Source organism: Leptopilina heterotoma, unplaced genomic scaffold, assembly GCF_015476425.1.
Source record: "Leptopilina heterotoma isolate Lh14 unplaced genomic scaffold, ASM1547642v1 Lhet_370, whole genome shotgun sequence".
Lineage (NCBI taxonomy): Eukaryota > Metazoa > Arthropoda > Insecta > Hymenoptera > Figitidae > Leptopilina > Leptopilina heterotoma.
In genome coordinates, this window is record NW_025111049.1 from 141,778 (window position 1) to 213,866 (window position 72,089).

At 27.0% G+C, this 72,089-nt stretch overlaps 1 protein-coding gene across 2 annotated transcripts; it reads right to left on the reverse strand.

Annotated features, from left to right (window-relative positions):
• Nucleotides 1-43,602: 43,602 nt before the first annotated feature.
• Nucleotides 43,603-52,289, reverse strand: LOC122505810. 2 transcript variants are annotated; one of them, XM_043617654.1, is made up of 8 exons: nt 52,216-52,289; nt 48,669-48,817; nt 48,311-48,562; nt 48,063-48,211; nt 47,930-47,996; nt 47,435-47,848; nt 46,969-47,309; nt 43,603-46,896 (listed from the first exon to the last, which is right to left on the reverse strand). In XM_043617654.1, exons 1-7 carry the CDS (start codon nt 52,274-52,276, stop codon nt 47,172-47,174), a joined length of 1,230 nt encoding a protein of 409 aa, XP_043473589.1. In that variant the 5' UTR covers nt 52,277-52,289; the 3' UTR covers nt 43,603-46,896; nt 46,969-47,171. The 2 variants fall into 2 exon arrangements, with proteins under 2 accessions (XP_043473589.1, XP_043473588.1); XM_043617653.1 differs by lacking the exons at nt 47,435-47,848; nt 47,930-47,996; nt 48,063-48,211; ... (1 more) ...; nt 48,669-48,817; nt 52,216-52,289 and having other exon boundaries at nt 46,969-47,175.
• Between the last annotated feature and the right edge of the window lie 19,800 nt (nt 52,290-72,089).

Consider the following 72,089-nt stretch of genomic DNA (forward strand, 5'->3'; position numbering starts at 1 on the left):
CTAACAACATGTATGGTTCTTAAAACATTTTGCTTCTTTTTTTCATCATTATTTTATTATTTTGGTTTAGTTGAAAAATAATAATAAATTTAATTGAAATATGAATTATGGTTGTTTCTAACACGTTGACATTCGCTGAAATCGAATCTGACATCAGATATTAAAAATTCGAAATTACGGAAGTTATGAAGATTTGAATTTTTCATAATAATCATTTCAGGGTTGCCACAGGTCAGGGAAGTCAGGGAAAAGTCAAAGATTTTTATTAAAAGTATTGTAAATAATTAAATTTTCAGAATTTATAAGAAAATTATGAATTTTTTAGTCTTTTTTGTTTTCCTCATAAACTATGAAATTGACAAGAATTCTAATACAAACCCTTCAATTTTTTCTATTTTTGATAATAATTTCTTTTAAAATTAATTGAATTTCAAAATATTTGTACTTATAATCTTTATAAATAGATGAACTTCAAAGGTTTCAATTTAAAAATTTTATAAAATATCAATTTTTAATGAATTTAAATAGAAATTTTAAGAACAACTGATTACAGAAATTCAATAAATTATTTTTTAAAGTAATATAAACTTCTTTGCATCAATTCAATTATGTTCAAAACTTTTGAAAAATTCTCGTCCAAATTTCAATTAGATATCTTTATAAATAATAAAATTCTTCTCCAAAATTCAATTATTTTCAAAAAATTTAATAAAATTCTTGTAAAAATTTCAATTATTTTCAAAAATTTTCATCATTTCAATTATTTTTAATATTTTCTATTTTAATAAAATTTTCCAAAAGAATCCAATTATTTAAACAAAATTTTAATAAAAATTTCACAAGAATTCAATTACTTACCAATTTTCTATAAATTTCTTCAAACCAATTCAATTATTTCAAAAAACTTAAATAAAATTCTTCGCAAGAAATCAATTATTTTCATAGGGGCCGTTCATAAACTACGTCACGCCTTAGAGGGGGGGTGGAATTAATTTTTTATGACGTTCTATAGAAAAAATGGCGCTAAAGCATGTAAAATTTGTGACGTGGGTAGGGGGGGGGGTGGAAAAATTATGCAAAATAGTGTGACGTAGTTTATGAACGGCCCCATGAATAATAAAATTTTTCTCGAAAATTCAATTATTTAAAAAAAATTTAATAAAACGCTTTATAAATTTGAAAATTATAATGGAATTGATCATAGAATACAATTATTTTCGTAAAATATAATATTCTTCGTAGGAATACAATATTATTGTCAAAAATGTTTGTAAAAATCTTCGAAACAATTTAATTATTTTCGCAAAAAATAAAATTCTTCGAACCAATATAATTATTTAAAAAATTGTAATAAAATTCTTCGTCAAATTTCCATTACTTTTTCAATTTTTTCATGAAATTTCTCGATAGAATTTAATTATTTTAAAAAAGTTTTAAAAAAATCTGAGAAATTTAATTATTTAAAAAAAAAAATTCTTCACAAGACATTAAATATTTTCATAGAGAATAATATTTTTCTCCGGAATTTAATTATTTTCACAAATAAAATTCTTCACAAGAATTCAATTCTATAAAAAAATTTTTAATAAAATTAGTTGCAAGATATAAATAATAAAATTCTTCACATGGTTTCAATTATTTTTAATACAATTTTAAATAAATTTCTCGAAAAATAAAATTATTTTCAAAAATTTTTTGTAAGAATTAAATTAGGTACATTTTACAAATAATGAAATTCTTCGCTGAAATTCAAAAATTATCAAAATTTACATTTCTAATACAAGTTTTCAAAAGAATATAATTATTTAAATAAAATGTAATAAAATTCGTTGCATAAATTCAATTATTTTTACAAGTAATAAAATTTTCCACATGAATTCAATTATTTAAAAAAAAAAATTGATAAAATTCGTTGTAAGAATTCCATTATTTTCATAAATTATAAAATTTTTCTGAGAATTTCAATTATTTATAATACAATTTAAAGTAAATTCCTAGAAAAATGGAATTATTCTCTTAATTTTTTTGGTAAGAATTTAATTACATTTCACGAATATAATGAAATTCTTCGTTGAAATTCAAATATTTTCACAATCTACTTTTTTAATAAAAGTTCTCAAAAGAATTCAATTATTTAAAAAAATGTAATAAAATTCGATGCAGGAATTCAATTATTTTCAAAAATAATAAGATTCTTTACATTATTTCAATAATTTAAAAAAAAAAATTTGAAAAAATTCATTGCAAGTATTCAATTACTTTCATAAATTAATAAAATTCTTCACAGGATTTCAATTATTTTTAATACAATTTTAAGTAAATTCTTCGAAAAATGTCACTATTTTCAAAAATTTTGTTAAAATTCTTCGAAAGAATTCAATTATGTATTTTTAAAAATTCATGCTATAATGCTTTTAATATTAAATTATTATCTAAAATTTTAACTAATACTCATTTTCAAATCAATTTTTATTGAAAAATTCTACAAGAATTCAATTATTTAAATACAAAAATAAATAATTTATTGAATAAATCAATGTTTTTCGAAACTAAATTATCTTAAAGAATTTTATCATCAAATTTGAATTTTTTCGAGAAATTTTAATAAAATTTTCAAGAATGATTAAATTTTTCGAGGAATTCAATTGAAATTGTATTAAAAATAATTGAAATTCTATGATGAATTTTATTATTCATGAAAATAATTGAATTTTTGTAAAAAATGTTATTATTTATGAAAATAATTGAATTATTGCGAAGTTTGCTTAGAATTTTATCAAAATTTTTTTTTAAATAATTTAATTCTTTTGAAAAATTTTATTAAAACTGTCGATATTGAAAATCATTGAATTGAGAAAATTTTTTTTGAAAATAATTGAAAATTTGCAAAGAATTTTATTAAAATTTTTGAAAATAATTGTTTGGAGAAGAATTTTATTATTTTTGAAAATAATTGAAATTTGGAGAAGAATTTTATTATTTTTAAAGATAATTGAATATTTATGAGAATTTTTTTTAATTTTGAAACATAATTGAATTTATGCGAAGAATTTTATTACTTTTGAAAATAATTGAATTTCTGCAATTATTTGTTACTTTTCCAAAATTCAATTTTTTCCAGTTACTTTAATAAAAATCCCTGACTTTTCCCTGACCAATTTTACTTTCCCTGACTTTTCCGTGAATTCCCTGATTTCCCTGACCTGTGGCAACCCTGATAAAAATACGACTTTGCAGGCATACTATTTAAATGTTGTTTTCATTTTTTTTCTAATATTTTTGGGCATGTCAAGTGAAAGAAAGTCAACCGATTCACAAGACATCAATTTTAATGCTCTTGTTGAAGCTATTAAATTTATTGTATTTATTTGATTGTCATATTTTGGCGAATAAATATTATTATTTAATAATATAATATTAATATATTTAATTATTTCTACTAAACATAACGTTTTATGTCAAACTTTTTAAATTTTAGCAATTTTTAATAAGTGTCTCACAACTGGCCCCCTTTTTTTTTGACAAAAGCGATGTGCTCGGAAAATTGATCATAAATTTTTTTGAGTCCATCTGAACACTACACTACCCTGTATTTATATGAAATAATGTAACAAATGTTCATATTGAAATTGGATTAGTAATGCAATAATTAAAATATTTAACGAATTGTCAGTCTAGTTAATTTAACACTTTTTATGGATATGTTTAGCAAGACATTTTTATCTGGCCGTAAATTTTCTTGAAATAAACTCTCAAAATAGCGAGTCATTAAAGAGGTGAAATACGCAAGTAGATTTCAGATGCAATTTATAATTAAAGTCCTCTAATTTAAAGCGACAATCACAAACACACACACAGAATGCTTCGACTTTGCAACGGAGAAATAAGGAATGGCACTTATTATATTACTAGGAACTTGGATTTTTCTTAACTATAATAATAACAGTAATCTTTAGTTGGCATAAAGAAGCGAAATGATTGACTCTTACGATCAAGTGGAAATTGAGAAGAAACTGCACCACGTGGGATTTAAATGACTGCAATACTTGGTGAGAGTTGAGTGAATCGAGCTTATAGCAAAACCTGTCTTTCGAGAAAATCCTGACGCGGTCTGCTCAGCACTATCTAACTAACTCGACCCGATGTCCAGTCATCTCGGGGGGATTTCATTGGTTGACGTTAAATATGTATACGATCAATTAGACTCTTGGCTGTTATGAGAATATTTTCAGTTTTAAGAAGCAAACATGAGAGGGGAAGAGAGAGAGAGAGAGAGAGAAATTGGTAACTTTGTATCAATATTCACGAGAGCTACCCGCCTTTCAAGAGGCGATCCTGCCTTTATAGAGGCTTCTTTATATCGACACTTAATGGTCAGAGGCTGCTTGTCGAAAAATGTTCCTTTTCGGAAACGAACGGGTTGCAGGGTCGTTATGGTCCCCTCTCGGATGTTATGACAGTATTTAGTACGAGATTTTACGATCTCCTGTCCGGGATTTGGGGCAGTGATAAAAAGTAAGAATACTTTTTACTGAAAGTGGTGTCGTGCATGGTTCCTTGGAAAGTTCCTTGAAAGCTTACTAATTTCTTGAAAATCCCCCCCTTCCTTGTGCTGCTTGTCATATTCGAGTGTGATTTGTGTCAGGACTAAAACGGTAGTGTGTAGCTTCTATCGACCGTTAAACCTCGCACTTAATCGCCATGTCAAACCAGTGCTGTAAACTTTATATTGCCAACACCTATTACTCTGCTGGGATGCGAATGATGCGATCTTGCAAGCTGGCTTGCAACGTTATAGCGCATATACTCGCCTTTTGCACATACCTTCGAATTATGGGGATATCGTCAATTCGAGACAGCTCAACTCTCATCGTTCATTGTCTAAATACAAATTATTTTCAATTAAAATCACCCTGGCACACTAGTTTCATATAAATACCGTTCGAGAACAGTACAGTACAGTACCTACTCCAAGTAGGAGAAATGGTCATGGTATGGGGTCAATATTCGTTCACATTGCGTGGCTAAGTGAATGTAACATCGTTTCTGGTTCGGAGCCTTGCAAAGCAGATATCTTAGGGGCTGTCCATAAATTACGTAAGACATTTTCTTTTTTGAAAATTTTACGCTCCCCCACTCTTAAGATATTTTACATACATTAGCGCCATTTTTTCTATTGTTTGTAAGATTTAGCTAGACCCCCCTTCCCCTCTAAATGTCTTACGTCTACTCCCCCTAAATGTCTTATGGAAGGCCCCTTATCAAGAAAAATGGGGTGTCACAGAAATTTAATTTTGTGTTTCCCTGATTTCCAGACAAAATTGGGACTTTTTCCCTCTCCCTAAAGAATATTCTGACTCACTCTAAAAATTATCAGATACTCCAAAAAAAGGTTATCTACACATTTATTTACGAATTCCTTCAAAAGTAAAATTATTCAAAAAATATCAATAACTATTCATTTTTAAATAAATACAGGCTTCGTACTCTTCTACTAAAATCTACTATTTGCTACTTTTTGTCTACTTTTTTGAGCCTAATGCTACTAAAAGCTACTTTTCTGAACAAATAGTCAAATTTAGATTTTTAGTTTTCACATTTCCATTTAAAAACAGTGTTAAAATCTAAAGTCGTTAATGAAAAATGACAGTCAATAAGATATTAGGAAATAATGTTACCGACATTTACTCTATTATTAGTGACTAATTATAAATTGTGTTTAGATTTTCTTGCAAATGATAACCTTTAAATTCCCTGTTTTTTCCGGCTTTGTCCTAATTTTCTCAATTTAAAAAAAAAATCTTGTCTCTTCATAATTATAATTGAAAATTTGATTAATTTAATTTTATTAAAATTTTTGAAAATAATTTAATTGTAAAGAACAATTTAATTATTTATAAAGATAATTGAAATTTCGAGGAGAATTTCAAAAAATTTTTAAACATAATTGAATTTTTGCGGAGAATTTTATTACTTTTGAAAATAATTGAATTGTTTTTTCGAATTTTATGGAAATTTATGAAAATAATTAAATTCTTGTGAAGAATATTTTTCAAAAATAATTTTCAAAAAAATTTAGTAAATCTGAAAAATTTTGCTATTTATGAAAATAATTGAAATAATTGGATTCTTTCGACAAATTTTAATCAAATTTTTAAAAATAATTGCATTTTTCGCCGAATTTGATTAAAATTGTATTAAACATAATTTTATTTCTGCAATGAGTTTTATTATTTATGAAAGTAATTGAATTATTGCGAGGATTTTATAAAAAAGTTTCAAATAATTTATTTTTAAAAAATGTAGATAAACTCTATTTTTAATAATTCAATTCCTATGAAATTTTCATTCTTTTAGAAAATAATTAAATATTCGTGTAGAATTTTGTCAAAATTGTTTTTAAGTAATTGAATTCTTGTGGTGAATATAAATGAATTCTTGTTATTCATAGAAATAATTGAACTTTGACAATGAATTTTATTAAAATTCCTGAAAGTAATTTAGTTTTGTCGAAGTTTTACTATTTATGAAAATAATTGAATGTATTGCGAATAAATTTTTAAAAATAAAATTATAATTATACGGTGACTAATTTCCCTTGATTATTTTCGAAAAATTTAAATAAAATTCTTTAAAAGAAGTAAATTATTTGTAATAGAACATAAAGAAATTTCAATTACACAAAAAATTTTCAATTATTTGTTTATAAAAATTCTATTATCTTGAAAGAACAGAGTTAAAAAATTTTATTTTTCAAAATTTTCAAAAAAAACTTTGCGAAAATTCAATTTTATTAAAAAATTTGAAGTGTGTATCTTTTTTTAAATTAACTAATAAAAATTTTAATTATTAATCTTCGCACTTAGAAACATAAATACATTAGAATGTGACCCCTTGTAAAATTTAATTATTTATCAATTATTAAATTAAAATACTTTGAAAATTCGATTTTTTAAAAAGTTTTTAATGAAATTCTTTAATTCTTTTTTTTGTCATCGAGGCTACTATTTCCTACTTTTTTTAAACTTATAATGGAGTGCGAAGCCTGTAAAATATTTAATTATTATTATATTTTCATATAGGAATTAATTATCTTCAAAACATTCAAATTCAACAACTTATAAAAATATTCTTATAAAATATTTCTTCAATAAAATATACATTATAAAATAAAAACCGCTGCCAAGTTGTATATTTTTTTTTATAATTTTGGTGCTCATTTTATGAACACTTTGCTTCCTCATAGAGTCATAGAGATAATAATAGAAATATATGAATAACTTTTTATAATCAAAGCGTTTTTTAATGCTCTACAAGTTGGTAATGATAATTTTAAAATTACTTCTACATTTTTTAACAAAATTTTCAAAAAAGTTTTATTTTCTAAAATTTTAGATTTTTTAAAAGTTTAATATCTCCGGCTAATATGGACGAAAATTGTTTAATGAGGGGTCAAAAGATGCGTCTAAAAAAACTCTACAAAATTATGGAAAAACATTTATAGGTGTCCTAACGTTTTTTTAAGTTATGGGCAAAAAAGGATTTTTTGAAAAATTAAAAATCCAAAAAAATATAGTTAAACTTTATGAATCGGGCTGAAAATACTCTTATTTTATGTCCGCACGTGAGACCTACAATTTAAAAAAAAAATTCGTCTCTAAAGCTTTTCATAAGCTTGAGATATTTATGAAAATGTAATGTTTACACACACACACATAAAGATATGACAAAAAATCGAACTCGAAAAATTTTGGTATTACAATACTTCCTCCATGAGGAAGTAAAACTTAAAATAATTTTAAAAAATTTCAATTAAGCTTTTTGAAAAAAATTAGTTCCATAGAATTTTTAATTAAAAGTATGAAAAATTGAGATTTTCAAAGATTTTAATTTGAAACCTTTATGAAATTCAATTTATTATTTCTAAGAATTGCAATTATTATCTAAAATTTTAACTGAAATTCGTTTTTAAATCAATTTTTATAAAAGAAAATTCTGCAAAAATTCAATTATTTAAATAGGTACAAACATACATAATTTATTGAATTATTAAATGTTTCTTAAAATAAATTGAATTCTTCGAAAGAATTTTATCAACAAATTTTTAAATAATTAAATTTTTTTGATGAATTTTAATAAAATTTTTAATAATAGGGGAGTATAGTCGAGGTTGGACCACTGTCACACATTTTGACAAAGATATTAGAAAAATAATATTAAATCCTGTAAATTTTGTTAATTATTTCATTAAATTAGTTTTTTGTAACAATAACGTTTTACTTTTTTGTTTTTTGTATTTGTAACACTTTACAAGTTGTAAACAATAAAAAATACATTTTTCGAAATACTAAAAATGTTATTTTATTTTTTAACGGTAATGCCCTTTGAATTTCAAACATAGTCCGACCTTGACTGTAACGGCCAACCTGGACTACACATTTTTTTTAAATCTTTATAACTTTTTCATTTTACGAGCAATTTGATTAAAATTAAATGAGTTTTATTGTTTTTAAAAATAATTAAATAATTGCAAAGAATATTATAAAAAGTTTCAAACAATTTATTTCTTTAAAAAAAAATTATGCAAATTCTATTTTAAATAATTAAATTCATGTGAAATTTTTATTTTGGGACGCATGATTATTCCCCAAATGTCATTTTTCCGAAATGTCATTTTACCGAACTGCACTTTTGCGAATAGTCATTTTTGCGAAAAGCCAATTTTGCGAAATGTCACTTTTGCGAATTGTCATTTTTGTGAAAAGTTATTTTTACGAATCGCCATTTTTACGAATTGTCAATTTTTTGAAAAGTCATTTTTGCGAAAATTCTTATAGTAAACTTGTATGCATATATAGATTCACTACAGGAATTTTCGCAAAAATGACAATTCGCAAAAATGACAATTCGTAAAAATAACTTTTCGCAAAACTGCCAATTCGCAAAAGTGACATTTCGCAAAATTGGCTTTTCGCAAAAATGAGTATTCGCAAAAGTGCAGTTCGGTAAAATGACATTTCGGAAAAATGACATTTGGCGAATAATCATGCGCCCCATTTTATTAAAATAGTAAAATATTTAAAATTTTTGAATTAAAAAAATTTGTTGAAAATATAATTGAATTTTTGTAATGAATTTTATTAAAATTCTTTCTGCAAAGAATTTTATTAATTTTGAAAATAATTGAATTCTTGTGATGAATAATTGTTATTTATGAAAATAATTGAATCTTGCAATACCATTTTGAATTTTGAATTTTTGATCAAAGATTTGGATTCAGTGATCCTAAAAACCTTAAATGCGACTAAATCATATTTTTTAGAAACATTTTTTTGGACCGTTTTTGGCCCAAAAAATTGACGATCTTGAAGAAAAGATTTGAATTGATATAAATACACTTCAATCTATACAAGCCGATGTCTTATTTATTTTACAAATTTAGTTTTAATTAGTACTAAGAAAAGTTGACAAGTTAATATAAATCTGCCATACTTGCTATATGTTTATAAGTCTCATTTGATATAAATTTCATTTTAACTGATTTACATTTGCCGTAGATGATAAAGAAGTGTGTGCGTAAAACAAGTGCAAAGATTTATAGCAAGTAAGCTAGTTAGATTTTTTTTTAAAGATGAGTGAATTGCAAATGAGTTTGAAGTAAAATAAGAGGTATATGTCAAAATAGATTAATCCGATTGAGAATTGATATCACGAATCGAAAATTGAACATGGAAATGTCTTTTTACAATGAAATTTAACGAACAGGTTATTAAACTTGGGTTATAGTCAATGTTACACTATATTAATAAAGTTATTAGTAAACTATCACAGCGAAAAAAAGAATGCAATAGTAAGCTAATATATTCTCTTCTTTTTGTCTGTGACAATTTACCAGTGACACTATTAATATTTAGTAGCAGACATCGAAAGGTCCAAGTTCAATAATCTGTTTCTTAAATTTTAAAATAAAAAGTCTTTCCGTACATTAAGTTCTCACGCACTTCATCTCAAGTGAAATTTATCAGTTAAATAACTTTTATAAGGAGTAAATGTTATACGTCAAATGAAATAAATACCAAATGAGAATTATGATGAGTAATTTTGATGTCAAACGAAATTTATGTCAAGTTGGATGTAAGCGAATATTCATGAACCTCTATTTGACAAATGCTAAAAGACGTCAGCATTTTACTACAAACTCTGCGCCACTAGTGGACTTTACTTCCATACGGGTGAAAGTTTAAAATAATTCCAGCTAATATTTGTTATTATTTATAGCAAAAGATCCTTTGTATACATAATCTTAACACTCAGGGTACAAGCTATAAAAGTATAACGGTCAACTAGAAGAAGATTATACTAATCCAGCTGCTTTAATCGACTTATTGGGCTATAAGTCATCAATTAAAACCATTTTTTAAATTGAACATAATGTTTGTGAGAAACATGATGGTTTTGTCAGATTTGTTAATTTTTTATCATATTTACTGATTTACAAAAGTTAGAAATATATTAATTGAATGAAAACTGAAGAAATACACCCTTTCATTATATAAGAAAATCTCTTGAAAAATTGACTAACTATACTCACGAAGATGTCCCGTAGAACAGAAATAAAATAATTCAGCACAAATTATTCGAGAAACAATACTGTAAAAGTTTGTTTTACAATCCAACTTAATTACCAAGCAGAGAGATCTTAAAATTTTATTGACGAAAGATTTCGCAAAACGTGTCGGCTGCAATTTGAACTTCACGACTACATTGCTCTCTAAATGTTTGCTAGATTCAGTGAGATATTTCCATTATGGGCGGTGAATGTAACGAGTTTACGATCGACTTGCAACATTTAACACTCGTGTCTATAATCAGCAATACTCAACTAGATGCTAGAAATACTCAGATGCGAGTAAAAGACAGCAAGAGAAAAAGGATTTAATGTATATACCTGTAGCAGTATGTCGCATCGGAAATGTTGTCCCATGGAGTTCAAGTACCTGAGAATGGTTTCTCTGGGTGCAATGCCGGTGCTAATAGCTTTTATCCATGTTGGTACTCGAATGACAATTCGAGTATATATCGTCATTGCAAGATATTTGACGAGATCTCCCTGCAAATCTCACGACTGGATCAACAGCTGTTCGGTTGGCACATTTATTTATTTACTTTATATTTGCACTACAACCAGTCCCGACTCTGAATGCATTCTCACAAACACTTGACGCAAAAGCAATAGAAATGCGGGACTAAAACATAAACAATTCATAGTAAAAGTGTCTTCAAAGTCTTAAATTTCTTCGTAGCTGATTTTCATTCTTGGCTTCTCTTCAGCAAAAGATTTTACATGAAAAAAATAACTTTGTTTCTGAAAGTAACGAATTTTACTTAGACTTTAATTAACACAGGGTTGCCACAAAATTTCAATTTTGTTTTTCCCTAATTTCCAGACAAAATTTTAACTTTTTCCTTAACCCTGAAGAACATTAATAACTTTTTTTTTAAATAAATATTTATTCGTTATTATTTTTCTATAGGAATTAAGATTCTCAAATTCAATAACTTATGAGAATATTATATAATAAAACATGAAGAAAATGATTACTCCGAGTCTTCGATTCGGAGTGATCGATTTCCTCATGTTTTATAATAAAAAATTTAAGATGACAAAGTAATAAAATCATTATTTTATTTCATAAAAATATTGTAACTAAAAACTCAAATTTTCAAAGATTTTAATTTTAACCCTTTTCAAAATTCAATTATTTCTCAAAATTCACGCTATAATGTTTTTAATATTCAATTATAATTAAAAATTTTAAGTGAAATTCATTTTTTAATCAATTTTTTACAAAAATAAATAATTTATTCAGTAATTGCATATTTTTTAAAATTTATTAATTTTTATGAAGAATTTTATTAAAATTTTTAATAACAATTAAATTCTTTCCTCGAATTTAAGAAAAACTTGTAAGAATAAATGCAATTTTCTATCATTTTATTAAAAATTTTATAAAAATAATTTAAATTAGGCGATAAATTTTGTTATTATTATGAAAATAATAATTGAATTCTTGCAACGAATTTTATTAAAACTCTTTTTAAAGAATTGAATTCCTGCGAAGAATTTTATTTGTAAAAATAATTGAATTCCAGAGAAAAATATTATTTATTCAAATTTTTTTAAATAATTGAATTTTTCAGAATTTTTAAAAACTTTTAAAAAATAATTAAATTTTAATTATTAAAAAATTGAAAATAATCGAATTCTGACAAAGAATTAAAAACACTTTTTTTAAATAATTGAAATTCTGCGATAAGTTTTGTTATTTGTGAAAATAATTGAATTCTTGGAAAGAATTTTATTATTTTTTAAATAGTTGAATTGCTTAGAAGAATTTTATTTTTTTACGATAATAATTGAATTGTTTTGAAGAGTTTTACAAATATTTTAGACAATAATTGTATTTGTAGAAAAATGTTGTATTTTATGAAAATAATTGTATTCTATGACCGATTTTATTATAATGTTTTAAATTTATAAAGCATTTTATCAAAATTTTTAAAAATAATTGAATTCTCAAGAAAAAAAGATAATTGATTTCTAGCGAAGAATTTTATTCAAATTGCAATTTAATGAACTAAATCTTGTAAAGAATTTAGTCAACATTTTTTTTAAATAATAGAATTATTAAAAGAATTTTATTAAAAATTTTTCGAAATAATTGAATTTCTCAGACTATTTTTTTCAATTTGATGCGAAGAAATTTATAAAAGAAATTGTTTAAGTAATTGAATTCCTGTTAAATTTTTATTAAAATTTTGTTTAAATAATAGAATTCTTTTGGAAAGTTTTATCAAAATAGTAGATATAAAAAATAATTAAAATTTTGCCAAGAATTTTATTAAATTTATTGAAAATAATTGAATTTTGGAGAAGAATATTATTATTTATAAAGATAATTGAAATTTGGTCGAGAATTTCAAAAAATTTTTGAACATAATTGAATTTATGCGAAGTTATTTAAAAGTTATTTAAAAAGAAATTATTGGCAAAAATAGAAAAAATTGAAGGGTTTGTATTAGAATTCTTGGCAATTTCATAATTTACAAGGCAAACAAAAAAGACACAAAAATTCAGAATTTTTTTATAAATTCCAAAAAATTTAATTTTTTCCAGTACTTTTAGTAAAAATCCCTGAATTCCCTGACTTGTGGCAACCCTGTTACATATATATCAGTAGACACCCTGAGTCATTTTTAAGTGATTCAGATTTAGAGAGTTAATGAAAAAAATTCTTCTCCAACGCCTGCTCTGAAAGGAGTTCTTTTCATGCTAGAAGAGCGTGGCGAAAGTAAAACTTTTCTTAACTCCTCTGAACAGCGTGCAGAAAGTATTTGAAAGTTTTTTTTTTTTTTGTTGCGTGGACAGTCTTGTAAGTTTGAAGGCGCATAATTAATATGCGCTCGAATGTGATGGAAAATTATATGAAATAGGAATGAATTTAGACAGTGCAGTGGAAGAGTTGAGAAAGTAGCGGGTGCAGTAGTGTATGGCGATGGCAGAATATTGCAGAATACTGCAGAATACTGGCTCGACAAGACGATTAAACGTGGTGGTTTAACGGTCGCAACTTTGTGCAACGGAAATGTTGTTGAGTACTGTCGTAGGACTTTCTACCCAAGCAGGCAGGTTAGTCAATTACTTGAAAGGAATGCGCCGCCACGTCAGGCATTATCTGTAAGATGAAGTTAGTGGCATCAAAGCAGCTCCATTGACGATGACGACGATGACCAAAGCAATTCTACCACTGCCATTGACATAAGTGGTCCATTTCATTTTAAAATATATAAATGAGCCTGACAATTTACAAAAATTAAAACTCGCAAATAGATTGCTTTTCAAGGATAAACAGGTTTTGACTAAGACGAATACGAATTCGTCTTGGTTGTTTGTATTAAGATTGTAAGCAAAACTTCACTCTCTCAAGGTTCACTTCGATATTAAAGAACCTCATTTTGGGCTCACGTTCAACTTCTATTTGTAAGATATTTGTAATTTATTCAAATTTCAAACATTCACATGTATCTATCAGAAATCTTTTAACTTAAGGTCATTAAATTCAAAGATTTTAATACAATGTATACGGACAATCATTAGTGCACAAGATTTCAGCATACTTATTGGAATTATTGAACATTCCTGAAATATTCAAGAGTGTTGATCAGATACTTATCGTGATTGCTACATTCTTGGATTTTAATGTACTTGAACGAAATATTTACAAATCAAAAATTTACTTTCAAAACTCACACCTTCCTTATGTGCTTCACGAAGAATTGCATTAATTTCATCAGATTTTCAACATTTTATTTTTAATTTATGACTTAGACAAAGGAAAAGTCATTCGAGCCAATCAAATTATTGACAAAGAAGTGACAGCTTTTTCAATGAGAATCACTGTTTCATCAACTACTTTATAAAACACTTATTTACTGCACTCAAAAAAATTGTTAATCTATTTGACTACTTTTCAACCACTCTAAATAATTACATAGGTTCTAGATTGAATTTCAAAAGTTGTATTAGTTTATAACTTTGCCTCTAATAGTTACTTTTAAAAGCAAAGTGTCTTTTTTAAATTTCAAAATGGCGGATCCAATATGTCGTCAATAAAAATAAAAATCAGCGATTTTGCTTAAAACTTATTACTCGAAAGCCATTTGACCGATTTCAAAATTTCTTTTTGCATTCGATTCTTTGGGTGTTTCTGCAGGTCTTAAACCTTTAATACCTAATAATATTAAAATAAACATTTTTTTAGGAATTATTTAAGGTAAAAAAATGTGAAAACAATGAGAAAAAGAACAATTCCTTCTTTAGTGCGAAATTAACTTTTTTAAAAACAAAATTTTATTTTTTTTATCTATGGGCAAAAACTTGAAGACAACAGGTACAAGAAAAATTCCTCTCCTTGATAAAACTTTACGACTTCATAAAAAAAAATTGCTTTCTTTTTTTAACTGTGGGCTAACACTTGAAAACAATGGGGAAAAAAATTCTTCCCTTTTAATGAAATTTATCGTTTAAGAAAAAATATATCATTTTCTACTGTTTTTAAGATTTTGCCCACAGTTAAAAACAGAAAATTTGTTTTTAAAAAATTATAAATTTTATTGAAAAAAATAACTTTTCCTTTTCTCCATTGTTTTAAAATTTTTGCCAACAGTTGGAAAAAGAAATATTTTTTATGAAAGCGAAAAGTTTCATGAAGAAGAAGAATTTTTCTTTTCTCCATTTTCTTTCAGTTTTTGTCTACAATTAAAATAAGAAAATTAGTTTTTAAAAATTTATAAATTTTATTGAAAAAAAGAATCAGTCACAAGTTTCAATTTGTCAATTTCCCTGACATTAAAATTATTTTTGCTGACAAAATTCTTTCTACAAGAAAATATGAAAGTTTATGGAAAATAAATAAAATTACTGTTGAAATTTAATAAATTCTAAAAATTACAATTATAACCCTTCCTGAATTCAATTATTTTTTACAATTTTCAACTAATTTTGATCTCTAAATCAATTATTTTTTATAATTTTGTCAAAGTTGTTCGAGAATTCAAATATTTAAATTTTAAACGAAAAAATGCAATTTTTTATAATAATTGTAACTATTCATGTTTTTTTTTAACTTATTAAGGTATAATATTTTCAAAAAATTATAATTAAAGAAATTCTTACAATTAATTTTTTAAAAATATTCCTAAATAATTTTTGAAAGATAATAGTTTTTAAATTGTATACAATTGGAAAATTTCTAAACAATTGAAATTTTGTAAAATCTTTTAAAAATAATTGAAGTTTTAAAAAATATAAATAAAAATAATCAAGTTTTTGAAGAATTTTAAATATAAATATGACTATGTTTTCTACAAAATTTTAATAAGTCTAAAAAAATAAGTTTTCGTCAATTTTTATCTACTTTGTTCGAAGATTATTCAATCTTAAATTATAAAAAAAAACATTCTAAGAATTAGTTTTTAAAAATATTTTAATGCAATTTTTCGAAAATAATTGAATTTTAATTAAAAATTTGGAACATGTTTTTTCCCCAAAATGTTAAAAATTAGGTATTGTTATTTTTTTGTATGTATTTGAATTGTCGGAAATTTGTAATTGAAAATATGAAAATACTATTATTAATTTTCATTTTCAAATTTACATTTAAAATCTTTAAAAAAATGAAAATTTTTAAAAATTCAATTAATTTTCAAAATTTGCAATCAAAATTCTTCAAAAGTGATTTTTAAAAATTGTGACAAAATACTTAAAAAATTTTTATTATAAGTGCACTTAAAAAATAATTCAAAAATAATTTATGAAAGATTTTTTTTAGTTATTTTTCGCACTATAAAAATTGAAATAAGTTACATTTTATACTATGTACAAAATATGGTATTTTTTGCAATATTTGGAAAAAAAGTCGTAAAAAATCTCCATTTTCTAAATTTTCCTGACAAAAAATTTTGTTTCCTGTCATTTTCCTGACTTTACTGAAAACAATTTTTTTCTAAAAAGTAAATTTCACTAAAGTGAAGAATTTTTTTCCCCATTATTTTCAAGTTTTTGCCCACAGTTCAGTAAAATATTAAACCCATGATTCAGTATGGTATTTGATCATTACCCAAAGTGTAACAGTTTAAAAGTCTAAAACTTTTGGTTAGGGGGGGGGGGGCACGGCCCCGGTGTGCATATTCTTATAGGTATAATTATATTTATAGGGGACAAGGGAGCCAAATGTTAAATTTTCGAAAAATGTATCTCTAGGCACTAAATTTAACTAAAATTTAGCTCTACACATTAAATGTATTCTTTTTTATTAATGTTAATGTCATTTCTTCAGGGGATCCGAAGAAATTTGCCCCTACCTAGCTACACCTATGGTTTTTGGACAGAGTTCTTACGATTTCACTAATGCTTCTTTTTCCATGCCAGTTAAGTCAACTGGACTAATATCAACATTGAAATTTTTATTGAAACACACTTGAATTAAAATAAAATTTGATATTTAATTGAAAATGAACTAAGATAGAGCTTTTCTTCTTTGCAATCGGTAAAATTTAATTGGTCCAAATTCCAAAACAAAGAAAATTAATTGTCCACAATACAAAAGTGCAACCAAGAATAGTAAGTGTGAAAAGTAATAACACATAAGATGCTTGAATGAAGATGGGTTAATTTGAAGAATGAACGGGTGCGAGGGATGGAATTGAAAATATTGCCGTTTATATTTCGTGAAGCTTTATAAATATTGTATGATCCGCTCTGGCCTCGTTCCCATCCCCCCAGAATCTCCAACTCCAACTCCAACTCCAACGCATTGCCAGTGGCAGTGGCAATACTATAACTGAAGCTCGGCTCAACTCCAACCCCTGGATATTCAAATGTCAGACTGGGATCAGTCGCTTGACACATTTTAGCGTCTCAAAATATTATTTGCACCCCGTGTACAAGGGGGTGGCGTCGTGAGCGAAGACACGGGATGAAAATACGGTGGAACGGGTCGCTTATGCAGATCTTTTTATTCGTCTTGGCTTAACGATTCAATAACCGATCCGATTGGGCACGGGGTCGTCTCAAATACGTCGCGTACTTTGCATCGAAAGTGTTTGTGTCGCATTATTGTCAGCCTGCTGGTCTCATCGGTAGCTTTCATATCGACAACGACCACCCTCGAGCACTCACTCCTTTATTCTCCTTTATTCTCTCAGACGCAATCTCCGACAATCAGTGGCTGTGACTTACTTTCTCATATTACAAATTCAGTTTTCATATTAAATCTCAAAAAAAGTTTTTCAACCTCTCGAGATACAAAGTACATTCTTTAGTCAATTTTACCGAAATTGTTTTTAGTCAACTAAGAAATGTTATTATCGCCATGCACATTTGTTGGGAAATTTGAATAATTCCATTTTGGAGTTTGTTGGCCATGACAAATGTCTGAAAAATCTGAGCTGTTATGAATGACGAGGCAAAAAGCGACCCCAGTAAACTGATGCTGACTTGAACTAGAGTGATTAGTGACCACTGGTCCGTGTGGCTTTTCGACAGACCTTTCATGCCCTTCGCTTCTACTTCCCACCTAGTCTGACCACTGAATCTACAGCTGACTCCTGTCTAATCTTTTCTCGATTACGACGAGAATGCAGATTAACTTTAATACTCCTTTCAGAACATTATACTCTCGGAGATTTCGACTGCAAATTGCCATGAATTGCACAATTTCATCATTTCATTCGAGGATCAATTGCTAATTAGCTTTTTCAACAGTTTCTTAGGAGAATTGACTATATCACTGCCAAAAAAAGTAATTAGATGCTATTTATCTCATCCAGTGACTAATTTGTTTTCCATGTCAAATAATAATAAAATACTTCATTTATAGTTGGATTTATTTGGTTAATGTACTACAAAAATGGATCTTTTAAACTTATTATTATTCAAGACTTTAGATGCTTTAAAAATATTATAAAGAAAAATAACTATTTTTTTTATATCCTTAAACTATAGGAAAAGTATGTCGAACCACGGAAAGTAAAGATACTATTTTTTTCTTCCCATGCTTTAAAATCATAAAAAAATAGTTATTCATATCTTCGCATAGTATTTGCCATACTTTAACAAGTTTAAAATTATTATAATAAACTTTTAAAAAAACCTTTTTTCTTCTTTTCATGTATTTGTGAAAACAATTTGCTTAAAAATTACAAACTGAAAATAAATCCGTTTTTGTAGTGTAGCTTTAAGATGTCTTTAGAATAGGACAACCGTATATACAACACTCCCATTACTGAAATAACTACTTTAGGGAGGAAACTAAACCACCAAAGCAAGTTGTTCTAACCCCGCTTCCAATTGATCACCCTTGTAGAAGCTATTGTTCGAATTATATCTCTCTTTCTCTCTCACTAGAGGTACACTAAAAAGTTATTAGGCTTTATTCAAATAAAAAATAATTTCAGTAGAAGTCAATCTATAAACTTGATCCAAAAATAAAAGAAAAAAAACTAATTTAATTTAAAAGTGCGAAATTTTAATCTTTTTTAAAGATACATTTATGGTCAAAATATACAAAATTATGAGAAAAAACGAGAATGTTTAACGGGAAAACTAGTTTAAATCTAAAAATTTCTATATTTTGACTATTATTACAATTTAAAAAACTATGACGACTGACAAAAATATTTAAAAATTTCAAAATTTACATATTTTGAACATGGTTAAAATCTAGCGAGACATGACCATTGACAAAAATATTTAAAACCCACTAAATTTTTATATTTTGACTATGGTCAAAAACTAGCGAACCATGGCCAACGACAAAATTATTTTAAACCCACAAAAATTCTATATTTTGACTATGGTAAAAAACCATGGCCAATGACAAAGATATTTAAAACTAAAAATTTCTAGATTTTTGACCATGCCCAAAATCTAGCAAACCATGGCTAATGACAAAAATAGTTTAAAACCTGAAAATTTTTATATTTTGACCAAAGCCTCATTCTTTGGTCTTAAGCTATTTTTGCCTTTGATCATGGTTTGCTACACTTTGAAAATGGTCAAAATATAAAAATTTTAAGATTTCAAACTATTTTTGCCTTTGCCCATGGTTCGCTATGTTTTGAACTCGGCTAAAAAATAAAAAAATTTCGTGTTTAAAAATATTCTTTTTTTTCCCATGGTTTTGAAATCCATAGTCGAAAATTAAAAATTTTTCACACAACTCCTTGACTGCGGCTACAATTTCAAAGAAAGTGACTAAAATGCGGAAAAAAATTCTTTGGATTTCAATAAAACTTTCTTCATAAAGGTTTTTCGGGTCGCTGATTGCAAATATGATATCAGTTTTTCAAAATTTAAAATGGCGGATCCAATATGGCGGAGGAATTTTTTAAAAATAACACCATTTTGCTTGAAACTTGTTACTCGGGGATTTCGGGGTCGCTGATTACGAATACAGGGTTGCCACGCAACCTGAAAACCTGGAAAACCCGGAAATGTCAGGGAATTTTTATAAACCTTGAAAAAACCTGGAAAATTCAGGGAATTTTGATTGGAATCCTGGAAAATAATATTGTTTTCTAAAGTTATTGTGCTTATTCTTGAAATCTAATTTTTCATTAATTCAATTTTCTTAATTCAAATTTCTTAATTCAATTTTAAAAGAGTCGCCTTTACAATATTTCTTCCCAATAATTCAATTATTTTCATAAATAATAAAAAAATTTTTAGATTTACAATTATTTTCATAAATAATAAAACTCATCGCAAAATTTCAATTATTTTTAATACAATTTTAATGGAATTTCTCGAAAAATGTATAATTATTCTTAAAAATTTTATTCAAATTCATCAAAGAAATTCAATTATTTTCAAAAGAAATAAAATTCTTAGCAGAAATTCAATTATGGTCAAAAGTTTGAAAAAATTTATCGTCAAAATTTCAATTATCCTTATAAATATTAAAATTTTTCTCCAAAATTCAATTATTTTCAAAATTTTTAATGAAATTCTTTTTAACAAATTCAATTTTTTTCAAAAATTCTCCTCCAGTCAATGAGTTTTACTATCAACTATTTTAATAAAATTTTCCAAAAGAAATAAATTATTTTAAAAATTTTTTATAAATTTCTTCGCAATAAATCTATCATTTTCAAAAATATTCAATTTATGTTTACAGAGATTCAATTATTTTTATAAATATGCAATACGATTTTTTACAGGGATTCAATTATTATTTTCATAGATAATAAAACTCATTGCAGAATTTCAATTATTTTTGATACAATTTTAATCGAATTCTTCGAAAAATGTAATTATATTTAAAATTTTATTAAAATTCGTCAAAAGAATTCTATTATTTAAAAATTTTGTTAATAAACTTCTTTATGAGAATTGAATTGTGATAAACATTCAATTATTCAATAAATTATTTATTTTTGTATTAAAAATAATTAGGTATTTAAAAAGAAATATTATTAAAAAATTCTTCTCAAGAATTCAATTATTTTCAAAAGTAATAAAATTCTTAGCAGAAATTCAATTATGGTCAAAAGATTAAAAAAAATTATAGTCAAAATTTCAATTATTTTTATAAATGGGACATTCCACGTCAACACGGACAGAGCTCTAAACAAAAATTGCTTTGATGGATTTAAACGTTCTAGGGCTTAAAAGATTTCTACGTTCATGTACTTTAAGATGCCGATGGGCGTTTTTTGCAAAATTCCATTTCCGATGCCAATAGAACTGTCAAAAGTCAAAAGGTCCAAAAATCTCAAAATACTTTTATGAATTAAAAGCAAAAAACGAGGTAAATTATTCTGTAACTCATTCTTTATCAGTTTTTAGGGTTCCCGAATATAAATCTAAAGTTTTTTTTTTAAATCCAGAATGGCGAATTCAATATGGCGGACAAAATTCAAATTTGATCAGATTCGATTAAAACTTGTTACTCGGGGGTTTTTAGGGTCGCTGATTACGAATCTGAAGTCACTTTTTAAAAATTCAAAATGGCGGATCCAATATGGCGGAAAAAATTTTCAAAATTGATCCGATTCCCTTAAAACGTGTTACTCGGGGGCTTTTGGGGTCGCAGACTATGAATATGAAGTTACTTTGTAGAAATTCAAAATGGCGGATCAAATTTTTTAATTTGATCAGATTTAATTAAAAAGTGTTACTCGGTGGGTTTTAGCGTATCTGATTATGAATTTGAAGTCTCAAACACAAAGTAACTTCATATTCATAATCTGCGACCCCAAAAGCCCCCGAGTAACACGTTTTAAGGGAATCTGATCAAATTTGAAAATTTTTTCCGCCATATTGGATCCGCCATTTTGAATTTTTAAAAAGTGACTTCAGATTCGTAATCAGCGACCCTAAAAACCCCCGAGTAACAAGTTTTAATCGAATCTGATCAAATTTGAATTTTGTCCGCCATATTGATTTCGCCATTTTGGATTTTTAAAAAAAAACTTTAGATTTATATTCGGGAACCCTAAAAACTGATAAAGAATGAGTTACAGAATAATTTACCTCGTTTTTTGCTTTTAATTCATAAAAGTATTTTGAGATTTTTGGACCTTTTGACTTTTGACAGTTCTATTGGCATCGGAAATGGAATTTTGCAAAAAACGCCCATCGGCATCTTAAAGTACATGAACGTAGAAATCTTTTAAGCCCTAGAACGTTTAAATCCATCAAATCAATTTTTGTTTAGAGCTCTGTCCGTGTTGACGTGGAATGTCCCAAATATTAAAATTTTTCTCTAAAATTCAATTATTTTCAAAAATTTTAATAAAATTCTTGGCAATATTTCAATTATTTATAAAAAAATTTTAATAAAATTCTTGACAAAATTTCAATTATATTTTCAAAAACTTTTCTCAATTCAATGGAATTTTTTTACAGAGATTCAATTATTTTTTAATTTTTATACATTTTTAATCTAACTTCTCGAAAAATGAAATTATTCTTAAAAATTTTATTGAAATTCGTCAAAAGAATTTTAATTACCTATTTTAAAATTTGTTGATAAAATCCTTTAAATGAGAGTTGAATTTTAAAAAACATTCAATTCTTCAATAAATTATTTTTTTTTGTATTTAAATAATTGAATTGTCGTCGAATTTTCTAATAATAATTGATTCAAATATGAATTTCAGTTAAAACTTTAGATAATAATTGAGTTTTGAAAAGCAGGTCTCAAATTATAATCTTTGAATGTTTGAATTTTTTATACATTTAACTTAAAATTGTGTAGATTCAATTTTTTTGTAAAAGTTGAATTGAATTTTTGTGAAGTTATTTCAAGTTTTTATTTTCTAATAATTTGATTGAAGAATTTCCGAATACCTGAATAATCGATGAAATTTCGTAAAATTGAATTGTAAACAAAAGGATTTGAAAATGTTGAAAGAAATTTTTCAGAAATTATTAATAATAATTAATTAAAACTTTATACAGAAGAATTTTAGTTAAAAATTATGGAAAAAAATAATTGAATTAAAATAATGAAAGTAATTTTGAATAAGTTACAGTAACAATATTCTTATAATAGGTATAAAATGATGATTTTATCAGTCCAACATTTTGAATTATTATAAAACATGAAGATATCGATTGCTCCGAGTCGAAGACACGGAGTGATCGATATTTTCATGTTTTATAACAATTTTTTATAAGATGTTTAATTTCAAAAAGGTTTGAATTAAAAATTTTGTAAAATATAAATGTAGTTTTAAAAACCTGGAAAAATTCCGTTTTTTAACCTGGAAAACCTGGAAGAGTCAGGGAATTTGAAATCAGTAAAAGCGTAGCAATCCTGGAATATGATACCGAAACTAATGGATAAAGGCATAAGATTTATTTTTCTAAAACTTGTTTGATATTATACTGCACCTGATGTAAAAGTTCAATTTACTTCAAATTCGTAATTAGCGACCCCGTAAACTTCCGAGTAACAAGTTTTAATCAAAATGGCGTCATTTTCAAAAATTCGTCCGTCATTTTGAATTTTTAAAAACTGATATCAAATTCGCAGTCAGCGACCCTGAAAACCCCCGAGTAACAAGTTTCAAACAAAATCAGTCTTAACTCATTTATAGTCTTTCAAATATATAAGATTTATACAATTTTTAAAATTTGCTGAAACTGACGGAGAATGGACAAAAGAAAATTTAGGTTTCTCGAGCAAAAATTTGATTTTTCGGCAAAACCTTATGAAATTTTAAATTATGCGAGAAAGCTTATGAGGCTTTCTAATTTATGGTCTTTTAAATTTAAATTTTACAAAGTTTTAAAAATTTGCGAAAGCTAACAAATTGTGGACAAAGGCAAAATAAGCTTCGTCAGCTTTAGCAAGTTTTTAAAACTTTATGCAAAATTAATATTTGGTGACTAACTCAAGTCAACAGATGTACATTTTTCTTTGGTCAAAATTAGAAAGCCCTGGTTCAAGAATTTATTAGGTGCTTTCAAAGAAATATTCCGAGGCCATTTTGAAAATAAAACTGTTTTCCATTTGAAATAAAGTTGTGCACATGTCAATATTTCCATTCTTCCGATACAAATAGTTCGGTAAAAACGGTAAAAACATTTTGCCCATGGCTTTCACGTGACAAGCAGAGTAATTTTTCTCGGAAATTTCTCGCTTTGTAGAAATGTTGAATCAAGTTTCTATATAGCACCCCGTACCATTCAAGAAAGTCCATTAGAGGAGCTCATTTTATTTAGAGAATTGGTGAGTATATTTTTGCAACTCCGTTTAAGGAGAAAAGGCTACAGAGTAATGACTTGGCAATATAAGTATGCGAGCATAAGTTATAAGCGAGAAGTGTATGTATATAAAGGTCCACCTCTCGTATGTAGTTTGTATATGTGACTGAACTACTTGGCCTTGCGTTTTACGGCTTTTTGACGGACCACATCTCACACTGCCGCACGGCAAGCGAACTCTTATGCTTAACAACAAACTTGCAAATTTGTGTCCATCCACATATGTTTACGTCCACGCCCATGCCATGCTGTCTCGTCTCCTTTCGCAAATGGCAAATTTTATATTTATAAGAAAGACAAGGTAAAACGACCGCTATACTTCTACAAAGTAACAGTCTTTCCATGGAAGTAAACGTGCAAATTTTCTGATATTCTCCTATAAAATATACACGTTGCTTGTAAATAACTTTAATTCTGCAAACTTTATCTCAACTTTATGGTGAATTATGGTCTTTATGAATTCATACAGACTTGTTTTTTAATCTTAACATATTCTTGAGATTGAAGTTATACCATTTAGCAACTTGTGAGAAGTATACTTCTTTCGTAGTTTATGAAAGTCTCAGAAAATGTTCATAATTTTATTAGTATCATCAATGGAAATAGAATTTAAAAATATTAATTTCACACTGTAAAAAAGTCCTAAAAAAGGTCAATAAAGTGACTATTATTGCTCTAGGGTAATAATTAGTACTTTTATGACTTGTGAGTAAGGTCAATAAAGTATCCATTATTACCCTAGGATAATAATGACAATTTTATTGACCGCTGGGCAATAAGGGGGTACTTAGTATACACAGCAAACTTAACAATCGAAAAATTACTAATTTGCATCACTAAATGCACAATTTACTATTTTTTGGTGATGACGTTATAAATTTTACATCCAAAATAAAGGATTAAATTTGAGGATCAAAAAATTAAAATTTGGTGCAATAAGATTTAAAATGAAATAATAAATTAAGATGCTTGGTAGGCTAATACGTAAAATATTTTTAGAATGAGACTAGAGGTTCTCTAAATTTAAATTCATCGCTTTTCTAACAGAATTTGAAAACTGATTTGCTTCTGAAATATATCAGTGGAATCTAGGTGAGATGTAACAATTTTCTCATTATCGAATATTCCTCAGTTGAAAATAGACTTATCCTTATGAATCTTATAACTTCAAATACTTAAAGATGTATAGACAACTCCCCACGTCATAACTCGCGCTAATTTCGAGGTGAACTGAAACTTCTCTCAAGGTTAGTTATAACAGTTTTGTATATTTCGGTATTTTAATAAAAAATTAATTTAAACACTATTATTAGTTGTATATTTTTATAAAACAGTGGGAAGGTTTAACTTCAATTGAGCATCATTGTCAAATTAAAAAATTTTATACTTTTCCGAAGGTTTTTAACCCTTTAATGCCCAAATGTACAAAATTTTATTAATCTGAAGTCCAATTTTCAAAATTCAAAATGGTGGATCCAATTTTTTTAAAAACTCATTAGATTCGCTTGAAACTTGTTACTCGGGGGTATTTTGGGTCGCTGATTACGAATCTAATGTCTAATTTTTAAAATTAAAAATGGCAGATCCAATATGGCGGACGAATTTTCAAATAAAAACTCATCGGTCCGTTGAAATTCGTTAATCACATTCTTTAGCCTTAAAATATTTTTAATGTTGGCCAACTTTCACTACCTGGAGGTAAACGTGAACTGGAAACTATTTTTTTTAATTTCAAATTTTTATATTTTTTTACTTTTTTAATTTTTTACCCGAGCAGTACGTAATTTTACAGCAATTTTAAGAACACTGCCTTAACATTACCAATATTGCCTCAATGTTGTCAATGTTACTGAAACATTATATGCTACTGGGGTTATGTATTTTTTTTTCTTATGTTTTATTTATTTATTTATTTATTTATTGAAAATAAGTCCCTAGGGCTTAAAGCCCTTCAAGGAACCATGTAAAAAATTTTAATTACAGAAGTAACTTAAAAGTATATAAAACTACATAACAAAATGATAAAACTAAAACTTACTTATAATATTTAGATTTAAATCTCAAAAAACTAAATTTAATTGCTTCTTTAACCTCTTATTATATTTGTTTGCAAAAACAGGCATTGCACATTTTACAAAATGTGGTGATAGTTGGGCAACATTAAAAATATTTTAAAGATCTTAAGGGCTAAAGAACGTGATTTACGAATTAAAACGGACCGATAAGTTTTTATTTTAAAATTCGTTCGCCATATTGGATCCGCCATTTTTAATTTTGAAAACTGAACATTAGATTCGTAATCAGCGACCCCAATAACCCCTTAGTAACAAGTTTCAAGTGAATTTAATGAGTTTTTAGAAAAATTGTCCGCCATATTGGATCCGACATTTTTAATTTTGAAAATTGAATTTCAAATTCATAATTAGTGACCCTAGAAAACTCGGAGTAACATGTTTCAAGCTAATCTAAACACTTTTAACAATTTCGTACTTTCGGATGAAATTTTGCAAAAAAATTTGAACCTCAGACTCCATTTTTGAGCAACCATTTTAATTTTTATTTTCCTCTATAGTCCTATCTTGTAACTTGTATATTTTTGTCACGTTATTTGTAACATTTGGAATTATTTTTCTGATATTTCGTAGTAGAAAAAAATTGAAAGTTAAACAAAAATTTGAAAACCTTAGGATACAAAGTTTAATAAAAATCCATTAAAAATTTATTTAAACACACTTTGTGACCCAAACGGAGGAAATCTCACCAACAGCCAAAGGGTTAAATACGTGGACGAATTTTGACTTATACAATAAGTGAATTAACTATATTAATTTGAATGTTCTTTCATTCTTTCATTCACTTTTTCTGTCCCTCACACTCTGAAGTTGTCTTTTGTTTATACTTTTGTTTTTTGTTAACTTTAGATAGAAAATATAAATCATCAGAATTTTTTTTACTTCTTTTCATTAAAAGACTAAAATTTTGTTAAATATTATGTTTTGTCAAATTGAAATTATTTTTGTTCTTTACTTCTAAAAAAATTAGAAAATTATTAAACAACTGTGATTAGGAAATAGAAAATTTATTTATTTTCCATTATTTTCTTTTTCAATCAGAATTTTTTTATGAAAATTATTATTTTGTTTTAGAAAAAGAAGAAAAATATTTGCACAATTTATATTTTAATCTTATCTTTGGAACAGGATTTTCGACAGGAATTAAGACATTCAAAAATTTCAAAATTCAAACCTTTTTTAAATTAAACAACTTATAAATGTATTGTTTGTAAAACATGAAGATATCAATTGAGTGCTTGGATACAACAAGGGGACGTACGCTCGGCGAGCCGCTTTAAAGTCAGTCAAAGGTACCGTAAAGTGTAAAAAATGAAAATTCAAAATTTTGAATTTTGAAAACTGCCATCTTATAGGAAATAGAAATGCGCATCTTTTTTTCCTTTGAAATTTCTTTGAATAATTAATATTTTTATATGATAATGGAAAAAATGTGATAAATTTTCATTGTCAAATTTCATTTTCATTTCATTGATATTGTCGTCTTCTATAGGTCCAAATGCATTTGTATACCAAAAATCAAAAGAATTCATTAATTTTTGTCGGAGATACGACGATTTATGTTTTAAAATTCAATGAAATTTAACATTGAAAATTAATCACATTTTTTCCATTATCATATAAAAACATTAATTATTCAAAGAAATTTCAAAGAAAAAAAAGATGCGCATTTTTATTTCCTATAAGATGGCAGTTTTCAAAATTCAAAATTTTGAATTTTCATTTTTTACACTTTACGGTACCTTTGACTGACTTTAAAGCGGCTCGCCGAGCGTACGTCCCCTTGTTGTATCCAAAAGCACTCAATTACTCCGAGTCGAAGACGCGGAGTGATCGATTTCATCATGTTTTCCAATAAATTAAAGATGACCGAGAGATAAAATCATTTATTTTACATTATAAGAATATTGTTACTGTAACTTCATCAAAATTATTTTCATCATTTTAATTAAATTATTATTTTCTAGAATTTTAAATTATTTTTATGAAAATAATAATTTAATTCCTTAAAAAATGTTATTATTTATGAAAATAATTTAATTCCTTGTGAAATTTTAATTATTTTTTGAATATAATTAAATGTTTGCGCAGAATTTCAATAAAATTTTTTATAATTGAATTCTTTTGAAAATTTTTAGTAGATATTATAAAAATCATTGAATTGAGGAAAATTTTTGAAAATAATTAAAATTTTTGCCGAGAATTTTTTCAAAATTTGTTAAAATAATTGAAGTGATTCGAAGAATTTTATCAAACTTTTTTAAAATACACACGGAGAAAAATAAATAGTAATAATTATACTATTTTCGACGAAAAATTACTACTTTTAAGTAGTAATTTTGAAACTGCTCGAAAAATAGTAACTTTTGCTTCGTATTCAAACGATTTTTACTTTTTTGAAAAAGTATAATTTACTTCAAGGAATCTAAATTTTATTAAAAGCCGAGTAATATTTAAAATGTCCCGAGCAATTAATACTCTGAGCGAAGCAACTTTTATTACGAATCAGAGCAATTATTACTATTTCGGTAAAGATTTTTACTCGTAAAAGTAGTAATCCGTACCCACACAATGACGCGCCTCACACCGACGGGCGAAACGAATGCTGGCGCGCCTGCGCGTCTGTCCACGCCGTGACGAAAAAAAATGCTGGTGTAGAGAGCTATATTGTCTCGTTTTATTTTAATAAATTAAAATAAAATAATCAGTGCGTTCAAAAAATATTTTTTCAAGTAATTAACACTCTGCATGTGTATTATTATTCATTATTCATAAGTTTTACTTTTTTTTCACATTCATACTTACAATTAACAACTTAACATATCGGAAAATCTTAACATCTATACAGTTTCGAACCCTACCTAACTTATATCTAACGCAACCTAAAATCGCACGCATTTATACTAAGCCTCTCGGCTACGCAATCGCTATGGAGAAAATTTCATGTTACCCGCATATATCTCTTTTCGATAAAGTGAATCATAAATTATATTTATTTAGATAAGTTACTGAATTAAAATATAAACATTTATAATAATAATAATAATAAACAGTATTATTAATTTAAAATTACTTATTTTAATTATTAAATTATTAGATTATAATGTTAATGATTTTATTTATTTATATATTTTTTATTAATTAATTAGTAATTCATTAAAAATTAATTAACTAATTATTAAGTGATTATACATGAATTGCATACTTTGGAAATTGATAAATAATTAAAATGCATATAGCAATTAATGATCGCACCACTGATATAAACAAAATTGTCCAAAGAACTGAACCGCGCTACACGTGCTTCTTGTAACCTAGAAATGTTGGATCACTTTGACGTCAGGTTACGGTCGCTGCGCATGACAGTAGTGACGTGATCACACACATAGGTGTGTAACAGTAGTGGTACGGATTACTACTTTTACGAGTAAAAAGTTTGTTCTGCAATAGTAAAAGTTGCTTCTTGCAGAAGCAATCTTTATTTTCCGCAGTATTAATTATTAGAATTTCTACAAGTAATATTTACAACATATCGAATGTAAAAAGTAATACAAAATTTAATAAAATTTACAATGACGATGTAAAAATTAAAATTCTTAAAGCAATTTTTAAACGTGACTACTGTAATAATTACTATTAGTAATTTTTACTACCAGAAATAGTAATTTTTACTTCATGCGAAGTACATTTTACTATGAATAGTAATTTTTAATATAAAAGTAGAATTATTACTATTCCATAGGAACTTTTACTAGAAACTCAGCACCATTTTTCTCCGTGCATAATTGAATTTTCGCAACGAATTTTATTAAAATTTTCAAAAATAATTGAATTCTTATGAAGAACTTTTATTAATTTTTTTGTTAAATAATTGAATTACTGCGAAAAAATTTATAAAACATTTGCAAATGATTGAATTTTTGCAAAGAATTTTATAAAAAAATTTGATAATAATTGAATTTCTTCGAAGAATTTTATTGTTTATGAAAACAAGTGAATTATTGCAAAAAAAATTGCAAATCATTGAATTCTTGCAAAGAATTTTATCAAAAAATTTGATACTAATAGAATTTCTTCGAAGGTTTATGAAAATAATTGAATTTAGGAAGAATTTTATTAAAATTCTACATAATCTTAATTAAATTCGTTTGAAGAATTTCTTTGAGTTTCTTTAAAATAATGGACTTTCTTTAATCATTTTAATTACAAGTTTTCAAAGTAATTGAATTCTATATGAATAATTTCTTTCAAGTTTTTATAATAATCCTCTTTCTTAATAATAATTGAAACGAAGCATTAAATTCTTGAATTTTATTTAAAATTTTTGGAAAATAATTGAATTTTTTTGAAAAATTTCTGTAATTTATTGAATACAATCAAATTTTTTAATAATTATATTGAAAATAATTGAATACCTGAGAAGAATTTTATTATTTCTGAAAAATACTTTAATTCTTGCGATGAATGTTAATAATATATTTCTTTTTAAATAATTGAATTCTTTTGTGAATTTTTATTGAAATAGTAGATATTAAAAATAATTGAATTTTGATATTATTGAAATTAATTTAATTCAACGAAGAATTTAATTCAAATTATTTTGAAAAAAAATCGAATTGTTAAAAATTATTTCATTAAAATCTTTGAAAATTCATTTTAATAAATATTTTAAGAATAATTACATTTTTCGAGAAATTCCATTAACATTGTACCAAAAATAATTGAAATTCTGCGATGATTTTTATTATTTATGAAAATAATTGAAAACCTACATACCTATAAGAATTTTATTTTTTATTTATTTTTTTATTTTTTTATTTTTATTATTTATGAAAATAATTGAAAACCTACATACCTATAGAATTTTATTATTTTTAATTTTATTTTTTATTTATTTATTTTTTTATTTTATTTTTTATTATTATTATTATTATTATTTTTTTTTTTTTATTTTTTTGAAAATAATTTGAATTCCTGGTTAAAAAAAAATTAAAATTAAAATTAATTAATTTTAAATTAAAATTTTTTTTAAATAATTGAATTCGTTTTGGGAAATATTTTATTAAAATCGTAGATATTGAAAATCATTAAAATTAGAAAAATTTCTGAAAATAATTGAACTTTGGAGAAGAATTTTGTTATTTATATAAAGATAATTGGGATTTTTACGAGAATTTTTTTTCAAGATTTGAACATAGTTGAATTTAATAAGAAGAATTTTATTTTTTTTTAAAGAATTTTTGCAATTATTTTTAAATTCTACAAAACTGAATGTTTTTTTAGTATTTTCAACAATAATTTAAATTTTCAAATTTTATTATTTTTAAAATTGATAATTTTATTTAAAAAAGGTAGTAAGAAGTTAGCTAGTTGTTGCTAACAGTATTCATTTATTCAGATTTAGAAAGTACAAGATGTTGATTATGAAAGTACGTGATAAAATAATATTGGTCAACTTTTTTCTTGAGAAAAAAGGAAGAAATGTTTTATTTGAGTAAAGAAGGAGAATATCTCATGCAAAGTGACATTGATGATTATTGACAAGCTTATGGAGAGGAAAAAGCACATTGCGTCTCTTCTGAAGCCCAGCTCATTTTATACGCAGGTCCTGACTGCGGTGGGATTGACCACTATTACACAGGTCCGAGGAAGTGTGGAAAAGAAGAAACAATGTATACAGGAGAGGAATCTCGAAAAGCCTATTCGCCTTTGTCTTGTGGATATATAGACGAGAAGCGGTCGTCGCGTCGACCACGTACAATAAAGTAAAGTCTCATCATCTGCGGGGATTTGGCACGATAACGCGCTATAACACGCTCTTCATCCCTCGGGAGAAGACGAGTCAAGCCCGGTTTCTGGACTGTGGCAGGGTGAGCCACAAATACCATGGCCGCTGTGTATCTGTATAATGCGAGTGTGAGGGTGGGATGAAAATGGGAACGTGACCGCGGATCAGGGCGAGCGCCTTTTAATTTAGACAAATCGTCCCGATTAGCATAACGGGATAAATTATACCCGAGCCAGAGTTACCTACGTGATGCGATGGGGTGACAAGTCCCGGTTTCCGACGATGCGCCCCAGACTGGTCAGGGATAATGTATAGTTTGTGTGGAATGGCCAACTGACGGACGCATTTATGTGCGAGACCTCATTTATTGTGGCTTCGCTTTTGCGCAACCATACGGACCGTTTTTACCTTACCCACGTTCAATTTCCAGCGGAATAAGATTCTAATCTTGTTCAACTTTTTTAAGGTGTTAAACCACTCTGACCCATTTTAAGTTTTCTACTTAAAGAATAGAATGAAAATTTGATTTTCCTCTGTTTCCAGGCAAAAAATTGATTTCTTCTTTGTTGTGAACTTAGCTAAAAATTAAAAAAAGTTCGTTAAAAGGAAAAGGGGACTCTAACAATCGTGTTGAAGAAAACGACCCTAATTTCTCGAGGATTTAAATTTAAGAACACTAATTTTGAATCGAGTGTTCTAAAAAATTAAATAAATGCGACCACAGAATCGTTTTTTAAGAGGGTCCTCAGTGAAATCTTAAAAAGTCCTTCGGAATTCTGATTTATTTCCGCTTTGCTGGCAAAAACTCAAACCACTAATCCTTAGATTAATACTGCCGTGAGGCGGTCAGATTTATCTGACTAAGTGAGCGTGTGCCGATGTTTGTGCCCCGTATAACGCAGTTCGGCTCAAGAAGCCCTTAAAATGGGACGAGTGCACATCATGGGTAAATCCAAAATCTACAAGAGCAGAGCGTTGGGAATGAAGCGAATATGCGGGCGAGCTAATACTCAATCACGTGATTTCCTCCGGCACGATACGTTCGATCAGCAAATTTTCAATAATTAATCTACGATAAAGTTGTTGCTGGCTACCCACATCCGTTGCATCGACACGACCACGCTGCTGTGCAGCTTCACGTTCAGAATGTGTGCCGTTTCACCTCACATACGACGAATTCTACGAATCAATTATTGATAGTAATCCTGTTAGTTTAATTTTCCTGCGCTTTCAAAAGATACTCGGTTTGTTGATTTAGCTAATTTGTGTGTAATAAATGGTTATTGAGAGTGTTTTGGAAAACGAGATGCTACTGAATTCAAGAGTAATGCACTAGTTCTATAAATGTAATCAGTTAGTAACTGCGAATCTACATGCGGCTGAAAATTATGTCCTTTTAAATAAATCAGGTTGATACTAAGTTGTCATCTTTAAAGAATAAAGAATTTTTGTTAAAAGAAACCTCGTTAGACCTGGTTTAAAAGAATCTATAAAACAGAATTTTTATTTTTAAAAACAAAAATTTGGTATACAGATGGGCTCCTGAATTTTCTTATTCACAGATGAAATGTTCATGCAAGACATTGAGGAAAATGTTAAGAAAAAATCATTACAAATCCTTTTACACTTATTCTATATTATTATGTATTAAAAAAATACAAACAAACATCATACCACAATTTCAATATAAGATAGGTGGTTCATTACAATTTAGACTTGAAGAATCGAAAAACAAAGAGATTAACTTGTTAGACTTAAAACTAAAAACTAAAAAAAAAAAAAAAAAAAAAAAAAAAAAAAAAAACTAACTTAAAAGTAACTAAGTAACTAACTTAATGTAACTTAAAACTAACTTTTACAGAATGTATAATCAAAACCAATGACATAAATTCTTAACTAGTCAAAATTTTATTAGAATCATTCCCTATATATTAGGGTGGTTCTTATTTTGGAAAAGTTGGAATTTCTTAGGTCGCCGGCCGGAATTCGAATTAAAATGTGAAAAAAATGAGATTCCCAAAAGAAAAGCCCATTTGATAAATTTTATCCCGTGCCGCAAAAGGGTTAAAGTTTAAATGGGGTTTAACATGGGTTTGGTGTACTTCTGCAAACTTTGTATTATAACTTTTACATTTTTTAAAAATTTGACTTGGGTCTATGTATTCCCATAGTTTTTCGTACGCTGAACACGAATATGATGTCAAAAATAACTTTTGACAGCTACCAGTTGTCAAAAAAGCTGTCAAATTTTGAAGATGAGAATTTTCTCGACTTTTACATTAATTTCTACGAATAAAAAGGTTTCTTGTGAATATTTCAGTTTATATTTAGCAATTTTATACCCTTTGACAGTTGCCAGCTGTCAAATGAGTTGTCAACTTTTATAGAAATCAGATTTCAAAGAGTTTTATAAATCAATTATCACAAAAAACTTCGAAAATTGCTAAATGAATATTTTTTTCTAAAAATAATTTTTTAAAGACAAATAAACTTTAAAATATATGTAGTATAAAAATATTAATTATTACGTGCCACTTGGGTACAACTTATTATATGTATTTACATATTTGATTTTCATAATTTAATTAATTAATTAAAAAATTATATTTTGTATTAATTTGTCTAATACATATATGTTTTTAAGTTTAATTTTTTTAAAAATTATTTTGAGGAGGAAATAATTTTTTATAAATTTTAAAATTTATAAGAAGTAATTGGGAACGTCTTAAAAATCCTATTTAATAGAAGTTGACTACTAAATTGACAGCTGTCAACTGCCAAAATATATTAAATACCTATATATGAACTAAATTTACCTACAGAACCGTTTTTTTGATAATTCATTTAAAACTCTTTGAAAACTGATTTTTATAAAAGTTGACGACTCATTTGACAGATGGCAACTGTCAAAGGGTATAAATTTGCTAAATATAAACTGAAATATTCACAAGAAACTTTTTTATTCGTAGAAATTAATGTAAAAGTCGTGAAAATTCTCATCTTCAAAATTTGACAGCTTTTTTGACAACTGGTAGCTGTCAAAAGTTATTTTTTACATCATATTCGTGTTCAGCGTACGAAAAACTATGGGAATACTTAGACCCAAGTCAAATTTTTAAAAAATGTAAAAGTTATAATACAAAGTTTGCAGAAGTGCACCAAACCCATGTTAAACCCCATTTAAACTTTAACCCTTTTGCGGCACGGGTTAAAATTTATCAAATGGGCTGTTCTTTTGGGTATCTCATTTTTTTCACATTTTAATTCAAATTCCGACCGGCGACCTAAGAAATTCCAACTTTTCCAAAATAAGAACCACCCTACTATATATTCCAGACTGTTTACAATCCCCAATTAGCCTATTTAAAACATTTTAAATTATATTAACTTTTCTACTCCTAACAAATTTCAAAACTTTTTAACTCCTTCAGATAAAGATGGAATTCCAAAATTCGAAGAAATTATCGTAATTTATAAAATTTCCAGGGCTTGAAGTAAGTCCGTAAATTTGCTCAATTCAATAATTTTTAATATCTATACTATTTTAATAAAATTTTCCAAAAGAATTCAATTATTTAAAAAAAATTTAATAGAATTCTTCGCAAACCTTTAATTATTTTCATAAAATAACAAAAATTTCACAGGAATTCATTTGTTTACAAATTTTTTATTATAAATTCCTTCGCAATCATTCAATTATTTTCATAAATAATAGAATTTTTACAGGGATTCAATTATTTTCGTAAATAATAAAATTCTTTTTAGGGGTCGTTCATAAACTACGTTACACTCATAGGGTTTGGGGGGGGGTGTCAAGCTATGTGTAAAGAAATATGGAAAAAAAATTTTTGTATGTAAAAAATGTGACGAAGGAGGGGGAGGGGGTTAAAATTGGTCATTCACAAACTACGTCATAAATAATAAAACTTATTGCAGAATTTCAATTATTTTTAATACAATTTTAATCAAATTTCTCAAAAATGTAATTATTCTTAAAAATTTTATTAAAATTCGTCGAAAGAATTCAATTATTTAAAAATTTGTTGATAAAGTTTTTCATCGAAATTGAATTTTATGAAACATTTAATTATTCAATAAATAATTTATTTTTGTATTTAAATAATTGAATTCTAGTAAAATTTTCTAATAAAAATTTATTTAAAAATGAATTTCAGTTAAAAGTTTAGATTATAATTGAATATTAACTAGAGCATTACAGCGTGAATTTTGAAAAGGTTTTAAATTAAAATCTTTGAAAATATGAATTTTTCATATTTTTAACTAACAATTCTGTGAAATTAATTTTTTTGAGAAAGTTTAATTACGGATTTTTTTTTTTGAAATTATTCGAATTTTTTATTTTTTAATATATTTAATTGAAAAATTTACGATTGATTGAAATTTTGTAAAATTGAATTTTAAACAAATGAATATAAAAATAAAATAAAATTCTTCTTAGGGATTCAATCATTTTCATTCACAAATAATAAAACTCATTGCAGAATTTCAATTTATTTTTAAATTGTAATACAATTTTAATCAAGTTTCTCGAAAAATTTAAATATTCTAAAAAATGTTATTAAAATTCGTCGAAAGAATTCAATTATTCAAAAATTTGTTTATAATATTCTTTATGAGAATTGAATTATAAAAAACATTCAATTATTTAATCAATTATTTTTTTGTATTCAAATAATTGAATTTTAGTAAAATTTTCTAATAAAAATTGATTTAAAAATGAATTTCAGTTAAAATTTTAGATAATAATTGAATATTAATAGCAATATAGCGTGAATTTTTTTAGAAATAATTGAATTTTGAAATTAATTTTTTTGAAGAAGTTTAATTGAATTTTTTTAATTATTCGAAGTTTTTATTTTCTAATATATGGGGCATTCCAGGCTAAATCGGAAATTATTTTGCTTTTGGATCTCAAATTTTTTTTAAACATTTTTTTCTTTTAGTACTCTTTGAAATGAGCTACCTTGATTTTTTTCAAATTTTTTCATAAAGCGGTTCAGGAGATACAGATTTTTGAAAGATGACGTTTTTTACGTAAATTTTTTTTTAAATGCTTATAACTCGGTCAAAAATTGATCAAATTGGACTTTTTTATAATGATAAGTTTTGTTTTCACGCGTAGCTTTTAATAAAAATATTTTTAAAAAAATTTTAAATAATTTACGATAAGATTTAAAAAATTTTTAAATAAAATTTCATTTTTAACAATGTATGTATCGATCAATTTTTTAAAAAATTTTTTGTAAGAAACTAGCACTAAATTACCAATTTTTAAGCCTTGTATGATTCGTGGACAAACGATGGGATCTATTTATTTTGGAAATTTTAATTTTTATATACGCAGTGGTGGCCAAATGACTAACTTTCCATTTGACAAAATCACACAAATTTTTTACAGCAAATGTGTTTTTAGACTGAGTCTCTCCAAACTTAACCTTCTTTCTATGTAAAATTGTGATTTGGTCAAATGACAAGTTAGGCCTATTGTTTTCACTGTGTATATAAAAATTAAAATTTCCAAAATAAATAGATCCCATCGTTTGCCTACGATCGGACAAGGCTTAAAAATTGTTAATTTAGTGCTAGTTTCTTACCAAAAATTTTAAAAAAAATTGATCGATACATACATTGTTAAAAATGAAATTTTATTTTAAAATTTTTTAAATCTTATCGTAAATTATTTTAAAATTTTTTAAAAATATTTTTATTAAAAGCTACGCGTGAAAACAAAACTTTTCATTATAAAAACGTCAAATTGGATCAATTTTTGACCGAGTTATAAGCATTTAAAAAAAAATTTACGTAAAAAACGTCATTTTTCAAAAATCTGTATCTCCTGAACCGCTTTATGAATAAATTTGGAAAAAATCAAGGTAGCTCATTTCAAAGAGTACTAAAAGAAAAAAAATGTTTAAAAAAAATTTGAGATGCAAAAGCAAAATAATTTCCGATTAAGCCTGGAATGCCCCATATATATTTAATTGAAGAATTTACGAATAATTGAAATTTCGTAAAATTGAATATTGTAAACAAAAGGATTAGAAAATTGTCGATGAACTTTTTTGAAACATCGATATCTTCATGTTTTATAGTTATAAAAATTTAACTTATATTTTTAAGTAAAATGTTGTTTTATTTGACTCGGACTGGTTATATTTTTATCACCCAATGGGAAGTAAACGATTGGTTCAATAATGGGCCATGCTTGGCGAACTCCGTTCCATTATTGGAACATTAATGGCAACCATCATTGGACCACCAATGGTTTAAACTTGGGATGATCACGCTACTGCCAATGATCGGTAGCCAAGCATCGGGCCAATATTAGTTGCCAAGGAAACAAAATCGATTTTCAAAAGCTTGATTTTTTATTGGCAGCCAACAAAAAACAAAGGTTTTGAAAATTGATTTTTCTTAATTATTAATTAAAATTTATTTTTAAAAAATATATTTTTCAAAAAATTATTTAAAAAAAAATATATTTTTTAAAAATATATATTTTTTTAAATTAATAGAACATATTAATTTAATTTGTCACCTCCGGTAAAACAAAGATGAAAGACTGATAAATTCCCTCACTTTATATTTTACAGTGGAGGGATAACTGTGAATGTCTTTGCGAGAGAGGAGCAGGTACTTATAGAGTCAGTGAAACAGGTCACAAGCGAGAAGGAATCACTAGCATGCACTCTGGCGGCGCTTGTCGGAACTGTTTTCTGGCGCGCATGCATATCCTGACATTATCGACACAGCGCTTGGCAACCAACGTTGGGCCACTTTCGACAAGCGCCGCCAGAGTGCATGCTAGTGATTCCTTCTCGCTTGTGACCTGTTTCACTGACTCTATAAGTACCTGCTCCTCTCTCGCAAAGACATTCACAGTTATCCCTCCACTGTAAAATATAAAGTGAGGGAATTTATCAGTCTTTTATCTTTGTTTTACCAGAGGTGACAAATTAAATTAATATGTTCTATTAATTTAAAAAATATATTTTTTTAAAATAAATTTTTGAAAAATATATTTTTTTTAAATATAAATTTTTGGAAAATAAATTTTAATTAATAATTAAAAAAAATAAATTTTCAAAACCTTGGTTTTTTGTTGGCTGCCAATAAAAAATCAAGCTTTTGAAAATCGATTTTGTCTCCTTGGCAATTCCTTGGCAACTAATATTGGCCCGATGCTTGGCTACCGATCATTGGCAGTAGCGTGATCATCCCAAGTTTAAACCATTGGTGGTCCAATGATGGTTGCCAATTGTTTTGCCAAGAAAAAACCATTGGGTACCAAGCATGGCCCATTATTGAACCAATCGTTAACATTGGCAACTTCCCGTTGGGCAGTAATAATTGGTCCGTAATTTTTCATTTTTGGTCTGCAAAGTCTGTAGTTTTAAATGCTTTCACTGGTTCGAACCCTGAATTTCATGTAAAAACCAAAAAAACTTTAGAAAGAGAATCTACGAACACTACTATACTAACAGATTCATAAAGAAGGTCAGATAGTTCTTTAAAAACATTGTAAATACCTTAACTATAATTTCAATTTCATATGGTAAACGGCCATAAGCAATGGTGGTTTAGTTGTTGGCCAATGTTTCAAAGTATGGTTTAGAGTTTGTTTACTTTGGCTATATAGTTAGCTAGAATTTGACAGTTTTCCGTTTCCACGCTGGAAACAATATAACATTCGGATTAACTGTAAAATGTTGTAAGTGAATAAGTGGACAAATGGTGTTTGAATAATAATGGAATCTTTTAAGAGAGGTGACTTTAAACTGGATCGTTGCAAAGATACCTAAAGAAGTTTAAAAGCTATTTGAAAGTTGCGGGTGGTGAGAAGTGGTTCGAAGTTTCTTGGTTGTTTTCACTTCTGGAAGACTACTTGGTATTCGCGACGGTCTCAGAGGGAGTATGAGATCGAGCATGAACGGTAGGTGGCAGAAAGGGGGGGTTCGAGGGTGACGATACAGGGATGAGAGAGGATACAGGTTTCCCGGGGGCGGTTGATGAGGTATTGATGATAGGATTGCGTCAACACCAGCTGAGCCAATTACACGCCTAAATCTCTCTTCTCACTCACACTCTCTCTCTCTCTCTCACTTCTCAGTTTTCGTAGAAAACTGATCATCATTATTTTTCTCCATTCTTTACAGACTGCTGAAGAAGAATAAATCGGACATATTTTATGTTCATGACAAATTGCTGTCTATTTGTGTATTTAAAATTTTGAATTTCTTTGTGAAATAGCACAAATAAATTTTGTTGACGCTGCAGAACTTAGGGGCTTAAAATTGGAGAACTTAAGTCTTAAAATTCTACTCCATTTTAGGCAGAATTTTAAGACAACCTATGCCCAAACTTTTGATAAAGCTAAAGTCATAAATGCAACTACAACACCTCAAAAAAATCGGTTGTTTACACACGACATGGAATGACATTTTTTAAAAATAAGATTTTTGAATTCCTAAGGTTAACGCTAGAAAACTTACTTTTCCTAACATTTAAATATTAAAGAAATTGTTGTTTTAAAAAGTTGTTTAAATGAATGTTTATCGGAGTTTCGTCCGAGTATTGAAAGGTGCATTTCAAGGCAATCTTTCCTAGTCGATTGTTGGTTACTTTATAGAGTTGACGTAGAATATCTTGCAGAGAGTTTGAAAAGAAAGCAATCGGTGAGTCGTAAAGGAACAGGTATATATACACATAAGATATAATATACAATGTGTGCCTTATAGTGATTCGGAGTCTGCAACTGCCTACGCAAAGCGTTAGTGAAACTCTAATCCTGTTGCGGTGTCATTAGCTATGTCCTGTTGGCAGTTGAAAATGAGAATCGACTCTGAAAAAACTCATCCTCGCCTACCGTTTCAACCCACACTGCTGTACCTCGCGTATACGCTAATAATAATGCCTTTCTTTTCTGTTTCAGGTAAGTGACCTGTCTTCCTTTGCTAGTAGCCTTTTCACTTCAAGGTAGCAAAATATATCATCAGAACATTTATATTCGTCGCTTCCTTCATGTGCAGTGAGTAATTGCATAATTTACTGTCTAGAAATATTCATTTTTCAGAACGTCACTTTCTAAATTTCCTCTTGTACGATGTCATTTTTTTTGTGTACATCACTTTAGAAAAAGTACCTACAGTTTATTTTTAGAATTTTTTCACAGTTCAAACTTAAATAAGGAAATTAAATATATAAGACGTTCTGATTATAATGTAACCCATTAGGTTACATCAGAAAAAAATACTTTGGTGAGTTTGTCCGTAAACTTCTGATTCAAGAATTTCGGTTGCTCTAGTAACTGAATTCGGCAGTGTAATAATTTTTAAATAGACTAATTTTCATTTATTTTAACAAATAATTAAATGTTCGAATGTTCATTTAAGCAAAAATTGTACCAATTATATCTATAAACAAAATTGAAAGTAAACTCACTTAAGAAACAAAATTTAGCCAAATGAGAATTCTTACATTTGGAGATACGATGGAATAAATATTCAAACGTTTGACTATGATATTAGTTCACTTATTAGTTTCTTGATATTAATATTCGAACTCTTGGCTTTTCGATTAAATAAACCTAAAGGAACTTTTAATTTTTCAATAAAATGGTGTTTAAAAGTATAAAATTTTTGATTAAACTAACATTCAAAATTTTGGAAATTAGTTTTATTAAATATTTGTTCAAATAAAAATTCTAACTTTGAGATTTTCATTTAATTAACATTCGAATTTTTGAAAAGTCTTCCAAGTAAGTGTTCGATTTAAGTAATGAAATTGAAGTTACCGACGTTGATTCAACGAAAAACTTAAAAAAAAATTTTCCTTGTATATTTTTAACCCAAGTAAACCCTCTAAACCCTAAAATAAAAAAACGTGGGAAAAGCAGTGATTTTTATTCTATTTTTTGAATTTTTGCCAAAAATCACGAAATTTTAATTAAATTCATAATTCCTCGCCTCGGTAGTCATTTTTTTCTTTTGATAATTGTTAATTTTAACATTAGACTTGAAACTACTTGGAATTTTTTTTAAATGGCACACGACATTAGAATAAACAATTATCAAAAGAAAAAAATGACTACCGAGGCGAGGAATTATTAATTTACTTAAGATTTCGTGATTTTTGGAAAAAATTCGCCAAAAAAAAATAAAAATCACAGCTTTCCCCGACTTGGAATCACTTGAGATTTTTTTTAAATAACGTCTAATATTAAAATAAACAATTATCAAAAGAAAAAAATGACTACCGAAGCGAGGAATCATTGATTAATTTGCAATTTCGTGATTTTTGGAAAATTCGTGACAGAAAAACCAAAATCACTGCTTTCCCCGACTTGGAACTACTTGGAATTTTTTTTAAATGGCACTCGACATTAGAATAAACAATTATTAAAAGAAAAAAATTACTACTGAGGCGAGGAATTATGAATTTAATTGAAATTTCGTGATTTTTGGAAAAAATTTGCCGAAAAAAAATAAAAATCACTTTTTTCCCACGTTTTTTTTATTTTAGGGTTTGGAGAGTTTACTTGGGTTAAAAATATACAAGAAAAATTTATATCCTGAGAAAATTTTTTTTTAAGTTTTTCGTTAAAACAACGTTGGTAACTTCAGATTCATTTTAAGTATTCGTTTGAATAATAATAATAATTTCATGAACGGAACCAAAATTCGTTATTCGTTGAAATGAAGATTCGAACTGTTGAAAATTCAATTAAATAAACTTTTGGACATTCAAACTTTTAGAAATTCAATCTAATGAATATTCGAACATTTAGGTATTGATTTCAATAATAATAGTTTTATTACATTTTTCTAATTTGATATTTGTTTATTAAACTAAAATTCCAATTTTTAAAAAATCGCTACTCCTGATTTAAAAAAATAAAAATAAGATTAAATGTAAATTGTAGTTTGTCATCTTTCTAATTTTAATATTAAATTCAAAATGAGATTTTGTTTTGCACGACGTTAGACAATTGCAACGGAAAAATTCTTGGCATGTTGTATTAGATTGCTGCGTAGAGATTGATCGCAAGAACAGTGTTTCAGTTTGTGAAAGTTCTTCTTCTTCTTCTTGAATAAAAGTGTTTTTGCATATTTCAAACTCGGACCTGTAAATTAAATTATTTTTAGTTTTGATTCTGCAAGATGCGATAAGAAGGTATATTAAAAACTTCATACCTGCAATATAATCTATTTGCATGAACTCTTCTAAAAGATTTGATAGCAACTGATATTGTTCCTCCTGACCTACCTCCTTCTCACTGCTAAATTCATCCTGTGAAAAAAAATTTTAATTTAAAATGTATGTAAATATTTAATGCTTATTTATAAAATATTAAAAAATTGAGTGAAATGAACGTAAAGAACGTTCACGTGGTCGTGGGCCTGTTCACGGAAAAAAGAGTTTGGCCATAAGAAACAAAACTACGGTTACGTCAACTGAACTGGTAGGTTGACTATGGACTGACCGAATGCACAGTTTACAGTAACCGAACTCACTTGGTTAGTAGAGTTCGGTTCCTTTAAACAGTATGTTGGGTTAGCAGTATTGTGTGTCGTTAGATTATACCAACCAAACGGTTTGTTTAAAGAAACCAAAATTCTTGAATATTATTTGAGGGGTGGGGGGTGATAATTAAGAGTGGTTTATGAATAAAATTAAAAATTGTTAAAATTTAAAATGATAATTTATTACAACTTTTTAAATATACTTTCAAATGTGAAAGTCAACAATTTATATTCTTTCTGAACTTACATTTCTAAATCTCTTTATTTATAAATTACATATATTACTCAAACTAAACACCGAAGACCAACATATTTTTTACCATTGCTTAATACTACTTTTATTGCGGGAAATGGACTTAACAAGTTATTAATTAAACAACACTGCCACTGCAAATCGTATTCTATTTCATAAGCTCCCATATTTGAGTCAAAACCAAGATTTGATAATTTTAAACAAATGAAACATACTTCATTTGCATTGGAATTAAATAAAATTTTCTTAATAATTCCAAATGTTGGTAGGATACCATTATCGCATAAATCTAAAATTATACACATTTCTTCTCTATACGTTATACCATTAAATGTAACCCACTTTACACTTACGCACGCATTATTTATGAAAGAGCCAGGTAAAGTATTTGAAAAATATTGATAACCTTCTAATAACATTATATTGTAAAGAATTTGACAGCGCCCAGACATAAGATCGGTTTTTAAACCTTCTTCAGATAGAAATCGGTAACATAATTGTAATTGTTGTTTAAGAGCAAGTGTATGTGTTACATTTTTTCTTGATCTTGTAGCCGATGCACTGTCTTTAACTTCTTTGTGCTTCCCTTCATTACGTATAGTACTAAGAAAAGAGAGTGGTCCAGATTCAATTAAAATTTTAAAGTAATGATTTAAAATATGCATTTTTGGTTTTAGTGAACCAAATTGCTTTTGATAAAGGTAATTATGTTCTTTTATCAATTCTTGAAATTGTAGCACACGATTTCTTGGAAAAATTCTGCAAGATATAAATTCAATTAATCGACGCAATACAAGATAATATTTCCAAACATCATTGTCGAAAGGTACATAATCACCAACTAAAAAATGAAAACATAAAACGAATGTTCTCATTTCGTTGCCAGACATACGAAATTGAAGATTTTTTAAATTGTCTACTGTTATAATGCAGGGTTTATTTGAGAATCCGTTTACTTGATAGTTAAATCCTAATATTCGCTCATTTAAAAAATCAAGATCGAAAATTTTTTGCTTTAAAATAAAATACTGACATATAAGCGGCATTGCATAAGAACTGATTCCTTCATCAAAATCGTGTAGGGTACAAACAGCAAAATTCTTATAAGGATGAAAGTGATCTACATCAAGCCAAATGGATTTTTCTTTAACACCAGAAACGTCAAAACCATTATTAATATCTCTTTCATAATCTACTGGATTTCTTAAAAAATTACATTGCTCAGAAATATCTTTTGCACAATTACTTTTATGTCTTGTACAAAAGCGACAAAAATAATTGGCACTGAAGCTTCCAGAAAACCCTAATACTTCATTTAACCCTTTATTATCTCCCAAAATTAAACCAAGAAGAAAATATACTCGTTGAATACCGGATGCAGTATTAATTAATATCCCTTCTCGTGCAAGAAAATTCAACTCTTCTACAATAATTTTAAAGATATGGTAATTCCCATTTGGTAATTGTCTGTCTCGTGAATAATATAAACCAATTAAAAAAATGTTTTCCAATCGAGAATAAAATTCTGGGGGTAAGAATGGCATTGAAAGATATACTGATCCAACTTCACTAACTCCTGTGTGCGATCCTAAGGGATTATTAATTTCAAAATCATCTATGCCTAAAAATATAGGCAGAACTATTTTATTTTCTAATTCATAAATAGCCGATTTTTCTTTCCATAAATTTCCCTGAATAAAATTGCATATCTCTGTTTCTGAGCGTTTTAATTCGTTCATATATTTTGAAATTATTTCAAAATTTCCCGGAAGTTCTAGAAATTTTTTCAAGATTAATCGCATAGGAATATGTTTTGCAATGCAATCTACTGATTCTCGAACAATTCTACCATTTTTAAATTTATATTCAATTCTTTCTCCTACTTTATAATCAACTGCAGAAATAAGATGACCGGATTTCTCAAAATATTTTAGTCTTAAGTACTCTGAAGAAAGAGAAGAGAATGGATTATCAAATTCATCTATTAATTTATGTATTTCATTTTTTTCGTTTTCTTGAAGAGTTGAATTGTTTAACACTATTTCGCATTTCTTTCGAAATTGTTGAAGAGAACTACTCATAAAATCACCAACATTATCAACCATTAATTGTACCAGACTTCGAGGAAAAGATGGTCGACTATAAAATTTCGCTAACAACTTAGAAGCTTCATGTGTCAAAAATTGAGGAAATAACTGTTGATTTTCATTCTCAACTGGATCATTAACTATATCAATTTCATTGTCAATGGGTTCTGGTTGCTCATGATTGACATTTTGAATATCATTAACAGGGAGTTCTATTCCAATAGGTTCATTATTTTCTATTTGAAGATTATTGACAAAATTATTACAAAATTTGTGATAACACTTGTAGTGTTTTCGGATTCTAGACCATGAAGAAAAGGTTTTTTTAAATAAACAATCAGGTTCAGCACACATAAATGATGATGCAGTGGACATGTTATGGGTTATTTTATAATGTATCCATAAAGCTTGAATGGATGGAAAGAAAGATCCAACGTTACATTGAAAACAATTAGGCATTTTATTTTTAGTTTAATCAACACACTTTAAATCTTTAATCAAGGAAGTTAAACTATGCATATGCTTACTATTATCCCACTTTGTTTTTATACCGTATACACATATTTGAAGAAGTAACCAAAGAGGTTCGGCATGCTTGGGATATTGAGCATGAATCGCTTGAAAAATCTTAAATGTAACGTCGATGGCTTTTACAGGGGAATCTACGTTATATAAGAGGTTGTCTACTGAGATATAACAGTCAGTTATATTGTGTAAATCTTCTCCTACAATCACGGCAAAAGGCTGAGTTGTCTCTTTTCTTGCTGTTGCTCTGTCTCTTACTCTCTTAATGGCCGATTTTATGTCACTAGCACTCTATAAAAAAGAAATATGTATTTTAAAATGTAATTTAAACACTATTGATAATTAAATAATTTAATTACTTACAATCACATGTATCAAAAATCCTTCTTGAATGACTTCTCTTGTGGGTTTCCAGCTTTCATCACCATCATTAATTAATTTTGGTTTAACTAGCATACACAATTTCATTAGTAATTGAGCATCGCTTATTTCATCTACAAATTATAAAAATAACAAATTAGTTAAAATTGCATCTTTATTAATGTAAAAGTTAGTTTAAAATTTAACTAACCATTACTGCTTGATTTAAACAAATTGCTGTTATCACGTTGAAATACCGAGAGAAGTTTGCTTTTAAAAGATGGCCATAAAAACAATAAGTTTTCTTCAGTTCCTGGGTACAACATAGAGTAATCCAATTCAAGCTGTCAAAAGAATTACAAATTATTTACATGAAATAGAAAAAGAGAAAACAATCCTTTAATTATCAGTAAAAGCGATAAGCTTATTCTAAATATCTTTGAAAATTTGAAAATCAATTGCCACTCACCAAAGTGTAACCTAAAGCCTCCTTTATTCCTCTATACTTTGTAATATAGAATGTAACTTTATTAGAAATTGTAGTCTTCTCTTTTCCTCCTTTCGTTTTTGAAGTTACAGTTGCAGTTGAACGAATTTCCGTCATTCGATAATCGTGAGTGTCTCGCCACTTTTCAATGCAATCTTGCCATGGTATGCATGTTATTGAAAGAGAATTAATTTTATTTAAAGTATCTGCATCTGGAGTAACGGCATTAGTCAGAGCATCATTATCAGTAGATTTTTGACTTGAGTTTTTTCTGGAAGATTGAATCCCAGAACGAACAGCTCTTTTTCTTATATTATAGAACAAGTCCACTAGTTTTCCAGAAGCACTATACTTTTTCCCAGCTTCATTTTTATAATACGGTATATAGTATGTTTCCTGAAATCAAAAAATGTTGATAAGACGAGATTTTTATGTCATTAAATATGGATGTAATAAAGAATACTATAATATATATACCTTATTTTCAGAAGGAAAAAGCAATTCGATGCCCTCAGAAAGTTTCAAAAATTGTTCTCGATGTATCCTGTAAAAAAGAAATAGAGTTATATGGACGTAATATTTGTTACTTTTTAAATAATTTTTTACATACTGTTTCCAAATATCTCCTTTGAATTCCTGTGAAAGAACACACTCTGCAACAATTTGCTGTGTTCTTGACCTTAAGAATCCTTTCGATTCATACTCCGCAATTGCCAAATTCCCACGAATGTTATTAATAAGACATTCGTAGATTGGACCCTACAACAAAATAAAAAATGTTTACTACATGTTCATAAAACAATAACATAAACAACGATAGGACAATAACAACATTAATCTGAACAAAAAAATTATTACCTCTTTAATAATAGAATGATGAGTAGAATCGGAACTAACTTTTCTTCTTTTTTCAGGAACAACCGTTGTTACATTTGCAGAACGTTTTTCCGCTTTCAAAGTATTTTGCACTTCCTCTTCTAATGTAAAATCTTCCAATTCGTTTCTTTCCGAATTTGAATCTTGAGGGTTGTATACTTCTTCTAATTGTCCATCAGGACCAATCTCATAGGTTCCTTCAATATCACTTTTTAATTGTAATGCATTATTGACCTTTAATCATTTGAAAAATAAATTTAGAAAACAGTAATGATTTATTTATCTTCATCTTTAAATATTTTACAATAATTTTTTTTATTAAATTAAGTAGTGTACATACAGGTGTTGAAGCCGGTTCATTATTTTCTTTATCGTGAATCCAATTATTGTATAACCTTATAAATTTAGAGTAAGGTCCCACTTTAGGAAATAAGTCAGAAATTTTTTCCTTTTCCAAAAATGGGAAAGATTCATCATCGATTTCTTCATCTAATTAAAAAACGCTTATTAAAAATTGTAATATTGTAATAGCACAGTAATATATTTTACATGAATTTAATTAGAAATTTTAATGAACTTAGATTTTTGAAAAATTTAAATAATTTAAATTCTTCTAAAATCAGTTAAAATAATTAAATTTTGAAAAGGTTTCAAATTAAAATCTTTAAAAATCTGAATTTTACATGTTTTTAACTAACAATTCTGTTAATTAATATTTTTTGGTAAATTTTAATTGCGGATTTTTTTTGAAATTATTTAAAGTTTTTATTTTGTAATATATACTTAATTGAAGAATTTACGAATAGTTAAAATTGTGTAAAATTAAATTGTAAACAAATGAATTTGAAAATTTTCAAAGAACTTTTTCAAAAATTATAAAAATAATGCATTTAAGGAAGAATTTTAGTTAAAAACATAAAAAAAAATTAATTTGGGAAATTTTACAAATTATTGCAGAAATTCAATTATTTGTTAAGAGTAATTAAGAGTAATAATTTTCTTCACGAATGATTTTTACTATCTATTTTAGTAAAATTTTTCAAAAGAATTTAATTATTTAAAATTTTTTTTGATAAAATGCTACGTAAACATTTAATTATTTTCATAAAGAAAAAAAAATTTCACATACTGTCAACTGGGGCTATTTTGTGCATCCGGGGGCTATTTTGTGCACGCGAGTTTTTTAATGAAAAAAATTATTAAAATGAATTATTTTAATCTGCTATTTTGTAAAATGAAAGTTTGATTACATAACAATAGAGAGCACTAAATGTTATTATTTAATTCTTTGGCAATTAAGAGTAAAAAAATCCTAAAAACGGAAAATTTGTTTAAAAAATTTTGAAAGTTCGGAAAAATTATACCAGATCTTCTAGAGTTTTAATGTGTCTCATAAACTGTGTTAGATATTTGTTGTCAATTGTGTTGTGATGATACATACGTAATGCGCTAACTTTTTATTCATTATTTTAAGAGAAAAGTGGAAAAAACTGAAAAACCAGGATTCCATGGGGCTATTTTGTGCACTTAAAAAAATAAAATATTTTTCATAAATATTTTATTTAGTAAGTAAAGAAGATTCTGTTTATCATTTTTATACATTTTTGTCTTACTTTTCTGTCAAAAAACTGTAAATACGTTAATTAAAATCATTAAAACGATTAAAAGCTCTACCGGTGCACAACGTAACCTCAAAAAATGAACTTTAATTAATATTTATAAGTTTTTCAAATTAGTTTTAAAACTATTTTCTCGTTTCTCTTAAAATAACTTGAAAATCATATTAGATATTAAATTGTTATCTATTTAGCCTTAAAAATATTTATTTCAAGTTTTTTAAAAATATCATTCAAAACCATTAAAAAAGCTCCTATTGAAATGATGTTTTAAAGTTATTTATAAGTGTTTAAACGATCATTTTATAATTATATTAGTATATTATTATAAAATATATATTAAAAGAAAAAAATTTTATTTACTATCTGCGTAATATACAATTTAAAGAAAGATTGTTAATTTTTAGTAAATCCAGATTTTAGCAAAATTTTAGTGCTTTACATTTTTTGTATAATATATCTACAAAAAAAATTTTACTAGGTCATTCTTTTTTTAATTTACTCTCAAATATATACACAAAAGATTTCATGAAGCAGAAACGATTAAAAAAATTGTTTATGCAACATTATAGAAAAACAAAGTTCGATGCACAAAATAGCCCCATCCCGGGAGTTATTGTGTTCACGACTTTCAATGACTATAACTAAGACAAAAAAATTTTATTCTTTGCAAAATTTATAGGAAACCTTCAGAAGGATGTCCACAACATATATCAAAAGTTGATTTTCTTTATTCTCTTAATTCTGAATTTAAATAAATCTTTGAATAAAAAAAAAGCTATTTGGTGCACAAAATAGCCCCGGTTGACGGTAATTAAAAATAAAAATTAAATTAAAAAAATTAATTAAAAATTAAATTAAATTAAACAAAAATTAATTAATTAATTAATTTTTAATTAAATTTCACAGAATTTCAATTATTTACAAATTTTTATAAATTTTATAAATTTTTTTATTATATACAGGGATTATATTATTTATAAAATTTTAATAAAATTATTCACAATAATTCAGTTGAGGGGTTGGATGCTATAATGTGTTACGCGCCATTCACTTACCATGGCGCGTAACACATTATAGCATCCAACTCTTCAATTATATTCATAAATAATAATATATTTTACAGAGATTCAATTATTTTTATAAATAATAAAACTCATCGCGGAAATTATTTATATTATTATTATTAAAATTCGTCGAAAGAATTCAATTATTTAAAAAATTGTTGATGAAATTCTTTAAGGGAATTGAATTTTAAGAAACATTCAATTATTCAATAAATTATTTATTTTTGTTTTTAAGTAATTGAATTCTAGTAAAACTTTCTAATAAAAAATAAATTAAAACTGAATTTTAGTTAAAGATTTTAGATAATAATTAAATATTAAAAGCATGAATTTTTAGAAATAATTGAATTTAAAATTAATTCTTGTGAAAAACTTTAATTCTTTTATTCTTAAAAATAATAATTGAATTGGTATTGATTTTATAATCTCAGTCATCTTTAATTATTATAGAACATGAAGAAACGATTACTCCGAGTCTTCGACTTATAGTTATTGATATCTTCATGTTTTATAGTTATTAAAAATTTAATTTGTAATTTTAAGTTAAAATGTTCTTTTATTTGACTCGGACTGGTTATATTCTTGTCGGTAATTGATCCGTAAATGGTCCGTAATTTTTTATTTTTGGTCCGTAATTAAATTAATTAAAAAATTTTCAAATAATCGAAATTCCATAAAATTGAATTATAAACACATGGATGTGACAATTCTTAAAGAACTTTTTTAAAATTAATTTAATTAAAGAAGAATTTTAGTTAAAAATAATAAAAAGTATTAATTGAATTGAAATGATAAAAATAATTTTGAAGAAGTAATTCTAACAATATTTTTATAATAATTATAAAATAGTGATTTATTTATTTTAATTAATTGAGAAGCCCAAAAGAAGAACTCGCTAAGCGCGCGAACGCACGCGCTAATACCAGTCAGGTAGCAGTGGTAGGCGCAGAGGCGCTCACTGCTCCCAGACTGACATTAAAGCGTTCGTCCGCGCGCTCGACTCTAATTCTAATTTACAATAAGACTTTCTTTTTATTGGGACAAACCTTTGTACACTACTTGCATTAAACATTATACTAATATCCCAGTATACTAATTGTATTTTATTGAAAAAAGCTTTTTACTTATTAAAGCTTCTTTCTGATAAAGAAGAAAATGTGAAATTTAACTTTTTGTTTATAAATTTGTTGAAAAAATCTCTTACCTTCAAATTTTTCAATGTATTTTTCCAAACCCCATTCACAAAGCAAAAGTTTGTAACTCATTATTACAGTTGAATATAATAAATTTATTTAATAGTATATAAGAATATTAAATATTATATTATTTATATTCTTTTATTTCCAATATAAAAAATGCAATATCAAATTAATCCAGAAATTGCACTTCACAAATTCACAAACTCACAACACTTTCCACTTTTAAGAACAAGATTACTGTAAGAGTAAATCCTGAAGACTGAAAATGCTTTTGTCCTATAGCCGAAAATCAGAAAAAGACTTGACAACGTTGAAAAAGGAAAGCATTTGACAACATTGCATTTTCATTTTTCCATATTTAAAAAAATTCAAAGATCTAAAAACCCTTGCAAAAAAAAATTCTGAAATTTGAACTACGCTCGGTCAACCGGTCCCAAGCGCGTTAAATACAGCGCTGAAATTGCTTCCAGATGTCAACGGTCCCATGTTAACCAGCCCAAAAAGTATCATAAAAGTTTAACCATTGTTACTATCCAAAAACGTGACACACAATGAGGGAAAAAGATTATAGTTATAAAAAAATATAAATTAAATTTTTTTGTTTATTACTGTATATAAAAATAAATAGATATATTTATTTTTTTAAATTATATATTATAAATATACATACATATGTAGGTATATATTCATAAAATGTAATACTGTTTTATCAGTTTTTAATTCAAAATTCTTTGTTACCAAAGCTTCAAAACCTTTCAGGCTATACACATACGTATATACGCTTGTTAAAGTTAGTGAAATATTTACCATTTTTTATATATTGAGAGTACATTTTAATTCATTTTATCCTTAAAAATAAAAATAATAGTAATAACAATTTTATTGGTTTAAATATAGGTATTCTATTCTTGAATTTATAAAATAGTTCTAAGTTCAAATTGCTTAAAAAATAAATTGTTGAAAAATTTTCTAAGTTCAAATTGCTTAAAGAATAAATTGTGGAAAATTTTCTAAGTACAAATTGCTTAAAGAATAAATTGTGAAAAAATTTTCTAAGTTCAAATTGCTTAAAGAATAAATTGTGGAAAAATTTTCTAAGTTCAAATTGCTTAAAGAATAAATTGTGGAAAAATTTTCTAAGTTCCACTTCTTAAGTAGTGGGGATAGAAGAAACTGCTTTGCTAGTAACAGTTTGGTGGTCATAAACGAACATTTGGTTCCAATAGTCACACTAATATAACCATTCAAGTTCCGTCCTAAAAACTAAATCTCTTGGGTTAACACAACTATTCACTTGTTTCAAACAACCTCCATTCAGTCAACCAAACTCAGTCTGGTTATAATAGGCTAACCATTTTTTTCCGTGTTCAAACCTGCAACCACGTGTTTCTTTACATTCATTAAAATTAATTTTATTAAAATATTAATTTTATTATTATTAAATAATTAATAGTTTACTTAAAATTATATTTACTAATAAATTGTTATCCATTTGAAAAAAAAGCAGGACGCTACCAAGTCCTCTGTCTTTAAAAATTGGAACGCAACGAACCGCTTCACACCGTGCGGATTTTTACAGATTGACGATGTACAATGGCAAGTGAGTCTTCTACGAATGAAGCTGAAGCTTGAGTTTCATCTTCACATGAACCTAGTACATTTTTTAGATCATCCTCTGTGTGAATATTTTTATAGGAAGTTTAGAACTACAATAGCCTACTTTCGGATAAAACCCAGACATAGTTTTATAGGGTGATTGTTTTATAGCTGAATACAAATATCTGTTCTTTATGAATTGGATAAATTTTAAGCCATCAGCCCTATTACTTTTCATCCTTTGGCTCTGGCTATGTCTGGGTTTTCCATGAACGATTTTCAATTCTGGCCATAAAGATGCTAACTCTGTAACTATGCTTGCCCGGTTTGTACCTATATTTAAAAGAAATTAATTTTAGTGTACCTACTGTTATATCTGTAAAGTGTGCAGTGTCACTCGGACAGTGTTTTTCTTAAATGGGTTGATTTGGTTAGTGAAGCCGCTCGTTTTTAGTGAAAAGTTTTATCAAGCTCGATCACTGGTTTTGACGAGGTTTTGAAAAAAAAAGTGAGTGGAAAAAAATGCAGTCAAATTGGTGGTGCCGAACAAACTCAACGGATAGAAAAAAGTATCGATTTGCGACAGGGGAAAATAGAGAGTTTACTGTAATAATATATCGATCATATGGCGATGATGAAGAGAGTGAGGCGAGGAGGAGCTGAAAGCTGGACCCCGAGTTGAGAACTGGAACTGGACTATTATATGTATATATAGGTACAGAGAGAGAGAGTGTTAAACATACTAGCAGCATATGGTCATTCTCACTTTCCCGTCTCTCTTTCTCTGTGTCGAGCCTCCCCCAATGCTGCGATAACCTCGCTAATACCAAGCTGGCTGATTGTGCAGTGTACACACATATCTCTATATTGTCCAGTTTCAAATTTTGATGATACTATACATGGGTTCGGATTCATACATCAGTGATATTTATTTACGTCCCTATGTATCTGCTTACCCTCGATCTACACAATAGTTTTGCTCTTTTGCTAAAATTTGGAATTTTTCGGACTCTTCTGAAAAGAATAATGAGTGTAAAGCGAAGACCACGGAAGACCTTATTTACAAGACGCGAAATGTGTGTGGATGGATTGCGGTTGGACATAAACTGCAGGGTGGTGGAAATCCCTCGGGTGAAGAGGGACAAATCGAGTAGATCGAAGGAAGCCCCAACCTTTATCACCCGGCAGCTCCTTCACCTTTTTCCTTGAGAACCGGTAGGTTTTTCCTTCACAGCAACTTGAGAGCAGAGGGATAAAAACGTAAAACAAAAAGCCGATTATGTAACTGAGGGATGAAATACGAGAGTGGCAAAGTGTGCCCCGGAGCAGACACAATAGGGTAATTTTCACGCGAGATTTGGGAGGCGATCTCGCGAGAGAAAAAGCATCCCGCAGCTTCTTCTTTTCCTCAGTCCTCCCTCCTTCCAGCCTCCAGTGAGATACGAGCGGCGGCTGGCTGTTTCAATGTAGCGACACGTTTGTTATTTCCTACCAGTTTGTTATTCAGAACCCGCAGTGGTCCTCATACTACGGACAAATGCCCTCTGCTAGCTTCCTCTCATAAACAATTTTCGCCATTATATGATGTATATATATACATTCATGTGGTGTTCTCTCTCCAACTCAATACACGTACAATGTTTGCAGACCCACCACCATTTTTGCTTACAGTCTTTAATTTTATTCTGTGAAACCAAATAAAGCAGACATTTGTTTTACTGTATAGGCTTCTTTCATGATTCTAAACAATCAATTCAATGATAGGGATAAAAATATCAATAAGATATTATCACTCATAATTTTCATTTTAAATTCGACAAAATCTTCCAAAGTTTCATCAACAGCTTAATGAATAAAATATACTTTCATTGCTTAAAAGATTTTCAACGTAATTTTTGATCACCCCCTGTGTATAAAAATTTCAACTTTCTTTCATGTTTTCTATCGTATATAGAAAATCCTCGTTCATTTTTCTTGCTCGAGTAACTTTCGACTGTTGTCTGGTGAAGTAAATCGTATAAAAAGTGTCCAGTAATCTCTTGGCTTGAAATATTGTGGAAATAAGAGGAAACAACAATGTATTAGAAAGACAATCACGTGTCATATTGACAAACTTTGTCGTTGAAACGAGCGACGATTCGGGCCTGTACGATGTCACATTAATTTACAATTTGTATAGCAAACTCGGTTTGATATCTGTCAGGAGGAGCGATGATATCTGCCATATGCTACTAATCGTCAAATCTGAATCTCTTATCGGTATGAAGGGTCTTTTCCACATACAATAACCACGACGAGCATCACAAACAAATATTACATTCTACTCGAGGTTTATTATTTTTAATCATATAGATCCACACATGTGTCCAGCTATTTCGCAACTAATCCAGTTATTTCACGCTAATATCTAAACTTCAAATAAATTTCTGAATTCTTTAAAAATGTTTTCAATATTTTTTTCAAAGTTCAGTTCTTTTAGAATAAAAATTTTATTCGAACCGTTTTTATTCGAACGGAATGTTTTATTTTTAAATCTTCACTATTTACTACTTTTTTTTACGTTATGCTACTATTATAGGGTACTTTTTTTTGAGAATTTCCACTACTTTAAATTCGCTAATACTAGAAATCAAAAAACTATTCTCCAAAATTATAATCAAATTCTTTAAAAAGATTCAATTATTTTCAAAAATATTCGAAATTCAATTATTTTCAATATCTAGTATTTTCTTCAAATTTCGCAAAAGAATTCAATTATTTTTAAAAAATTGATAAAATTCATCCAAAATTCAATTATTTTAATAAACAATAAAATCTCCACAGGAATTCAATAAATTCAGAATAGCATTTTCAAAATAATTTCAAGTCTTCACAATAATTCAATTACTTTTACTGATAATAACTTTTTTCATGGGAATTCAATTTTTTAAAAAAAAATTTGATAACATTCTAATTTCTAAGCAAAATTTCAATTATTTTTATGAGTAATAAAACTCATTAAAGAATTTAAATTATTTTAAATACTATTTTCAATTAATTATTCGGAAATTTCAATTATTTACAAAAATATTACAATTTTTCAAAGAAATTCAATTATTTTCAAATATTTTATTAAAATTTTTCGAAAGAAATCAATTATTTTAAATAAAATTTTAATTCAATTTTATTGAAATAAATCAATTATTCTTTTAGATTTTAATAAAATTCTTCCTAAGAATTCAATTATTTACATAAATAATTCTTCGAAAGAATTTAATTCTGTCGATAAATTACAAAATTATTCCCGAAAATTTAATTATTTTGATGCATTTTAATAAAATTCTTTCCAAACTTCAATTATTTTTAGGAATTCAATTATTTTCAGAAAAATTTAATAAAATACCACACAGACATTCAATTACCTATTTGCAAAAATTTCAATTATTTTAAGAAATTCTAAAAAAATTGTTCGCAAGAATTCAATTATTTTCATAAATGTGACGCGTTCCCAAGAAAGGTACCTAAGAAGCAAAAAATTTGAGGTTATGTTTTAAATTTTTTGAGTAAAAATACAGAAAGAGAATCAATTAATAATTAAAAATTGTTGGTCTTCAAGTCTTTATAATATTCAAAATATTTAATGAATATTGGTTTCAAATTCAAATAATTGAAAATGAGCTTTTAATCAAGATAAATCTAACTCGAACCCAACCTATAATTCGTCTGCTTCTTAGGTGCCTTTCTTGGGAGCGCGTCACAAATAATAAAATACCTACTTTTTAAGAATTCAATATTATTTACAAAAAAATTTAATAAAATGGCACACAGACATTCAATTATTCACAAAAGTTTTAATAAAATTTAATTATTTTTAAAAACTTTTCGTAATTCAATAATTTTCATAAAATTTTCAAACATAATTTATTATATTTCGAAAAATTAATTATTTAAAACAATGTTTATAAAATTCTTTAAAAGAATTCAATTATTTTCAAAAATAACACAATTTTTCACAGAAATTCAATTCTTTTTAAACGTTGTAATAAAATTTTTAGCAATGATTCAATTATTTTCATAAATAATAAAATTCTTCTCAGGAATTCATTTATTTAAAAAATTTTTAATAATATTCTTAGCAACTATTCAATTATTTTCATAAATAATAAAATTCGTCGCAGGATTTCAATTACACAGGACCACAAAATTTTTTTTTAAGAAAGTATTGACCGGACCATGTTTTTTATATGTTTTTTGGGTCGCTTAATTCGAATCCGAACTCAGTTTTGCGCCATCACGTCAAGTTTCTTCAAAATGGCGGATCCAATATGGCTGGCGTATTTTTAAAAATATTTCAGATTTACTTGAAACTTGTTACTTGGGGGTTTTTGGGGTCGCTGAATACGAATTTCATCTTAATTTTAAAAAATTCAAAATGTCGGATCCAATATGGCCAACGAATTAATTAAAAATTTCTCAGATTTTGAATTTTTGAAAGCTAAGGTGAAATTCGTATTCAGGGACCCCGAAAACCCCCGAGTAACAAGTTTCAGGCGAATTGGGTGAATTTTAAAAAAATCGACGCCATATTGGTTCGACCATCTTAAATTTTGAATATTTGCGAGTTTCTTTGATTGTTTAACATTATATAATATTTTTTCAGTGTTTTAAAGTTGTTTTTTAATAGAATCTTCTGCTTATTTTTATTTAAATCTTGTCTACAGTCAGTTTTTTTCGAATATTATTAATTTGTGAAGAAACTTGACGTGATGGCGGAAAACTGAGTTCGGATTCGAATTCAGCGACCCAAAAAACATATAAAAAACATAGTCCGGTCAATACTTTCTTTAAAAAAATTTTGTGGTCCTGTGTTATTTTTAATACAATTTTATAGGAATTGCGCAAAAATGTAATTGTTCTTAAAAAATTAATTTCAATTCCTCAAAAAAAAACAATTTTTTAAACAAATGTTTTTTAAAATTCTTTGGAAGAAATCAATTATTTACAAAAATATTAAAATTTTTCTCAGGAATTCAATTATTTTCAAATATTTTAATAAAATTCTCCCCAAGAATTCAATTCTTTTAAATATAATTTTAATTCAATTTTTTTGAAATAAATCAATTATTTTTTTAGATTTTAATAAAATTCTTCCTAAGAATTCAATTATTTACGTAAATAATTTTCGAAAGAATTCAATTATTAAAGATAAATAATAAAATTATTCCCGAAAATTCAATTATTTTCAGGCATTTTAATAAAATTCTTTGCAAAATTCAATATTGTTTTCATAAATAAAAATATTGATCATAAGAATCCAATTATTTTCAAAATTATTCAATTTTGAATTCAATTTGAATTCAATTTCTTCGCCAAAATTCAATTATTTTCAGGATTTTTAATAATATTCATTGCAAAATTCAATTATTTTTATAAATAGTAGTAGTACTTATTCATCACAAGAATTCAATTCTTTTCAAAAGTAATACAGTTCAATTATTTGTAAAAATTTTAATTAAAATCAATATCTACTATTTTAATAAAATTGGCAAACAGAATTCAATTATTATTTAAAAAAATTTTTTTGTAAAAATCTTTGTAACAATTCAATTTTTTTCATGAATAATAAAAATTTCTCAGGAATTCAATATTTTAACTTAGAATTTGTATGAAATTTGTCGAAAGAAATCAATAATTTAGAAATTTTTATTAAAATTTAATTTTTAGCAAAAATTAAATTATTTTTATAAATATTTGAATTCTTTGATGAATAATAAAATTCGTTACAGGAATTCATTTTATTAGCAAGATAAGAGAGAAGTAAACATTTTTGATGAAAATTGGGAAAATAAAATATAGAATGAAATTTTTGTCAGTTTTGTGAAGTGTTGAAATCGAGTTTTTTAGTCGTCAAGTTTAATTTTTCGATCTAGCTACTTTTTTTACTGCTTTTTTTAGTTGGAGAGCTATTTTTTGTTACTTTTTTAAAAAGTAATTATCGAGTGCGAAGTCTAAAATCAAATTATTTGTAAATTAAATATTTGAAATACAAAATCTCTGCTTTTCTCGCCTTAGATTCTCTTGCAATTTTTTTAAATGCCTTCTAATATTAAAATGAACAATTAGCAAAAAGAAAGAAATTTCGGCGAATAAACTTTGGTAACTCTTCAGTTTCATATTTTAATGAGTCTAAATAATAATTTAAAATAAAAAATTGACGAGGTTCACTACTTAAATGTACCATACACCCAGTAAAGACTACACTATGACAATAAATCTCACTCAATAAAATTAAACTTTTTTTAAACTTTTTTTTCTGTTCATATAAAGGTAGTGTAGTTGAGCCCGAAGGAAATGTAGTCACTCTGCTATATCTTCATTCCAATTCTATATAATTTTATTATTCGATTTAATTTATTCTATTCATTTGCTCTGAAAACGTTCAGAATCATTAAATTTACGGTACATATTAAACAATTTCCATTGAAATATACCTACAGCAATAAATATATTCATCATTTATAATTCCTTTTTAAATATACGTAACCAAAAATCTATCTCGTAAAAAGTTTACCTGACCAATTTTCTGAAAAATCATCCTTTCAACTATTCTACTTCATTCAATATTGTCTTGATTATAAAAGCGGAATAATTTATGGTTCCGGTTTAAACTGCGCGCGAAGGAGTTCCGTTCAATTCAAAAGAATTCATAGATACTCACTATAAACCTTTCTTCCCCATCAATTTCAACTTAACGAGGAACATACAAAAAATCTCTAGTATCCTTCTATTGTAAAGTGACGAAAAATAATTCTTGAAAACTATATGCCCATGTATAAAACTCATTCTCGAAATTCGGGCATTCAGATTCATACAACTTTTCGGCGTGACCATTAAAGTATTTCAAGTTTTTCAAACTTGTGAATGAAAATAAAATTTCGGAACTGCCAGTTGCATGATGAAAGAGGATAATCTGACATTTTTATGAAAAATGAGACTTGAATATCGTTAAATTTTTTATGAAATAAGGAATCTATTTATGTAGGATAACGTCCTGATAAACGCAATACATCTTTAGAATTTTTTCTGATTTCAATATTTACTATAGATGCTTAATTATTAACAGCATTAAAATACAAAGATCTCATTTGAGATTTTGATGTTTTTTCTTTACTTTATTATTTCTTCTTATGACAGCGTGACTAATTTTAATGTCCATAAATATACTCTGAACGTTAAAATCGACCGAAATTAATTTTTATGTATACAAATTATAATTTTATTAGTGGAGAGGGCCCTAAGGTGGTTAACAAAATTGACTTTTAAAAATTCGTGATTATCTCACATAAAATAGGCTACAAGCTTGATGTTACTCAAAAAATTTTCTCTTTCAATTTTTTCAAAGAAATTTTCACTTTCACGACAAAATTTTCAATTTCACTCAAAAAATTCTCACTTTCAATCAAAATATTTTCAATTATATCCAAAATATTTTCACTTCCACCAACAAAAAATATTTTCACTTCCTCCAACAAAAATTTCACTTTTATTGTCAATTCAAAAATTTTCAATTTCATCCAAAATACTTTCATTTTCTGTGAAAAAATTTTCACTCAAAGAATTGTCACTTCTAAAAGATTCTTAATTTTTAATTTTGTCAACAAATTTTCATTTTCAATTTCACCCAAAATATTTTGATTTTCGATTTCACAAAAAATATATTTTCACTTTCAATTTAATGCAAAATATATTTTCACTTTAACTCAAAATATTTTAACTTTTACTTTCAATAAAAACAATTCTATTTACAATTTCAGAAAAAATCTTTTTATTGTGAAGTGTTTTTTGGCGGAATTGAAAGTGAAAATTTTTGTTGCTTGAAAAAATTTTTTTTAATTTTTTGATTTTCCGAAAAATTGTGATAAAACATGAAGATATCGATCACTCCGAGTCTGCGACTCGGAGCAATCGATGTCTTCATGTTTTATAAAATTAAAAGTGACCGAGTGATAAAATTATTATTTTACATTATTAAAATATTATTTTATATTATTAAAATATTATTTTATATTATAAAAATATTGTTACTGTAACTTTTTCAAAATTATTTTTTTCATTTCAATTCAATTATTATTTTCTATAATTTTTGAAAAAGTTTTTCAAGAATTTTTAAATCCATTTGTTTACAAGTCACTTCTACGAAATTTAAATTATTTGGAAATTCTTTAATTTTTCTTCAAATCAAATATATATTGAAAACAAAAACTTCAAATAATTTTTAAAAAATTCAATTTTTTTTAAAAATTTAAGTTCATTAAATTTTCTTATTAAATTCATTCAAAATTGAAATTTGTAAATTTCAAATTGAAACCGTTCGAAGTTCATTTATTTATGAAAATTGTAATCGCAACTCTTTTTTGAAATATGTAAGTAAAATTATTTATTAAATCATTTCTATGTTTTCTAAGGTTCTGGATTAGAATTCGTGGTAATTTCGTAGTTTATGAGACAAACAATAAATACACAAAAATTGAGAATTTTCTTATTAATTTGTCAATCGACAAATATAACTATGATTTTTGCATTCAAAAATTAATCTTCTCTAACAATTTTCTAAGCTTATTTGATAGTTTTAAACAACCTCTCGCATGGATTTGCTAAAATATGAAACGAGTAAAAAAAGAAAAATTCTAACCTTTTCAAAAATTTAATTTTCAAATTTTTGATTATCCTTTGTTTATGGATTAAGAATGGTGCAAGAAAAAGAAGAACCTTCTTTGATGATTAAAATTTAAAGGGGTCAAAGTTGGGGGTGTTGCCTGCCCTTAATGGAAAGATTTTCACATTGAAACATTATGAAATGCACTTCAGAAATTGAACACTTATCTTTTTCTGTTTCTCTGTTAAACAAACCGCTTTTATACTTGTACAATAAAAGTTCCTAAAAAAATTCTAAAATTAAAAAAGGCGTTCACAAATGACGTCATTTACTTTTTATTGCTACCCCTTCGCACCTTGCACTTCCCACACAAATTCATTGGTAGGTGAGAGATGACGTCCGAATAATAATTTTTATTCCTATAAATAAATTCTTCTGTTAGAATTCTCCTATATATAGAAATCGTGAAAAGTGTGCATTAAATTGCATATAAGCAGAAATTTTATTGATTGAATACTATTTTTTCAGCATATAAATGAAAGAGAAAAAAAACTCTGACTTTTTAAAAAACTTTTATTATTATGAAATGAGGAGAAGTTAACGATGCTAGTGGGTCGTATTTAGCCTTATAGATATCGATACTTTAACTATCGGATAAAAGGACTTTTTGACATTCCATCACAGTTGTGGGAAACTTGGGAACTTGGCATGGCGACTTAACGACTTGAAAGAAGTATCCTTTAATGCAGATGTTGCTGCAGAAGTCCTGCGAGGATCTGGTCGCCGACAGGGTAGACCACCGATTGTAAATCCGCACCGTGGCATTTATACTCGTCATTCGGAATAATATGAGGCGTAAATAACTTCGCCGCTGACTACAAACCGCTTCACCTTTCGCCCCTGCCCTGCCCCCCTCCGAATTAACTTCTCTCACTATGTTGCGATAACAATATCACAAACCCCTATAAATACCTCCTTGTCTTTGGCGGTAAATTATTTTTGCCCTTTAGATTTTTTTCCTCTTGCAACACTTCTAACATACAGCGCCCATAATGAACCTGCCAAAGTGTCATTCGGAAATTAACATATCGTTTAATATTTTTAATTTTTCCTCTCACAGACAGTCAGACACACACACACACTCGGCAATAATTTTTTCTTGTGAAACATTTTCGTTACAATATTTAACATTCATAACTCCCTTTATGAATATTTGCGCACGGACAATGAAAAGAATACATTCTGGATACTTAAAATATGTCTTGTATGTCTAATTTTGTATTTACGACTGTCATGCACATGATTCATTATTTATGCCAACGTTCCTCTCTCTACAGTCATATTATGCATATTAGTTTGCATACACTGAATATAATTCATTGACTTGTGCTCATAAACTCTACAGAATCCAATATTCTGGTTTCTGTATCTCGCTTCCAATCTGTTTAAATATATTTTACTCCACTCATAAATTATAATAACCTAAGTGAAATCTTTTTTTTTTCAAGAATCTTTCACTCATTTATAACCTTTATTCTTTTGAAACCAAGGCTCAATGAAAAAACCTTATCATTTTAGTATCAATGAAAACTAGTCCGTAATAAAAGTTCATTTACTAAATAATGCTCACTGAATAAAAACTGTATTCGTCAAACATTTCGCATAACTGAACACACATTTCTTAGATTTGATTTTTATCATTCAGTGCAAAAAGAAGGCACCTTATTTTAAGATAGTTTGGTAGTTATAGGTACTTTTATGTTGTCTCCAAAAAGTTATTAAAAGCATCTTAAAATGCATTGGTTTCTAAAATGGAAAAATTAGATGTTTTAAACGTTTTAAGTGACTACTTAAGATGCTTCTTTTTGCAGTGTTCTTGGTATTGTCAATATTATTCTTAAATTGTTACATACTGTACAAAATTTTATGTGAAAGTGAATTTATCGTGACAGAAATTTCAGCAATGTTAATGTGAAAGTAAAAATGAAAAAATCTTATATACGTTTTTTATAAATTCATGAAACTAACGTGCGCGAATATCCTACAAATATACCTTAGTATGGGGGTTGGTTGTAACAGTTTGCAGAAAATTGTATAAATTATGAAATCTATCAAGTGTTTTATAATTATGGCTACTGCTATCGATAAATCAATTCTACAGCAGTAATAAAATTAATTACTAATCTTTACAAATATGTTCTTCGATAACGTAGCAAAATTGACTCCGAAAGTAGTAAAAGTTACCAGCAATGCGCAGAAGTTTCTGACAGTTTAGGTTTTACTATGAAAGTAGTAAAAGTAACTTTATATTTTTCTCCGTGTACAGAACAAAAAAAATAATTAAAAAGTATACGACACTTTCCCATTAAAAGAAGTGTTGCTAAAAAACCAGTTGTTACATAACTTGCCCCGTGCGGGAGTTGATTGTAACAGTAATTATTTAAACAATTCTGTATTTAATGTTTGAATTTGTTTAAGTTTTACCTCTTTTTCTAAAAAGATAAGAACAATATGAACATTAGACAAATATTGCCAAAAATTTGATTAAGGGGAGGGTTGGGCTACATTTTTAACTAAACTTTTCAGTTAACATTTTTTAACTTTCTTTTTAAATCTTCCCTAAAATTACTTTTACAGTAATTTTTTTAAAAGAATCCAATGGTCAGAAAATATTTCGACCATTGTTATTGAATTTTTTTATATGGAAATTCATCACTGTTTATTTTTCTAACTAATTTCAAATCATAAATTTATTATATTTTATGTTTTTTATTTTAAAAATTTATGATTTGAAATTAGTTGGGAAAATAAACGAATGAATTTCCATAAAGAACAATTCAATAACACAATGGTATTTTTTTTAGAATTTTCAACCTAAAAACAATGTTTGTTTTTTAAAAATGCTTCAAGAAGAGTAAAAATCAATTTTTTCATTCGTTAATTTTTTGCGAATACAAGAACATAATTTTCTACAAAATTACGCCGGATGAATTTTAAAATCTATCAATTTTTAAGGAAAATGAAAATTCAAAAAGAGTCAAAATATTTTCTGACCGATTTTATTTTTTGGCCATTGAATTCACCTCAAAAATTTCTATAAAAAGAATTTTATTGAAGATTTTAATTATTTTCTAGTTATAGTTAAAAATATAGCCGAACTCTCCCCTTAAGGATACAAAAATAGTCGAAAAAGTAGTTTATTTAATATTTAAATCCAGTATTGCCTCAAAAATTTTATTTTTATTTTCTTGACCTGTCACTGATTTTTAAATTCAATTATTATTTAGAACAGTTCAGTAATTTTATTAAGTAAATATTTAAATACTCGTTATTTCCGGTTTCACAAGAATTAAAATTTTTAAAATTTTAAATTCAAACCCTCTCAAGTTTAATTATTTCTTAGAATTTTTAACTAATCTTCTTTTTTAAATTAATTATGTTTACAAATTTTTTTAAATAAAATTATTTCTTTTTTATTTATAATAATCAAATCAAAAATTATTTAGCTGAATTATTGAGAATATATATCCGAAAATATTGAAAATAATCTTTTTTTAAAAAATTATAATAACAAATTCATAACTTTAGTGTTTTAAAAATTTTCATAGTTTTAAAAATTATAATAAAAAATTCTTAAAATTAGTTTTTTAAAAATATATTTTTAAATAATTTATGAAAGATAATAGTATCTTTAATTATACATATACAATTAAAAAATTGATAAATAATTAAAATTTAGTAAAATTTTATTTAAAAAAATTGTTTCTTTTGAAATTGAGAATATAATAGCACTTATTTTAGAATATTTTACATGTAATTCAGTTTATAATTACAAATATAAAAATACATGATTTCTCCAAAATTTTAATAAATTTAAAAAATTAAATTTTCAAATATTTTAACTTACTTTTTTGAAGAAAATTGAATTTTAAAAAATTATGACAAAATTTTAATAATTACCTACTTTTGTAAAAATATTGTAATTTCACGAAAATAATTAAATTTAAAAAAATGGAAAAAATTCTAAGAATTTTCTATCCCTCAGAGAACTCTTTATAGGTCTCTCAGATCCCATGTTTTTTTACAAAAAGTATTTTATATATATTTTACTATTTCTAATAAGAAATTTAAAATGTACATGCTTATTTTATAGAGTATAAATTATATTTAAAAAACATTCTTCAATTTAGTCAGATGAACAGTTTGAAAATGTGTTTTCTGAGGGTTTAAAAATACGCTTAACGTAACATCTTTGAAGCTAATTTTCAGTTTCAAATTTTCATTTGAATTGATGGTTCATTAACTTTTTTGATAATTTAATTATTTTTAAAATTTGCAATTATTAAAGCGTTGGATGCAAGAAGGGGGTTAGGCGGATAACGCTCGTTTTGATATTATTGAATGAGAATGATAACAATACCCTCTAGTTTATATTACCAAAAATTCATTTCGATAGAAGGCTTCTTGACGAAGCTAGAAATAAATATCTGGTCGTATGTTATTTCATTTCGTAGCTTTAAATATTTTTTAATTAAATAAAAATTTTAAAACAAATGAAAACTGATACTCTATAGTTTAAAAATAAAAAATTCAAAAAATGTAGAAGAAAATATTTTAAAATTAAAAATATTTAATAAACTTTAAATAACTTTAAATAACTTTAATAGTTAGTCACAACTTTCAGTCAAGTTAACACTTGAAATTGATAGCTGAATAAAGGTTTTATTAAATAAAAACAGTTTTTTTAATTTGCATTTACAGTTTTTGAATAATTAAAGATTATTTCGTTAGTCGATCCGTCCATCATTTTTTTGTTATACGCCGGTCCTTCTTGTATCCAACGCTTCAATTCTTTAAAATTTGCGATTTTAAAAAATTTTAATAAATACTTGTAAAAATTAATTACTTTCCATAAGACTTTACAGAATTTTAATTGTTTAAGGCTCAGTTTTACAAACTTCGATTAAAAGTTAATGAATGATTAAAGCCAATTTAACCATCTATGATTGGTCGGTTAAGGATTTAATCATTGATTAACTTTTAATCGGAGTTGATGAAACTGACCCTAAATAATTTAAAAGATGTAACTGTAATAATTGTTCTTTAGACTGTAAAAATCGAAATAAGTTGCATTTTACACAAAAAAGTAGTACTTTGTGTCTTATATTATGAAGAAAAATCGACAAAAGTTGTGATTTTTGAAAATATTTGAAATTGGTCAAAAAAGTCAACTATTCGATGACTTCAAGTGTTGTACTGTTCTCCCCTATACGTATGACAAATTTAGTGTCAAATCTCCGCACTTTGGATTCTCGTGTAAATGAGCATCTTGTCAGTGGGATAGACGCTTAGATTATTACTGTCATTAAGAGAAAAGAATGGTTCTAATTGATTAAAGGTACAGAACTAGTTTTTGAGTAATAGTAAAACGAAGTTAATTTTGGATTCTTTCTACTTTGTAGTAGTAGAGCGCCTTCTGTAATTTATGGTGAGTATTTTTTGAATTAGATGAGGCAAAAGGGAATTTTCGTTAGGAAACGATACTGAGTGTCACACATGAATTTTCCATTTGGAAACTGAAAAAAGAAGAAATAATAAATAAGTTAAAAGAGTTTCTTGGAAAGTGGGATCTAGTGCCATATGTGCGCTTTGGCACGTGTATCTATGCAAGATACACGCATCCATCGCATCGCATCGCATCGGTAGTAACATTGTGGCCGCGTAGTAAGCCTCCTTAAGTCCGTAACTCTGACGTGATTTGTGTCCTCTCGGTAGCACAGCTCAGCACAGCTCGGCACAGCTAGCACCGTCTCTCTTAGCCCCAGGACTCGCTCGTATATAGTGACACCCACCCCATCTTCTCCGGCCTGCCTACCGAGCAATTAACAAGTTCCCCTCGAGGGCTTATCCCGCTAATCCCTTGACTGATGCCCCTCACCTCACCTATCCATGCTTCACTTCACCTTGCCCATGACCCGGACTAGCCTCTGCCTCTGCCTCTGCTTACAACCCGATAATCAACATCTACATCAACAGCCACATCTACACTCTTTCATTTATAAAGCGTCAAATTCTCTCTTTATACCTTTTCAAAGCTTTCTCTCTTTTCCAAAAAAATTGTCTTTTTACGGAAAAATGTTACGTTACGCGGGAACTTCGATTCAAATTATCTAAGAGGTGATTCATCCAGGGCTCGAACTAGATCCGTAAATTTGCTTCAAGTCCGTAAAAGTCAGATTTTTTGAAAAAAGGCCCGTAAAGTCCGTAATTTTATTGAGAAAAGACGAAAAGTTCGTAAACTGTATACTATATATAATTTTGAGAATTTTAGAGAAATTACAAATAATTGCAGAAATTTAATTATATTTTCAAAAGTAATAAAATTCTTCGCAAAAATTCAATTATATGTTCACAAATTTTTTTAAATTTTTGTCAAAATTTCAATGACACAGGCCTGCAAATTTTGGCTTAGTTCTGTTACAGAAAAAGTGGTAGGTGATTCTTATAGTTTTTTTGTCGTAGAATACGAATCCGATTTCCAAAATGGCCCATCACGTCAGGATTTCTTGTAGGGGAGAGTGGGGCAAAATAGGGTACCTTTTTGAAATTGGCTGTTTACAGAGAACCAAACGAATAAACCGATTCAGCTAAACTTCAAAATTGTTCTTTGTACACTTAGCTTTGAGAAAGTTATGATAATAGCGGAGAAAAAAATTTTTGAAAGAACTAATATCGTATTTTCTGAGAAAGTGCTAAAATCCCATTTTGCCCCACCCGTGGGGCAAAATGGGGTGGTATCAAATAACTATACATGCATGGAATATTTTTTCAAAATTCATTAAATTCTTGTTGTATGAGATTATAAATACAAACAAAAAGTAGGATTGTTTATTACTATGAAAAAACAAGTAATATTTATTAGAATTTAACAAAAAAACATCGATATTCCAAAATATCGATGGGGCGCATGATTATTCCCCAAATGTCATTTTTCCGAAATTTCATTTTACCGAACTGCACTTTTGCGAATAGTCATTTTTGCGAAAAGCCAATTTTGCGAAATTCCACTTTTGCGAATTGTCATTTTTTCGAAAAGCTATTTTTGCAAATTGTCATTTTTGCGAATCGCCATTTTTACGAATTGTCAATTTTCCGAAAAGTTATTTTTGCGAATCGCCATTTTTACGAATTGTAATTTTTTCGAAAAGTCATTTTTGCGAATTGACATTTTTGCGAATTGTCATTTTTGAAAAATGTCATTTTTGCGAATTGTCACTTTTGCGAATCACCATTTTTGCGAATTGCCATTTTTGCGAAAAATCATATTTGCGAATTGACATTTTTGCGAATTGTCATTTTTGAGAAATGTCATTTTTGCGAATTGTCACTTTTGCGAATCGCCATTTTTACGAATTGTCATTTTTGCGAATAGTCATTTCTGCGAAAAGTTATTTTTACGAATTGTCATTTTTGCGAATCGCCATTTTTACGAATTGTCAATTTTCCGAAAAGTCACTTTTGCGAATCGACATATTTACGAATTGTCAAATTTCCGAAAAGTCATTTTTGCGAATTGTCATTTTTGCGAAAAATACAATAGAAAACTTGTAGGTCTATAAATTCACTATTGTATTTTTCGCAAAAATGACAATTCGCAAAAATGACTTTTCGGAAAATTGACAATTCGTAAAAATGGCGATTCGCAAAAATGACTTTTCGGAAAATTGACAATTCGTAAAAATATCGATTTGCAAAAATGACAATTCGCAAAAATGACAATTCGTAAAAATGACGTTTCGCAAAAATGACAATTCGTAAAAATGGCTATTCGTAAAAATGGCAATTCGCAAAAGTGACAATTCGCAAAAATGTCATTTCTTTAAAATGACCATTCGGAAAAATGGCAATTCGTAAAAATGACTTTTCGCAAAAATGACTTTTCAGAAAATTGACAATTCGTAAAAATGGCTATTCGCAAAAATGACAATTCGCAAAAATAGCTTTTCGCAAAAATAACAATTCGCAAAAGTGACATTTCGCAAAATTGGCTTCTCGCAAAAATGACTATTCGCAAAAGTGCAGTTCGGTAAAATGACATTTCGGAAAAATGACATTTGGGGAATAATCATGCGTCCCAATATCGATATATCGATAGTGAAACATCGATGGTATAAATGTCTCCAAACAAAAATATTGATTCTTCTGCAGGAAACCTTTAAATATGCATAATATAATGTTTTTAAATAGTTTTAATGAAACGGCGTAGCTTCCGGCATGCCCCACACTGCATATTAAAACAAAATGCAATGTTTACAAGTTATTGTAAACAATTAAACAATCTATTCTATTGGAAATTACTCTAGAATTAGTACTGAAAAAGATCCCACACTTGCCAAATTAAATGCATTATCCTAAAAAGTTTTGTAAGCACTTTAATTTCGATAAACATTCATATTTTTTTTACTTAAAACTTAAAAGTTGTATAACTTTAAAAAAAAAAAATTTTTTTGTTTGTCTTCATAATTAATAACAGTTTCTTATCAACATGAATGATATATGTCAAGGATAAAAAAATTAAAACTACTCTCTAAATCTGAATATGTGAAAATTCACATATTTGTACGTTATAAGTCGTCTTCTCGATCAATAAGTGCATATACACTGGTAATAAGTGAAATTTCACTCAGAATAAGTGAAAAATTCACTTATTTATAAGTGTATATGCACTTATTGATCGAGAGGACGACTTATAACGTACAATAAGTGAAATTTCACATATTCAGATTTAGAGAGTACCTATCATGGAAAAACAGAGGTACCCCATTTGACCCACCTACCCCATTTTGCCCCACTCTCCCCTAATATTGCCTTAAATAGCCAAAAAATTGCAATTTTGGCAATTTTTCGGAATTTCTTTTGGTTAACCAATTTTTTTTTCAATTTGCGAAATTGCATCGTATAGTACTATGTCTAAGCTTTAAAACCCATTTTTCAAAATTGCTTTACAATTTTTTAAAAAAAAGTTATGTAGATTTGAAATTTTTTTTATTTAGGCAAATGTATAGGTATAAAAAAGTTCAAAATGGCATTTAATTTCAAATCTACATAACTTTTTTTTAAAAAATCGTTAAGCAATTTTGAAAAATGGGTTTTAAAGCTTAGACATAGTACTATACGATGCAATTTCGCAAATTGAAAAAAAATTTAAGGTTAACCAAAAAAAATTCCGAAAAATGGCCAAAATAGACATTTTTTGGCTATTTACGACAATATTACAAGAAATCCTGACGTGATGGGCCATTTTGGAATTCGTATTCTTTTATTTTCAAAAATTTTCCAAAAGAATTCAATTACACGGAAAGAAAAAGTCCGTCAACCATTAATGGATTAGTATATTACTTTGAGACGGGACACTTTTTCCGTTGATGGTTACTTAACTTTACTTAACGATTGAAAACGAGTCATGGATTGATTAGAATGCCAGTATGTGACCAATTGTTTTAGATTTAATGCTGAATTGTTATCAATGGATGTTTGAATGTTTACGAATCATTAGTGACAGTTTGTGAAACGTTAGTTGACTCGTATTCTAAATCGGTGCTCTTCACTAACGCATTGTTGCGCAGTGTACCGATGCGCATTTCTTCC

What these genes read in the sequence shown, in the direction of transcription:
- LOC122505810 (XM_043617653.1), bottom strand. Translation starts at nt 46,539, where the DNA reads ATGCCTAATTGTTTTCAATGTAACGTTGGATCTTTCTTTCCATCCATT.